The following is a 72,089-nucleotide window of genomic DNA, read 5'->3' as shown; positions in this document are numbered from 1 at the left end:
TCAAAATAATGACTTTAGAATTGTAAATTTGAGACGCATTTTTAATATAAACATCCACTGGGAATTGTTTTTTGATTACCTTTGTAACTTTTATATTCCAAGGACAAATCAGTAGATGCACAAAATAATACCAACCATCAATTTGAATGTTTCGTAACATCAAAAAGGTGATCTCAAATTCTTCGGCGATCATTTTTATTTCTAATTACAATGAAAAATGTTCTGACCGACTTCAATTCGAATCGCAGAGCAAAAAATATTCTCCTCTTAAAATCTTTCTTCATTAGCGTTTGATTAATGTTTTTTTTATCGATCGACTAAGTGATGTTTTGAGCAATACCTGCACTTTGCATAATAACTTTGTTCAATGGCGAATAGACAATATTAAAACATTTAAACTATGGAATCTATACATCATTCTTTTTTCAAAATTGTGCTGATTTAAGGAGTAGGAAGTCAAAATATGTTTGATTGATTTCCTTTTCCTACTTGGTAAGTTTTCCCCAACTGACATCAATATATTATAAGAAATACAAAGTTTGTTTGTTAAAATTACCTCTCCTGTCAGTGTTTTTTTAAATCCTTAATAACAACGATGTATTTCTCTACATTTACGTGATCGATGACGTTTATGTGTAATCCGAAGTGTCGGAGCGCGCACCATCCTGGAAAAAATTCTAGGTCGCCAACCCGGTGTGCTCCGGCTTAACTTCACTACTGATGCAGCTGGTATGACAGTGTTTCATTGGAGATTGACGTTTTTTTTCTTTTTCTACAAGATCCATATGCAAGAACAGTGTTGTATACAGAAGTTCCTAGTTAATATTAGTATGCATGATAAAATCAAGAAATCTTTCTGCAAGACGAAACAGTGTGCCCAGATCCAACGATATGAAATTAATGTAAGAGCCTTTAGACCGTAGTCACCTACATCTTAAAGCTTAGAACGTAGGTAACTACGGTGTAAAGAACGCTGAATGCTATTATGTAGGTTATTCTTCTCAGATTATTATGATGTGCAAAAAGCATGGCCTCACAACGGGGGCTGACAGGGCTCTAGCCTGGAGGCCCGGGCTCAGGGGGGGCCTGGCGAGGCGAGTCGACCAGATAAGTGAGGTAAACACACATCACAAAAAATTGCTTTAATAGTTGAAAAAAAATCGCCTGCAGAGCTATTTTCCATCAATAATATTTTTATTTTAAATTATGTGGTTGTACGATACAATGTTAATTGTGTACCAATACTCGACAACATTATAATTCAAATGGATGTATTATAATATACAAAAAACATTAAATATACACATTAATTTTAGCGCGATTATCATTTTAGAAACGCTACTGTAGAGCGTCACACTGCCTTTATCCATAGCGATAGGTAGGGGAGCCGCTTAGATCTTAGCTTGGTGGCCGCTCCTGGAAGTGGAGGCCATGGCCAAAAGTGTGGTTTTCTATAAAATGACCAACGGTATACCATGATATTATCGGATGCATCATATATCGGATACATTTCATAGTTGTCGTGGTAGACAATAGTCTACCACGACAACTATGAAATGTTTTCGCTATTTATACTTGCGCGCTGTAAAATCCACAATATCTTTGGAACAAAGTATTATTATGGCTCTTCTTACAGAACAGTGCAGAGGTAACTATTAAATTAAAATCTTCTTCTGACATATTTAATGAAGTTCTCATTACTGAGGATAAATTTAATATAAATCCACCAACGAAGCGACCTCAAACGAGACATGGTAAATCAGCTAGTTTTACAGTAAAGTACAAGTGTAATAAAATAACTAGGTACTGCACTACGATGCACATGTTGAAATGTCTGTAAAATACAATTATTTTAAAATATCAATGGAAAATAAACTACTTATATATCAGGTAGTTAGGTACATTATTTTTGATATTACATCTTTTTATGAAAACAATAGACGCTACAGTTATTAATAATCTAAAAAAAACATTCATGTAGCAAATGTAACTCACATGTCATTTCGTCAAACAACATACTGTGTCTAGTGCTAGTCGGTTTGATTTGAAACCAGCATATAGACCCAATGGGTTGATTGATTGTAACAATCACAGAATACAGAAGGATTTCTATTCCGTAGTAACAAGTAACAACCAATATTCGTGAGAAAACTGTTTATAACTCTTCACACTGTGCAAATGGTAACTTACTATTTTTTAATTCGATTTACTGTTATCCGAATAATATGCCAAGTCTAAGGAAGTATTGCGTTTGCATTCCGCAGTGTACAATAATGTTTGCCTTACCTTGGCGCTAGGCCACCAATACCTTTCGATTTCAATAAAATCGATCGGAAATTATTAAATTATTATCCCATCGCGATCGCGAAGGGCATTAAAAACTGACATCACCGCAAATTGTAGATTGGATGAATAAAAACGTGCATTATGGTTGTTACTCGCCCAATATGGGTGTAAAATGAGCCGAGCTATTTGTATTTGCGGCCGCACTAACTACACTTAACCCACTTGCTTGTGAGAGAAAATAATAATGGTTAAAAAACCTCGAGGCGATTTTAAATTATTTATTTACCTACGTACTATTTTACCATCAATCGAAATTCTGAACAAATGATCAAGAAAAATGTTTTGTAACACGATGACATGGCATGGTATAGCGAAAATCTACCGAGTAGGTATACAAAAACAAAATTATTTGAATTTGGTGAAAGAAAACCGATCATGATTGCCAAGAATCCCGTTTTGTTCCCTGTCCAAAATCCCATTTGAACCACAAACGGGATGAAAAATGCCCCGGAAAATTTAAACGCTACCGAACCGATTTTTTGCGCCGTGCGGTACGATGGGTGAGCACAAGACACTGTGGAAATATTTTGATTGATACGTAAGAAAATCTTTTAAACGAAACGCCTGACCGTTGACCTGCCTGAATGATTCTGGAAAAAAATATAAAATGGTAAAAAAGCCACCAGAATGAAAACAATATTATTATTATGTAAGAAACATGAATTTGGGCGGGTTTTTTTAAAGGAATAATGTATAAATAGTAAGTGCCTATGTTTTTAATTGGAATAATGAAATTTTAGAGAAACATGATTCAATGGAATTAATTAGAAGCTCAGTAGGCACAGTGCAAATAGGTATACAAATAAAACATCCACAGAGAGTGAGACACCTGTTGCTTAAAAATACATTTGTACAATTCAAACATGAAATAAAAGACTAAATTTAATTTTTTATGACTCATAATTTTATTATCGTGCACGTGATAAAATCAAAAATAAATCATTCAAATAAAAACTGTACTGCAATGACGTAGCAATCAAAAAACACTTTCGATTTCTGCGCCGCAGTCGTAGTCACACTCCATATCTGATTAAGAGAGTACCTAGGTAGGTAGTCGTACATACCTACTAGAGTACTAGAGTACCTACTCATCAAACTTAAAATCATGCTTCTAAGAAAAATATTCCGGGCCCGCCGTGACAATGTAAAATAACTCAATCCATGTTAGAAGTATTGGATTTATTTTATATCGCTGAAGAGGCGCGGTATAATAGCTAGCTGGCACGACGCAACGCGCAGTTGTGGTGGTTTATGAAACATCAATCAATCGATGGTTTTGTCTGTCAAAACCTGTCAAAAGATTTCAATTATTGCATTATAAATAAATATAAAAAACTGAATGTGTAAACGTCAGATTATAGGAGAATTTATTTAATTCACCCATACACATGCTGGGCACGTAGACATGTCCAAACGAATCAAGTCTATGTCGCGATGGGCGACTGAACATGACTGAAATTATTTAAAATATTTTTTCAATAGTTAATTAATAACTAATAAAACGAATAACACGCGTTGAAAGGAGCGTGTTGTAAATTTAAGTTCATCACAAGCCATATTTCGAAATGCTTTAAAATATTGCTTACAGCTTACAACACAGATACCTACCCTCACTGTCTTTTTTGACTGTGTAGGTGATGTGATAAACCATACATCTGATCGAAGGTAATATCCACAGGTCATCTGTTGCAGTTTGAAAAGACGAGCAGTCCTCCTAATGATAGTTTGATTAAAAATGACTTAACAAGTTTCTACGCTAACGTTGCATTCTTAATCCTAAATTTAGAAAAATACCCTCACCTCAATTTTCAAGGGCCACGTTTCTACAAAAATTTTGAAGAGGCGCATTTTACAGCTGTAGAATAAACCGTTTCTGGTTTAATATAATATCACGGATGCAGTTGCCAATGTTGCCATAGCAAGAACCTAATGTTTTGTGAGTATATAAATACACATAATAAACCGAACCGCAAAAAAATCGTTTTTTTCGGTTGGGTACCAACATGTTCAAACACGCGCGTTAACGTGATCTTACTTCCTACTTAAGTTATCGTTTGTCAACTTACGCTACGGCCGTGTGTTGTAGCTTAACCACTGGGAAATGCCAATAGAAACGGCGTATTTCAAAAAAATACTACTTATTCTTAGGTCAATAATTATTATAAAACAATCATTATTCGTAGGATGTTTTATCACAATTTAATGGTCAAAGACATAGCTTATAATCAGTATCTTTAGAATTATTATCTTCAAATGTACTAATCTTGCCCATTTTTTGAATAATAAAATGCCTAATTCTTGTCAAATTTGGGATCACAGAGATTATAAATATATTTTTTATCGTAAATATTTCACTATAATAATGTCAACATAAATTTTACTAATGGTTTTATAAATGCGTTCAAATATTAACAAATCTAAAAAAATCGTAACACCACTGCACATGGATGTACTGAAATATGACTATATTATAAAACATGAGATCGAGAGGTTTAAAAGAATACTATTTTATGTAATAAAAATACTTTATGCAGTCATCAAATATTTAAAATAAATTATATTAATAGATTATCTACAACGTTTAAGGAATGTTCAGGCTAATGCTTTGAAAATATCATAATCTCCATTTTGACCATCGTTGGGCATGTGGGCCCTTAAGTGATCCCTGTATCCCGCCTTTCACACAGTTAAAAGTAAGATAAGTACCTACCTAGTTATTTAAATGCCATAATAGCTTAGGGCTCTTTTATATAAATAATTGTTGCTATTCATTATCCGAAAAAATTAACTGATTTCGATAGTTGCAATATTGCGTTAAGCTTCGCGAGTAAATTGAAATGTGCTACGATAGTATCGGTTGTGATTCGTTGTATAATAACTACCCAACATAATGATCAATCAATAATAGTAATTTCCAAAACGACCTCCTCTCGGAAGATGCTCAGATCGGGTCCGTGCAGTACGCTCAGAAGAGAAATAAAATAAAATGAAACGAAATTATTATCGCCTGAGGTTTGAATAAATTCATGGCGGCTATCTTATTGTTCGCCATTGTTGCGCTGTGTATGGCCACTCTGTACAATATAAGTACCTACAGACTCAAATCATTGGCGTGCTAAAATTATTAATACCATGACTATCAATATACAAAATAAAACTAATCCTTTTTATAGATCAAGGCGTTGCTTCCTGATGGCGGGTAGGTAGGTACTTACCGTGGATATTGGATGTGTATCATCGTAAATACTTATTTCACGAAAACCCAGAGTTTTCAAAATAAATGTATTAAATTTAATAATATAGGTAAAGCTCCCATTTTCTTTGATTATACAAAATAAGCTTTTTGCTTGCAATAATAAAATGTTTATACGCTGCAAGATACTGGTTTGTCGAAAACTTTATATTTACTAAAGCTCAAAGTTAATCAATCGTCTGGTAAAATAGAATACATGATAGAAACTATACACACTTATAGGTACTTATGTTTTGTAATATATAAAACAACTTAGGTTTAGGTACCGGGTGGTTTATACAATAAACGCCTTATGGTGCAAACGTGATATAATAATATCATCAATATTAATAATTAGGTATTGTCTGTGTGTAACACAAAGGTACTTCTTATTATTTGATACGCCCTAGCATAGAATTTTCCTAATCACGGTTGTATAGATGTGGCGATGGTGCAGAATCTCTAAATGGATGACATATTGATTTTTAATAATATTTAATGTAATGTAGGCATCTACAAAAAACATCCTCTCTGAACAATTTGATCTAATGCAATTTCCAGCCGAAAATTATTCAATGTTTTTCTAATATCATTAGGATCATCATCGAATTCTAAAATATGCATCATAAAAAAACAACAGTAAGGTCATGTAAATTTTAATTAGACTTATGGTTTCAGAATCAATAACTATTCAGTATTCTCCAATAACGTCTACACTGCAATGGAACAAAGCCATACACTTGGAGGTTGAATTACATTATCTAAGCTTGCTTTTCTAAAATATCGGAAAAAATAACCTCCGAACAAAATTAACAGCAATAAGCCAAGTTTGCCGTTTTTTAGATTAACTTGTAGTACTCAGGTAGACTACTTAAATTACAATCCAGCGTATTAATTTCACATTTCAGTTTTCAAGTCCAATTGTATCGATTCGAGAATGTGAACAAATGTAAGCTAATTAAAAAAAAACGGTGTGTGTACTTATGTACGCGTGTTAGAAGTTACACTTCTTTGACGTAACAAAACAAAAACAAAACTTGTGATAAACTAGATTCTTCGACTAGCTCTTAATTATCTTGTTAAATTACATATTCAAGAAAAAGGACCGCTTATTGGAACGCCGTTGATTTATTTCTATACACTTTAACTTATATTACTAAATTATATAATGGTTTCTCGTTGTTTTTATTTTTAAAGTACCAAATGTCACTCTGACGTTTAATGTTTACGTAAGGAATTGCAAATGGCCGACAATAATAAATTCGCTGCCTAGGCAACGGAACATTTCTAAACTATAATAATATACTGTATAATCGTCACAATTGCAGTAACATACTGCGGCGTAAAGGTAGTGCGTTCGGCTGATAACCGAAGAATCGGTGGTTCGAATTCAATCGAGTGCGTTTTTTTTCGTGTGAAAAAATAAATTATGTGTACATGTCACACGCCGAAAATACACTCTGATTTGATTTTCCAAACGCGCCAAAAGAAGTATAACTTCAAAAATAAAACATAGGTATGAAAAATAAACTACATACTCAGATACCACATTGAACGATAATAATTTAATTGTTTATGATTAACCGAATAGACTTGGTATAGCCTCTAGTCTGTATATACAGTTACTTACAAAATTAATTAAACATAATTGAATACCATATAATAAGGCAAGGCACCTACTATTGTATTGCGGCAGTACACCTTTGAACGATTGTGAGATTGAAGAGGGAGAGGCGTTCAGAGTGATCTATCTCCCCGTCTCTCTCGACTTTCTTTGGTGAATCTTCGGATCATGGATTCGACTGTGGCAATATAAGTACTAGGTATATCCCGATATTGTATGCAGTCTATTGTTTCCAATTCAATGTATAATTACTTATTATCACCTCATTTGTAATAAACAATGAAGCCTTTTCCCCAGTGGCGGATCGTATCACAGGCGCAGGAAGCTCTGGATTCAGACTCACTATTTACGTTGATTCAGGTCACTTTTGACTGAGCAACATTATCCATGATTTCTCATGTCAGACACTCTCAAACCGCTGTTGGATCAATGCCACTCGTTGCAGTATCCACTTTTTCGGTTCATTCTAAAAAAAGTACTAAATATAAATTCTTTAAATAATATAATATCTAATGGATTTATAATATTAATACTATCGACTGAAGGTACTTAATGGAATTTGAATTTAAATTCTAATGAATTTATGTTTTGTACTATTCCATTTAAGTCGTTATTTGTGACCCGGGTTTCGCCTTTCGGCATCTTCAGGCGCCGTGTACACTCACCAAAGGTAAACAAACACTGACAACGAACCCTTTTAACTCTAGCTAATATAATAAATCAATACAATAAAGTAGGTAAAAACTCTATTATCTACCTATCAAGTCAAGGTCATAAAAAATACAACAAACAAATTATGAATAGTTGAAGTGTCAGTAAAAAACCTAATTAGTAATAAAAATACTCTCGATAGCATATTATAATAAATCGTCAAAGCCTAATAATAGATCATTATTCTTAATAAACAATAAAGATACTACACTCAAGAGGTGCAAATCGTCAATTCTAAGAAAAATGGTCATATATTGGAAAATAATTAAATAATTTATATTCAAATTCCATCAAATACCTTCAGTCGATAGTATTAATATTAATAATATAGTATATATGACTTTTATTAATCGCTAAGTACCTACATATTATTGGATACTAATAAAAACAAAAAGTCAATGTAATAATATCTACATAATATTATGATGAAATTATTCAATAGGTAGGTTTTTTTGTTTGTTAGTTAATCTTTGAACGTAGAAACACATATTGCTTTAGGCACTAAGTGTATATTTTAAACACTAGCATGTGTAAATTCTCAATAAAATGTATAAAATTGCATTTTTCGTATTCTGTTTTCTATTTTCATACACCCTCCCTTACCGTGTCTGGTGTGGAACTGCCAGTTCATTCGATATTGAAGTTGGTCAGCGATTAGCACGTATGATATGCATATAAGTTTCTGTTTAAAATGTTTTATAAAGATTCGAGTGTAAAAAAATGTGAAAAAATAGCAAAAATGTACACTTGTTAATATCATAATAGTTGCAATCAACATTCAGAAGAATACGATGAGAATAATAAAATTGTTGAGCAAGACGCGGTGCGGTGCGGTGCATGCCTCGATATTAATTTCTCGCATTAGTAAAAGTGTTATAAGGTGAAATAGAATAAGTCTCCCGAATCATTATTACTAAATATATTTTAGCGTTGTCATAAAAAAGTCTCTTTGCTTTTTGAATCGCGCCGGACTCATCAATCCACATCAAACTTGCGCAATGGCTATTTCTGTTTCATTCGAGGCGTAATGAAACATCGCTACCGTTTTCGGCTAGAAAAAAAACCTCATTTCATTTAAGAGAAGTGGGTTATGGCATGTGTCCATCAATGTTCAATTCGGACTCTTGCGAGAACATAATATGATATGTTTTTACGCGCACAGACAAGCTATCAGGTAATTAGATAAATTTACCATCAATCTCGTATTATAAAAAAAAATGTATCTACCTACCTACTTAATTATATTTATCTTCTATATTTGGATTGTTAATTTTTTAAAACAGAAATTTTGTTTGGCAGTTGGGAAGTACATGCAGACTTTAATATTTTAGATCGTTTAGCATCAAATGTATTGAAATGCCTACAACTATGCTATGAGGGTCTCGTTCATTATTCTTATCATCACTCTTTGCTTTTGAAAAATTATCTTCAATAGTTTTTTCAAAAACCTTCACACCAAAGATTTTGTTTTACCTCTCACGCACGTGCAGGATAAATATTTAAATTTAAGAAATAGGGTTAGGTACGTAGGTATTTGTCGGCTTAATCTCGAAAAAGACGTAACAAAGTTATTTCCACTATAGTTTAATAAGTTTAATAATTAGGTGTATATGTTACGCCGAATGTGCGAAATTGACTATTACATGAAATGGGCAAAATTTTGCCTAAATCATGAAAAATGAAAGCCCGTTGCCTTATTCATGAATTAGACAAAATATCTGCCGAGTGCGTGAATTCGGCAGTCATTTTTCTGCATAGTTCATGCATTGGACAAATTAGATAGTAGCGCTACGGTGGTGTTTTTTGCAACTAAACTAAATGTGTCAAATGCTCATGCATTGGTCAGAATTTACGTAATATATTATCTATGGTCAAAATAGATGGTCGCGCTCCGGTGGTGTTTTTTGCAACTAATCAAACTAACCAAATGTGTCAAATATCATTGATTATAATATAAAAATATACAAATCAATAACTACAATGACGTTCATATCCATTTACTATGCGCAAAAAAAATCTAGAACTATAATATGATAACGGAAGAATTTTATTAAAAGGTATTTTCGCGATTTGATTCGTGCTTGGGTATCAATCGTGCAATGGTCGATTGTACTCGTATGTTTGTGATAGTTTGTTGACACTTGATAGCTAACCTCAAAATGGACATTCAGTTGAATTCAGAATTACAAAACCTCACCTAACCTAACCTAAAAATAATAATATTATATTATGTCCAATTATAACTAATAAAACCATCCGTATTAAATTTACTTTTTCTACTGTCATGTTGACAGTTCAAGAATTCCATACCGTGGCGAATTCACGTACTCGGCAGATAATTTACCTAATTCATGAATAAGGCAACGGGCTTGACTATTACATGAATTAGCCAAAATTTTGCCCATTTCATATAATAGTCAATTTCGCACATTCGGCGTAACATATACCTACACGTTTAATAACCATATTTTTTGTCAGTTGTGCATATGCCATCGGAGAGTGTGCATATCGTCTAAAGACGCCTAAAGGCAAAACCAGGGTCGCAAAAATAACTTCAATAAAGTTATAATATAAATTCAAATTGCATAAACTGCAATTTTTTTATGTAATGATTGGTGGTGAACATTTTTTTCCTGTCTGCCTTTTGGCTCAATAGCTTCATTGATAATGCAAATGGTTGTCGATTCAAGACTTATTCAGGGCATATAGTTTTCTTAAAAATCGAATTATGTTTATGAGGCGTTCCAAAGTATGTTTAACAAGGAGGAATGTTTTTCATTATTCTTAAGTACATTAATTGTTTGGCAACAACAACAACCCGGTGAAGGTAGCGAGTACGAGCACAAATCTTTAAATGGATTATCATGTCAAAATCGTCAAAAAGTGTCACAAAGACTTATTCGTTGCATCACGTTAATGGATCTGGTTCATTTCCAATTCGGATCGAGGTGAATCATCCGCGAACATTGGGAATTGGTTTAAGCAACTTGCAACTCACTCTTCGCCTCTCCGCCTCCGTCACTGTCTAAGCCAGTAAACACATCAAATAATCAGATAATGCCAGTAAGCCTATGTATTTAACCTCACATCTTATGTTTTTATCTAAATTTATTTTACTTAGCATGGCATAATGAGTAGGTATAGGTACCTACCTAATAATAATTATATAGCAGTAACACAGTATCGTTGACCCGGTATAGTATCAACTTAAGAGTTTTTGAACATACATAACTCGAAAACACCTCAGATATACCTATACCTACTAGAAAAAAATCATATTTGAAAAAATACGAAACTTGACGGGATTTGAACCCGTATAACCATTGGTGTCGCGCCAATCCGTGCATTAACCAATTATGCTACGAGCCTCCTATCTTCCATTTCATGTATGACCTAGGTATTAGTTTGAATTGTCGCCATTAGATAGGAGATTCGTAGCATAATAATTGGTTAATGCACGGATTAGCGTGATACCAATGGTTATACGGGTTTAAATCCCATCGAGTTTCGTATTTTTTCAAAAATGACTTTTTCTAGTGGGTACCTATTATATCTGAGGTGTTTTCAAGTTATGTATGTTCAATATATGGAATATTACATTCTCAAAATCTTGTGACTTATTCATTGAATATAAGAAATGGTTTATAAAGAGTTTTTTTTTTAATTTATTGATTTTGGCTTGTATAGGACAGTATAGGTAATAGGGTAATACATGTATACACGTACTTACTTAATTAACCCACTTGTAGCAGCGTAGGGAAGTAAATTAGTGCCATACTTGCCTGCGTAGAGGTTGTGATTGATATTTATCGTCTCCACAATAGAAATAATGAGAAAAGATTATTTTCAAATCTCGAGAAAAAAATCCAAAATTTCTGGAGAAATTGTCAATGAGAATCTCAAGAATTCGAGAAATTGTCAAAAGGAATTTGAAACGCAATCTCTTAAATTTGCTATATTTTTTTGGCAAACTTAACTTATATATAGGCGATAAAAAAATTAAGGCAAGAAAAGCTAACTGAAATAAGCTCTCGACTTCGAACTAGAACCGAATAAGTTAAATTCAGCGGAATGATTATTTTTTGAAAGAAAAGCTAATTTGGTAGTCAAAATTGTTGTGCATGAAAAGCTAGAAAAAAAGTTTCGAATTTGGATCAGCATCAACAAAATAATGGTAAATATATATATATAAGTAAGTATATACTATATAAAAATATATATTTATTTAGAATATTCCCGATATCTCGAGAAATCAATAAACCATCTTGAATTCGAGAACTCCTGAATCGAGGAAAACAAAAAGTCGAGTAATCACTAACTGCATCAACGGATGGGTTTTACATGTCTGACATTGGTTTTGAGGTTTACATTGGTTACCTACTTCATATTATTATTATCTGAGTGAAGACAACACTGTAAATTGATTGAAGCGTTTAATTATTAGGTATTCTTAGGTTGACCATTTGGTTGCATAGAAATAATTATGTCCTAATTTTCATTATGTTACTCATGACTCATGAGATTAAATAAAAGGTAATATAGATATTATAGTTACATGCATTCATTATAACTAGTGAATATATTTAGATAAATACTGTCATGAGTAGCCGGTGCTTATAAGCCGCTGAATAAAATTAGATATGTTTGGAAATGACGACAAAAATTTGTTGACCAAGAGAAGTTTAAAAATGTTTAATGAAGCAGTGAATTTATTTTGATTTCTGGAGATATCAACTCAATTTTTACAACTAGGTATGCTTCATGTTGGGTCTTCTTCGAAATCGACTGAAGACGTTACAATGACGTTAGGGCCTACCAAAGATTTTTGCAGATATGACGTATCGATAGGAGCACGTTGAGTACACAATTACATATACATTGTTGGTAAAAAATTCACCGTGGCACAGTTAGCTGTGAGCTTTTTATCGGAAAAAGATGACCGTATACTGTAGGTACGGTCTCCAATAATTTTATTAGATTCAATATGAACATTTATTAAATTTTCATTGCTGATTTTGGCAAAATTCACGAATTCAAGAATGAAAACCTAACCTAACAATAATAATCCAGTATATCGGCTATTTTCAAAATTTGTGTGCTGCTGGCTTCCTGTAAAGTGTAAACCGACAAGAACCGTGTTTTATTTAGACATGAATTTTATTTCAGTACTATACGACCCAAAGAGGTTGGACGGTCTTTAATATACAGCCATATATTTTCGATACAACATTTCACGGAGAAGTGTGATACGGCGAACTGCATACGTACAAGTTTCTGGACACGACGTTGAATAGAGTCACGATCCTCAGCGATGAGAGTTACCTAACATGGACGAGAAGAGTTATTATCTAAAATTACAATAATTATGCCGGGCTTTATTGGTTTACATGTAAGACGTTATTGCATAATCAGACCATGACTTAAGAAATAACGTATTTTAAACGTCTCAGGACAGAAATACTGTATCTACCTATCGACAAGAATAGGTGGTCATACCCGCGGTTTGGTAAGTATCGAAACGGTAAGGTAATGTTTTCGGTGTGACCGCAAGATGACGGATAACCGAATTTAAATCAGAGTGGGCACTAAGTGGGCTCCAGCACGAAAGGTCAACGTCTCAGTGCATCGTGTGAACCTATTTGTCAGTGCAATAAATCCGTGTGAGCCAAATGAATATCAATTCATCTACTTATTAACTGTCGCTTGTCTATCAGCTCGCCTGATCTCCAGTACAAAGCTCCAAACAGCAGCCAACAAAAAAGCTTAATGCAATCGATATTTCACATCGCAGATGATAAAGTAGATGACTGCAGTTTTTTCTGATGCATTAGTTCTTAATAACTTCGTGCGAGTATCTGGTTAATAAGTTAAACGATTGTCAATAGAGACTTAAACGTGTTATGTCTCAGTTGAACTCGATAGCTGCACTATATTTATTGCTAATGCAACGTCATTAATCTTTCCATCGGCGGACAGACAGCGCCAAAAAAATATGAAAACGTTACACAAATTATAGACAAAAGATGTTTATAAGAAGCATAACAAGTTGAAGCTAGTGTTCGGGTGTGTAAAACTATAAATTGAAGTTAATTAAAACTGATTAAATAATCGATTTAAGAAAATGGTGTATTTGACCCTGATGTAAAAAATAAGTAATCAGAAGATTTAGGCACGCTCGATTGCCTACAATATAATATTGTAAGTAGGTAGGTATGTAATAAATATTTGTATACAATTTATAGGTAGGTACCTATACAAAGTGCTACATAGTTTTATTTTACACCGTTTTTATTTTGACAAGACGAAAAATAAAATTTGTCAGATAATTTTACTTATTGGTGTTGTGCTAGTGACCAATTTAAAATAAAACAGTGTCGTGTCGCTGTTTTCTAAATCCTCCATCCTCCAAAGCCGCTCCATTTTTTATACAGTATTTTTTATCATCCGTGCGCGTGTCGCCAAGGACGTCGAAGGGCAACGGAAGTAAACTAAACATCGCGAACCTGTAATACATACAGTGAGATGATTTTTTTAATGGAAAGATATTTTCGTTTAAGAAGTTTAGGTAGCTATTTCTCTATATAGCAAATGATTCTCCTCGATTTGCCGCCCTTCGAGTAACTGCCGCCCCCAAGCGACGCGCAATCTGCCCTCCCCCACGGGACATCACTGCCTGACCTCACCCTACTCTTTCGAAAGCGTATTTTTTCAACATATGTATTTGGATGGTTATGTAGAATGATGTCATATTCATGTGGCAGTGTTGGTTTTTACAATGTATCTTTCTTATTTTGTTTGTTGTCCCAGTGGTTGATGATCCCACAGAAGTAATATGCGCCCATAAATTTGCAGACAAGGGTCAAGCATCTAATAATATCGAGTGACTGCATTGATCTGTGTTTCGGATTGGAATATAAATACTATTTTTAACTATATTGTATTGTAAGAAAAATCTACATACTTATGTTATTTATTAGCCAGCACGGAGATTCAAAAACACTTTGGATATAGACCTTTTAATTAAGCAATGCTATGACCTTATGACCTATTTTTATAATCCGTCATTATAACCTAACTACTGTTGTACACAGTAATATATACGTTGTGTGTGATACACTGAATACAGTGGCATTGCATTTTAATCATGTTCATATTGTATGTCTATGACTTCAGTGTTATGAATATGATGTACAGTGTACACATGTAGGTAGGTATACACAAATGTAAATAATTTGTTTTTGAACAATCAATTCAATATCCAGTCGGCGCGCGATGCGACCTTGTGCCGCAGTCGAATTAGCCTAAAGTAAGCGATCAGTATGTTCGCTTCGATCGACAACATCTTTCCTACATCCTTATTCATAAATCAATCTGCTGAATCCGAAGGTCGCTAAAAGTTGATTTGATTGTCTCGCCAAAAGATGGCGATAAATCTGCACTTTCGCACAAAAACGATTCCAACGCATTAGCAAGATATTCACAATCACGGTCAGAGATTCCCAACTGCTGTATCATCGATAGCACGTCATGGAATATCAAACAGACAGTTTAGTAACGGGCACATTTTGCGATGAAACTTCTACAATTTATTTTAGAGACAGAATGCAATACATAATTCTACAAATTAAAGGTTCCTAGGTACTAAAGTAATAAAAGAAAGGTGTGAATTTTACGAGATTTAGAGGAAATAATCATATTATCTGCATATTACCTATGCGGAAAATAATGTGATCAAAGGTTTGTTTTTCTCACAATTTGGTCATTTAAGGATGAGATATATCTTATGCAGTTATTACTCTCAAAGTTTCCTCGATATAGTAGGTAATTTTCCACAGTCTAGCCTTTAGCATCATTGATTTAAAATCATATTTTAAAGATTTAAGCAAATATCTAAAATATCTTTGAAAATCACGTTTTAGGCAATAATAAATAAACCTACATTAATCAAGCCTAAATACCTACAAATTACAATTGTTTCTATTATTAAAAAAACATTAACATGGTAAAATTATGTCGTTGGGCAATGCAATTTTTGATTAAATATTAATTTTATATTTAAGTTCGGTAATATTTTTTTTATTATCGCCTAATTTTTTATGTTGAAAAATTACAATAATTGTAAAATTTGAGGTCTTTGTGTGATAAATTCTATAAATCTTTGTTGACTTAATATATTAGGTAAATAGCGAGATCTTTTTTGTGTGAAAGCTTGTTCATTGATTTCTTGTGTGGTGTCCAACGTTATTCCTACCCCTAAACTTATTGAATCATCCAACTGTTAAGTTTGTGTTCACCGAAATTACGAGGCTGTTAAACCTTCAGGACTGGGGGGAAAATATGAATAAGTGACGACATTCATCTGGCCATGAATTGACCACTGACTGTCAACGATTAGTAACAATATCTTAACATATGTATTACGAGTATTATACAAAATTTTTACCTTCTCTTACTGTTGATAGGTAATTTAAAACCATACGAGCATGTTTTCCTCCTTATATTCTTATTTTACCTTCGCTTACTCTAAGGACCGCTCCGTAGCCCAAAACAGCCGTCTATGTAAGTATTTCAATAAGTATTTCATAATTAATAAAAACATTTTTCCAAACTATTGATAAACCAAATAAAAAAATTACCAAGAAAGAAAATGTGATAATTGATAGGTAATTCACATCCAACGAGTTCCACAGAGTGGAAGAAATTTTATGATGATTGATATAATAAGTTAATGATAAATTATTATTGACGTGTAGAATTTTATTTTATAATAATTATTTGTAGGTAGTCCTAACTACTAATCTAAGGAAAATGGCTATTGATACAATATTATTGGCTACCACAAAAGGGAGTCGCGATCAATGCTTAATTTTATGGCAGGATGTGTCAAATTAGTAATGCAAAACAAAAAGTCGCTAAAAATAGATGGAATACCCTTAATTTTACCTCGCTGAACCCTGGAGTTCGCTGAAACGCTGCTGTTGACTACCACGCAGCCCTAACTTTAGCGAAATGTAGGGGTTCATCAAAGATCCTGGAGACCCGGTTCAGAATGTGGGCCCGTGGACATTACAATTATATTATTACTAGGAATTTTTTATGGCATCATCATCTCTATATATATAAAAATCTCGTGTCACGATGTTTGTGGTCCAACTCCTCCGAAATGGCTCGACCGATTTTTATGATTTTTTTTTATATATATTTGTTAGGTATGAGAATAGGTCAACAAGTATATTTCATACCGGTAGGTGATTAGGGTATCTCTATCCAGAAAAATTTTCTTTTATTTTTTTTGTATTTTTTTAATTATTTGGTATAAAAAAATACCTATAACCCCAAATTTTCACCCTCCTACCCGCACCCTCCCATTTTTTAATCGCGATTTTATTATTTTTGTATGAACAAATTTAATCGTCGTTCGTATTTCAAAGAGAACAAAATTATTTATGTTGTTGAATGACAGATGGCACTACGTCCGAGAAGAATTCAAGAGAAGCGTCGCGTCATTTTGACATTTCATTCGGCATATCACAACGCAGTGCGTGCAAATTTTTGTACGATTTATTTTAATTTATCTATTTTTATGTGCGTGTATTACAAAAAAACAAACAAAAAGTGTAAAGCAACAAACATGCCAAATAGTAGAGCAGAAAGAACAGACGAACAAATCCAACAAGATAACAAAAACGTGCGTGTAAGCATGTCGCAATTGCGTGCACCCCAATCACATGAGGCACGAGCTGAACGAAATCAACAACGACAATTGGAACGGAGCCAAGCGCGCCGGTTCGTAGTTAACACACGCAGAGCAAATGACCGACAACGCCAACAAGTACATCGAACATTTACATCCGCTTCGTTCCTTCGTTTCGCATTCGAGTACGAGCCAGATATTGAATATTCAGCTCATCCGAAAGTGCTGATTGGTGCTATGGACAAAGAATGTCCCCATTGTCATGCGCTCAATTTCAAAATCAAAGTCAGCCGGGATGTGTTGCGCATCAGGAAAAGTGCAACTACCAGAAATTGAGATACCACCAGAACCATTGAACGGCTTGCTCATCGGCACGGTTCCAGATTCAAACCTGTTCCTGAAGTCCATTCGCACTTTCAATCCATGCTTCCAAATGACTTCGTTCGGAGCAACAGAAATAGTTCACAATATTGCGGCAAATGGTCAACAATTCCATTCTACGTTCAAAATCAAAGGCCAAGTATACCACAAAGTAGGCTCATTGCTGCCAATGCCAAACGAACCACATAAATTTTTACAAATCTACTTCATGGGCGGTGAGGACATCAATCATGTGGATGCACGTTGTGGCTACAATAACCTCAATTCGCCTAATGCCAGGCGCATCGTCGGCAAACTACACGCCCTGTTGAATGAGCACAATGAATTATTGAAATTCTTTAAAGCACACATGCACGAATTGCAAAGTGACAATCACGCTATTGTCATCAATCCTGATAAAACACCAGCTGGAGAGCACGTGCGTCGATTCAATGCGCATGTTGTTGACGACATTGCTGGAATCATGGTTGGCGACCGCACATCGACGCGAGAAATCGTGATTCAAAGAAGAAACAATACTCTGGAGTTCATCGCTGACACACACCGTTCATACGACGCTCTCCAATATCCGCTAATTTTCTGGAAGGGACAAGACGGATATTGCATAAACATTAAACAACGAGATCCTGTCACAGGTAATTCATTCATTATGAACATCATTACTCATTTTGAATTGAGAAAATGAATGGTTGATGTTTTTTTGTTTTTATCGGCGGTCATCGTCTACAGCGCTCTATTTCTCTTTCTGTCATAGATCCCATCCCCACACACTTACGATACATTCGTTATTTTTTTATTTAACAACCAAAATATTCACTAGAAATAATTTATATGGCAGAACAACGTTTGCCGGGTCAGCTAAAGATCTACCATCGTAAGTTGGCAGCCGGTCGAATTTGAAACTAAAATTGTTTGTCGAGGATAAATTTGTTATAAATGCCATTTAATTTTACAACATGTTTCTCGAATTATGGATTGCATAATATTTGTACAGAAATCTACTACCAATAATAAATTATAAATTACTATTTTTTTGTTAGTTATGGTAAAATTCTCAATGTCATACTAGCGCCCTCGCTGAAACGCCAATTTATGATGGTAGATCTATAGTATTAATATATTATTTTAAAAGCAGTAGTAGATAGGACCTAGCATAATATATTAATATTATTGACATTTTTTGTGGATTGTGAAAGTACACACTTGCTATAATAATAATCTATCGTTCCACCATCCATCCATGTGGTCCATGTGGAGATATGTAATTATATTTTCGTAAACCGATAAAAAGCGCTGAAATCAGTGACGTCCCTAGACAAAATGCCGCCCCTAGGCAGCGTCAAAATGCCGCCCCATTTTTTTATTATCCTTTCATTACTCCAATATCTAAGAAATGTGTTGTATGAAGCATGGCCCCCTCATCCTGAAGCGGGCCCCATGTTAGGATCTTTGCCCCCCCCTACCTATCGCTAAGGATAAAAGCAGTGTGACGCTCTACAGTAATGTTTTCCAAATGGTGTACGCGTTAAAATTGATGTGTATATTTAGTGTTTTTTTTGTATATTTTAATACATACACTTGAATTGTGGAGTTTTTGAGTATCGCTACACAATTATAAATTGTATTGTGTAACCACATAATTTTAAATAATATCATGACTGAAGGAAAATAGCGCCGCAGGCGAATTTTTTGCTATTAGAGCAAATTTGTGATAAGTGTTTATCTCACTTATCGAGCCCGAGCCCCAGGTTAGAGCCCTGTCAGCTCCCCCCCCCTTGTGGGGGCCATGGTTTGGATACATTACTAATAAAATATACACCTACCACTAAGCTGAAACATACAAAATTAAATTTAGATATCAATAAATAAATAAGCGAATAAATATAATATTAGATAGACACTTACCCAAGTCTCCAGACACTTACCCAAGTCTCACTCACCAGAGTCTGAGATGCCATTTGGTTGATATGTCTGACACATTTGGTTTGTATCATTTAGTAATACCTACGCAGATGTATTATTTTCACACCATTTTTTCTATGCTATTATTGTACCCTAAAACATGTAAACAAAATAATTTTCCTCATTATTTTTTAATATAAACCTAAATTTAATCATAAATACACTATTAATTAATAGTCTCAACATTCAACCGTTGATGATTTAAATAAACTACAAATCCACACTATTATCAGCAAAAAATATGTTTACAAAAAAAACGACTTAAAAGAAGGTATTGCACAGTATTGTATTCACAGAACGATAAATATGATATAATCTAGGTAGATACCTACAAGTGTACATTTTTATAACAATTAGCTGGTACTTAACGTAAATACCTATTATATGCACGAATACTAATTGATTATGTCAAATGTCAATAAGGATTAATAATCATTATGAATAGGTATCTATTTGCAATAGGTACATCCGGCAACTTTTAAATCTCGCGAATGACTGGCAAAAATATTTGGATAAATTAAAAAATACGGTATGTACCTACCTATAAATCTCTACCATAAATTCTCCTTGTTTCGTTACCAACGTTGATATAATATATAATATTATTTTCTTTTAATAACTATGGCGCGACATAATTATTGGCTTTTGCGCAGTATACCTACCACTATTATGAAAGGAACTCTTTAATCTGAGTAAATGACATTATATTATTATGACTGATTTATTATTCGTTTGTGATGTTTTACATTTATTATAATATTCATAATGTGTATAGGTGCCAAGTTTATTAGCATTTGTATACGAAACCGAGCAGTCAAAAATAAAATAAAAAAATCTCTAGCGGAGCGTGGTGACATCATACTAAAATCGCTGCGAGTACCGACTGGATAATAATAAAAAAAAGCATCCGGAAAAAAACATCTCCAAAGCTCTGGTTATAATATAACTAAGTTTAGGTAGCTATTTCTATATAATACCAAATGATTCTCCTCGATTTGCCGCCCTTCGAGTATCTGCCGCCCCCAAGCGACGCTCAATCTGCCTACCCCCACGGGACGTCACTGGCTGAAATAAATTATAAGGTGTGGAATTGTGTGATATTTTGTTAATGCCTTAATAACTACTATTATGAAGATAATACGACGGCCGTAAATTAACGAAAGCATTATTCAGCAAAATGTGGATTTGTAAATGTAAATCGATCCACTTCCTCAAACATTAAAAAAAATGAAAATCGTCAAGGTCCACTAGTCTGCAGTTTATACTTATATAATATTAGGTAGACATAACAACGTAGGTATGTAATAGATAAACTAACAATCTACTTAAGTATTTGTAAAATAATCTACACCAGATACCGGAGATTAAGTCTTTTAGATGGAGAAGTTATATTGTGAGGTGTTCATGAGCTCTGCGTTTTAACTTAACATTATTATTAGTGAAGAAATGCCTACATACCTACACAAGGCTCGGCGCGCCAAGAATGCGAACATCCCGGAACTATGGCAATAGATTGTCTTTTCATAAGTTAACCCCTACTCTCACTCTCATAGAGTTTCCGTCCCCTTCGCACTTTCATAATACTAAATCGCAACATCTCAAACTCTGAATTTTGCCTTATAATCAGTAATATTGAGTCCGCTAGAGTCAGGGGTGTGCTTAAGGTTAAAAGTTTTTTTCTGTGTGATTTAAACGATTTATTATATTTACTTTGAATTTGCCGTGTAGTGTACAGTGTACACAGGGCTTTTTTGAAAAACAAAGGTGCCGGAACTCATTTCTTGCCAAACTTCTTATCTACTAAAGAAAATTATATTCAAATATAATTTTAAACAACATTTCCTATGCCACGAAGCGCATAAAAAAATAAACAAATAGATACAAATAAACAACTAAAGTTGTAAAAAATAAAATTGTAAAAAAAATCATAATATATTTAAATAAAAGTATATAGTGATTTCCATGGCCCCCACATCCTGAAGCGGGCCCTCAGTCCAAGATCTTTGGCGGGCCCCCGACCTATCACTAAGATTAAAGGCAGTGTGACGCTCTATAGTAGCGTTTTTCAAATGGTGTTCGAGGTAAAATTAAGGATATTCAGTGTATCAACACACATTAAACAAAAAATACAATACACAACCACATATATTAAGCTTGAAGAAAATTAGCGCCGCAAGCGATTTTTTTTACGATTAGACAAAATTTGTGATGTGCGTTTATCTCACTTATCTGGTCGATCCCCCAGGCTAAAGCACTGTCAGCTCCCCCTTTGTGGGGGCAATGGTGATTTCCAAAGTTCAGTCCAATTCTCGTCTGGCAAATCGTCTCGATTCCTTTTCTTAGTCTTAGAGTTTATGGCCGAATGTCTTCCACTGAGTAATCACCGATCAACGTATTTTAAAGGATCGAAAAGTGTCAAAGGTGGTCCGATGAGTTTGATGAACAAAAGTGCCGAAACTGTTTTGGTCTTAAGCGAAGCTCTTATTGGGGATATAATTAGATTCATTTGCGAAAATTCGCGTTCACATTCACTTGAAGAAATGGTACATAATAGAATTAAATGCATATATCAAACGAGATAGTTTTTCAGGATATGTCTATTCATATGAGATGATTCAGGAAAATTAGCTTGTAATATGTAACGCGAACATTGTTTTGTCTAATTGATTTTGAAACATTAAAAATACCGTGAAAAAAGGTGCCGGAACACCGTTCCACCGCGTTACATGACAAAAAAGCCCTGGGTGCACACATGATATAGGTACATAATCTAAATCACATGTATTGAATAAAACGTAAGTAAGGATATTGTTTATTGAATATATAAAAAATTATACACATAAAATAAAAGAAAATAAGGAAATATAAAAACATTTAATAAATAACTCACTAATTTTTGTGGATAATGGGGAAAATGGGGCGCTATTTTAGTTGTAGAGTCTTAACATTTTAAAATATCTAGTTGTGTGATGCAATTTTTGATTACTGTATGTCAATATTCGACAACTCCATAATTCAAATGGATTTCTTCAACAATACAAAAAAAACGCTAAAAATACACCGAATACCTACCCTTAATATTACCTTCAACAACATTTAGAAAACGATTCTATAAAAAGTCCCACTGCCTTTAACCCAGCGATGGGTAGAGGGGGCCCCTAAAGATCCTGGTCTGGGGATCGCTTCAAGATGTGGTTGCCAATGTCTACACTTTACAGCAGCGGTTTCCAACCTTTATGCGACTACGCCTCCCCGAAGAATTTTTTTTTTCGCGCCTCCCTTACCTTTTATTGTTTTAATAGATTAAATAATATAGAAACGTTTTAAATAATAAAAACTTTATTATAAAAAAAAAAACTGAAAACTACAATTAACAGAATAATAAAAAGGTTTAACTATAACATACACATACGTGTAGATTTATTTTTTATAAACAAATATTTTTAAACATTTAAACCAACTACATCTATCGCATAAAAATTTAATGCGAGGGTTGTTGTTGTTTATTGGCGCAAAGTTTATCAAATCTTGGGGGCAATGTGGAGAGTGCCACTCGTAGCTCTTTTTCGACTACTAACCTAGCTCGATATTTGGTTTTCATTGCAGCCAGTGCCGAAAAGCCCGTTTCACATAAATACGACGTTACAAACGGTAGAAGCACTTGCATTGCTTTGTAATACAAATATTCATACTCTCCGCTAAGATTCATCCAAAATTGAATTAAGGTTTCATTTTGAAACTTTTGTTTTAGTAGGCTATCGCATGATAATTCTATCAGCTTTTCCTTTTCAATGGTTGTCAGCTCAAATTCGTCATCTTCATTGTCGATAAATGGATTCTGTACCCACAAAAACTTTGAGAAATCAAGGTCTTTAAAATAATTTGAAAAATGCAGCACTAAACCATCCAAGTGTTCAATAAACAGATTCTTGCTTGTTTCAATATTGGCTGTAGCCCAGAAATCTTTTAGCAGTGAAAACATGTCCAACTCATTCTTTTGTAAATTTGACTTCCATAAATTAAACTTTTTAATGAAAGCTTTTACTTTGTTTGAACAAGTGGATGCATTTGTGATCCCTGCATTGATTTATTCAAAAAAACTAATTAATTATTATATTATTATTAATTTAAAAAAACAATATCACACCTTGCCTACACGCTTCATTTAAATTTGAGGTTATTGTTTTCATGCAACCAGCGGTCGTTTTGTGCATTACCGAAACAGAGCGTTTGCAAAAGCGCCATTTTTAAATTTCTCCGCTCCAAATATTTTTTAATAGGATTTAAATATATGTATTAAGTATATATTAAAATAAACATTCATGCACTGAATTTTCACTGTTACGTTAAGATATGAAGTTTTATTTATTTGTAGATATTATGGTATAAAAATTAATTTATTAAAAAATTTTGTGCACCCAGGTTGGAAACCGCTGCTTTACAGTCCACATAATACAAAAATATTTTAATATTTCGTATTCCTATTTTAAATAATAAATAGGTTCTGAATAATGAATCACGGAACCGAATAAAAAGATAAAAAGCGAAAGCCGTCAGCATAAACCAGTGTTTTGCTTTGCCAGTTTTGGTTTATTACTTAATGAAAGTGAGGCCATAACATGCAAGAAATACAAAACCCGCTTACCAATATTGAATGTGCGTTTCGTTTACGTGTCTAACATTAATGCATACCAATCTATTATGATACAGGCGTAACCAGTGACGTCCCTGGACAAAGTGCCGCCATTAGGCAGACTTAGAATACAGCCCCTCTCATTTTTGGTCTCAAATTGTATACGAAATTGTTAGGTGCATACCGCATACCTACATATTTATAATACGAATCTTGGACACCAAAAATGATTTACTGAGAAAGCATCTTCACGGAACCAATTCTCAAACAGCGGTGGTTTTAGGTACGTAGAGGTCTGAGGCGCTAAGAAGTTTGGGCACCCCTGTGAAATATTTAAACGAAGATGTCAGTACCTACTTCATAGAAAAACGCCACTACTTCAATAAATGTAGGTACCTACATACAGCGCTCGAAATAGAAAAGTTTATGAACCGGAGCGCTCGACATTTTTCTGAAGATATTAGGTAATTACCATAGTTATCAAATTTTATGTGTATTAGGTATGTTAGGTAGATTTTTTGTTATAGTGGCCTATCTAGCTCAGACGGTTAAATTATTCTACGAGACGGAGCGATAATTTTACCGATTTCACGAACCGGAATGGCGCTCCGGTGCGATTCGGTCCATTTCGAGCCCTGCCTACATAATAGTATGATGTAGGCATGTATCGCCTTGATTGAACATTCGGTTATCACAGCATCGAAAGCCCTGCAGGAATAATTTATTTTACTTCAGTTCATTTCGGGAGGGAGCTATAAAACGGTAGGTACCTATTCGTGAATTCAAAGCGGTGTGCTTTTGTGACGTCTGACCTCGCGTCCTTTTGCTCTGCGCGTGCATTTTACTACCTATTCTTCGTTTATCTGCGTTATTGTCTGGCAATTTCATTCGCCGAACACTACTTTGCTTGCCTTTATTACGCCACGATCAAATCCGTAATTGTATGAATTTTGAACCTCTAACTGCGCATCGACACAACACTTATTCTACTACTAGTAAAGTTATGTGCACAATCTACCCATTCTACAAAATGTTTTAGAGATCATTTTGGTGCCAATGGATAGGTGTATTATTATGTACTAACTGTACTTACTAAAAAGACATTGGTAGAATTTGCGTGTCTTGCTTTTTTTCTGTGTTACGAATGGCGAGCATGTGACGACGTTGTTAAAACTTTTAAACATATTACTTACCTACTTATTATTTTACAACAAGCTGCTAATTTGTATGAATGTAGGTACCTAAGTACTTATGTAGATTGTAATCAGTTTTTTCAGACCATCACAGGTTGACTGTGGGTACGTATTTAGGCCCAGGCCAGGCCGGGCATAGGTATGGATAAAAGTTCTACCGGTTTTCAAACGAGGAGGAGTGTACGGACCCCCCCCCCAGAAACGAAATAGGTAAACCAAATTATATAGGTGAATGAAATATAGCTTTTTCATCTTCATCATGGATGATTTATGATTTGGTTATCGAACAACCTTTTCCACGGGTTTGGCCCACTCCTCTCGACATGCGAGGCCTATGGCTACTGAAAGATCTGTAGGACTCATAATTAGTGCAACGATCGGAGCCATCCAATGTTTACTTTAATTTTCCGATGCGGCATGACGTCTAAAAGACAATACAGCGCGGACGACACAGCGGACATTAACGATCCTAATAATTATGATAGTTAACGACAGCTCGCAATAACTCGTATGTAAAGACCCTTAGTTACCTATACCTGCAGGCCAGGTGTTTATTGTTCGAATCAAAGTGCAGAGTATCTGGGTATGTACCTAGCTGGGAAAATACGATATTCTGCGATTGAAGCGACTGTAATTTAACGTACCTACCTACCTTAAATATCGAAGTCAGTGGTACCTATGGCCCCCACAAAGGAGGGGCTGACAGGATTCTAGCCTGGGGGCCCGGGATAGCGGGTTGACCAGTTAAGTGAGATAAATATACACTACAAATTTGCTCTGATAGTGAAAAAAGTCGACTGCGGCGCGATTTAACAGTCAATATTTTATAATTAATTTTAGTGTGTTTCCTGATTAATAAAAATGACTATTTACCCGATACGGCGAAGGATTGCATGTTACTTGGCTATCATAAAAGGGGGTCGCGATCAGTGCTTCATAATATGATGCCGAGTACCAACAGCTCAATAATTCAAGTGAATTTATTTAGAAATATAAAAAAATCACTAAACTGTACACGGAATACCCTTAAGTTTACCTCGGGATTCCATCGAGATTCACGGAATACCATTTGGAGAACACCAATATACTAAATCGTGGCCTGGGGCCCCGCTTTATGATGTGGGGCCCATGGTTGTATCTGCTAGATTTTGTTATCCCCGCCCTCTTAAAAATCAATATAAAAATTATGAATGTTTCAGAAAACGGCTCACTAAGAGTGCTATTAGATGGTAATCAGATCAAAAAAGAAAAAAACGTGTCCAAGCACGCAAGGATCTAGACTCGAACCGTCCTTGTGTGCACGCCTCAGCGTGTCTATGCAAAAAAACAACCCTCGCTGTTAGTGTTATTTTATACCAGGAGATATAGGAGGAGGAGATACCAGAAGCATTGTATACCTACCTTCAAATAATGTCAGTAATAACCCGGTCGTCGTAATGTGACTACGACTACCTACCTACCCTTATCCAGTGACGTCCCGTGAGGGTAGGCAGATTGAGCGTCGCTTGGGGGCGGCAAATCGAGGAAAATCATTTGGAATATATAGAAATAGCTAAGAGCGGAATGCACAATCTAAGATTTCGTTCCTAAGGATAAGTTGCCGAAAAGCATGACTTAACTATAGACAATCCTGAGTATAGAGTTAAGGAATCCTTAACCATAGACTACTTTTGTTATGAACACGCTCCCTTCTGTATTACCATTTACCACTGACAGCTGCTGTCAAAATAAATTCGCATGTATCTAACACAGTCCATACACTCAAATTCATTTAACAATGTATCTCAATATGGATATTGATAGTGTTAATTCGTTTGGCATGTACTTGCAGAATATTATTTTATTTTTATACGCCAGCCCGCAGAAATACAAAATACCAGATGAAGAATGACAATTGATGCTAGTGTTACCATGTTAAAAAAAATCTTGTGGTACCTGTGGAATCACGTATAATGACTTATAACGGAAACATAAGAGTATTATAATTAAATATTAATATGTATTTATAGTTATTGCATTTATAAAATGCAGTTGTCATATTTTTGTCATCGTTTAACAATTATAAAATAATTTACCTAATTTACCTAACGAGAATTTTTAAATATGGTATTATTTTCAATAAAAATGATCTTAACTAAGGACAGTGTTTCTGCATAGTGTTTTCTGCTAAGGAAATTTTAGTTATGACAAATGTTTCTGCATTCCGCTCTATAAGTACCTTAATTTAGTAACAACGAAAATACTTTTCCATTTAAAAAATCAGCTCACTGGTTTCGCGATATCTAGTTTACTTCCGTTGCCATTCGACGTCCTTGGTGACCAGAAATGACACGTGCAGATTTGCGAATAATAAAATTACTTTGATATTTGGTTAGTAATGTATCCATACAACACATTTCTTAGATATTGGACTCATGAAAGGATGATAAAAATAATGTATGAACAAATGAGGCGGCATTTTAGCGCTGCCTAGGGGAGGCATTTTATCTAGGGACGTCACTGCCCTTATCCTTCTTTCGGCGGGCATGCTTCTCGCTTGTGCTGCTTTCGCCTTTCGCTGCACTATCGTAATCGCTCATACTCCACATCTGCTGAGGTGAGCGATGTAGGAACATACTTCTTTAGGTAGGTACTATGTGTGGCAGCGTGCGGTGCCGGTCTTTTCTCGTGACGGGAATCGCCCATCAAAATTCAGTACAATGCTTTACAGTCCTAACTAACACCTGCATCTCACAAACTCAAACGCATTGCTTGCATGTCAAGTATGTCGATAGGGATTGCAATACTGGTATTTCAAAACCGGTATCCCAGTATTTTTTGATACCGAAATAAGTACCAGTTTTAGAAATCAAACAATACCGATATAGGTATTCGCTATTGAAAGTGGAAACGAAATGTATTAATAATTAACATAAAAGGTATAAAACGACTGTATTTTTTGTGGGATTACGCGATGGCTGGTTTACTTCTGTTGCCCTTCGATGTCCTTGATGACCAGCAATGACACGTGCAGATTTGCGAAATATATTTGCATTATCCTATGTAGGTACTGTCACACCCCCAAATTGTTCCCATTTGGGGATGTCTCCTCTGGGGGTCTAGAGAGGCCGGAAAAAATTTCGAGCTGACTCATAGTAATGGTCGATTACGAGAAAAAAAACGGCAACGCTGTTTGTTCGCAAGCCATTTAAAAGGCAACGCTACATTTTTGTACACCGCTTTTGTGGGTGGGATTGCTCGCAGCGGAAGAGGTAACGTAAGAGGTAACGAGGTAAGAAAGGTAGAAAAATTATATTCAAGCTACAAGAAATGAAAATATAAATAATATTAAATTCTACAGGTTTTGTCGATAGCTATTTCGGTTGCAACACCATTATCAAGACTATTCAGATAAGCCGTTTGCCTTTGCTTAAATACTATGTCTATAGGGTCGTATGCATGAGATTCCCAAAAACCTTATAGGCTATATACTGCACGTTTGTATGCATGAGTACAAACGTAATTAGCTGTTAAGTGACGACACGAATGTGACTTCTCATGTGTCATGGTGTTCGTATTATAAAATTTCATTCCCCGATAAATAATTAAAAATTTTGAAATTGTAAATGTGTCTGAAAGTGTGCGAACGGTACCATATAAATTTAATAATTATACATGAATAATTATTATGAACTTTAAATAATTTATCAGCTATTTTATCACATGTATTTTATAATTATTCTACTGTACGAAAGGTTGTATTGCCAGTAAACTTTTCCATTTGGTGGCAACACTGAATACATTTGGTGGCAATACTGAATATTATTATGACCAGTGACGTCCCGTGGGGGTAAGCAGATTGAGCGTCGCTTGGGGGCGGCAGTTACCCAAAGGGCGGCAAATCGAGGAGAATCACTAGGTATATATGTAGAAATAGCTACATAGACTTAGTAATAACGGAAATATCTTTCTATTAAAAAAATCAGCTCACTGGTTGGAAACAAAATGTATTAATTAGGTACTATAAAAGTTTTAAAAGGATTTTCTTATCGGATTCGCGATGTCTAGTTTACTTCAGTTGTCCTTGAACGTCACGTTCTTGGTGAACAGCAATGACACGTGCATACCTAATTTAAAATGTATCCAAATATGTTTGCAAGTCACTCACGAGTTTTGAAAATTGGAAGTGTATTTTTAAATGTAGGTACCTATCTGAAACCATAGACTCGCAATATTGTCTATTGAAGCAGAGATGGAATTTAAATTAGATTTAGTGGTAGGTATATAATATATTGTTAGTAATGTATCCACACAACACATTTCTTAGATATTGGAGCCATGAAAGGATGATATAAAGTACTGCATAAAAAATGTGGCGGCATTTTGGCACTGCCTAGGGGCGGCATTCTGTCTAGGGACGTCACTGATTATGACTAACTTCACTTCAATTATTTTGAGTTTTTCTATAATCTACGATTATGAGATGTCAAAACAGAATAAGAATAAATGACAGAAAATGCAAATGATTTAGACAATAATATGTAATGATCTCTGTATAATATTATCATTTATACCAATCACCGTATGACACTATTGGTGTTTCCAGTGTATTTGAGAGTTGTGCCTTGTTTATTACAGTTATCTTACAATAATTAACTAGGTAGGTAGGTACCATAATATTTTGAAGAACGCAGAATGCTTCCAATTGTATATTTTAATGCCAGATATATTATGACTGTCTAACATCAATACTTTGAAAACCCTAAGTGGGTTTTTAATGGATATCAAAATATACAAATTTTATCGAAAGTACAATGTTCGAGTGCTTTGGTTATTTCTTGACATTATTAATCAATTAAACTATTATGTGGGGGTCATGGGTTATATACATATTGCCTCTATTGGGTATGAGTTTTCCCAGCCAACGCTATCTCAGTACAAATTCGAATGTCGCTCGGCGCTCCCTTCGACCCTTCCGGTGGTGCGCACCACAGTTTGGCAGTCATAGTTCTGTTGAGTCGGTCTAGAAGTGTTGCGATGGGCGTGCCTTTCATGAGGTGTGGTGCCCCGGCGCAGGCGGAGTGTGGGGGCCGCCGCCTCCCGATTGGCCACTCACCTACTTCTCCAAGAGACACATTTCGCCAGCTACCAGTGGCGTAACTACAATCCGCATCTGATTTTACGAAGGTCTGTCATTATTATATCTATTCAATTTAATTCATTTTGTTTTAAATAAAAATAAGTTTTTCCTATTGGGACCACACCTATATCAGAAAATATTATGAAGATGTTGCACTAATAATTTATCATTAAATCAAGAGGTAGGTACGTATGACGTATGTATAATGGTTACATGTAAATTGTACGTATTACATTTCACCATAGCACAGTTCGCCGTGAGCTTTCTTATCGGAAAGAGATGACCGTATACTATACGGTCAACTCCATAGCACTGAGATAAAAAAAAATACTCGTTGTTCGTGGAGCATTGTAGACAATAATGCTCCAATTTTATTAGATCCTAGCCAAACAAATAATCCAGTATATCGGCTATTTTCAAAATTTGTTTGCCGCTGGCTTCCTGTAAACCAACTGTGTTTTATTTAGACATGAATTTTATCTCAGTAGGTACCTACAATACGACCCAACGAGGTTGGACGGTCTTTAATATAGATACGACCATATAATATTTCCGATACAACATTTCACGGTGAAGTATGATACGAAGGGGAAAAGGGGAATCAGAGAAAATGTGACGTCACAAAGTAAACAAAAAAAATAAAGGGGATTTAAGGATAAATATTCATAAAAAAACATTTCTTGTTTTTTAATGTTTAGGGGGGAGGGTGTCAAAAATATGACGATGAGGGGGGTTTCAAAAATAGCCAAGATCATGTAACGTCATAATATGTGGACGGCCCCTTATGAAGGATTTTCTTGGCGCATTGCATCTTGCACGTCAGTGTAGGACTGTAGGTGTAGACTCGGTAGACCCTGACCGAATTGTACCGGCAGTGACGTCCCTAGAAAAAATGCCGTCGCTGGGCAGCAACATAATGCCGCCCCAATTTTTATACAAAATTATTTATCATCCGTGCTGGTGTCGTTGCTCGTCACCAAAGGTGTCGAAGGACAACGGAAGTAAACTAGACATCGCGAACCCGACAAAAATTATAGTCCTGTTAAACCTTTTATGTAAATTAATACATTTTGTTTCCAACCAGTACCTAAGCTGATTTTTTTAAAGGAAAGATATTTTCATTATTAAGTAAGTACTCTTCATTATTAAGTAGCTATTTATATATATACCAAAAGATTCTCCCCGATGATTCTGCCGCCCTTCGGGTAACTGCCGCCCCCAAGTGACGCTCAATCTGTCTACCCCCACGGGACGTCACTGCGTACCGGTACCAGGTTCGATGTCAGTCTGACTTGAACACTAGTACGAGAAGATATTAACATCTATGTAGGGTTGGTAGATATAATGTAGATACGTAATGTCGTTGTTGCTCATTTTATGGCCGTATTTTTCATTTTCATATGATTACCTGGAGCCAGCGCTCGAAATGGAAAAGTTTACGAACCGGAGCGCTCGAAAATTTTCTGAGGATATTAACATGGTTATCAAATTTTATGGGTATTTTATAAACATAAATGTGTTAGATTTTTTGTTATATGGCATATCTAGCTCAGACGGTCAAAATATTTTAACCATGAGACGGAGCGATAACTTTACAGATTCCACGAACCGGAACGACGCTCCGGTGCGCTCCGGTCCATTTCGAGCCCTGCCTGGAGCTAGAGTGTAGACTAAAGTTAACATCACTAATGAGATTGTGGTAGGTACCTATATTTATTTAAGTAATTCAGATTACAGATTAATTGGATATCAAAAAATACCAATTAATAAACAGCAGCAGTTTTCTCTTTTCCTCGTTATCATCACTTCATTTTCTTTTAATTTATAAAATGTAGATATCTATAATATACCTACCTACCCATAGAGTATAGACTATAGAAGGTAGTTTATTATTTTTCCGCTATTGTCAAAAAGATACGTACTTAGAAGGTAGGTATGTGTCTAATTAAATTAATTATGCTTTTTTTCAAATGATCTACCTGCTCAAATTAAATATATGTAGGTACCTACGTAATTTAATTTTTACCATCTGCATTTAGTGAGAAAAGAGTTCGCCGTAATATTATATTGTGTATGTACCTATGCAGTAATCGTTGATTTCAATTCCGGCCCATATTAATTTCAATGACAATAATATCCAGTGGCGTAACAAGGGGCGGCTCAGATAGCGATAGCGGAGTTTCGATGAACGTGCAAAAATAAAAAGGGAACGGACAATCTGATCCAAAAATTACGAAATTAAATTTCTTAGGATTATGATGAAAAGCAATGTTTTATCGCAAAAATACATAAAAAATGTGTTTACGTAGATTGTAGATAGGTACCTACCTACTAGGTACTAAATAATACGTTGTCGATTATTTAGTCTTTTGACTGGTTAATTACATGTAGGTACCTACCTAATATTAAAAACTGACTCTTTCCTTCATAAATAAGTAGCTGTACCTATAAAGAGTTCTATGATTTTTATACTGACTAATAAAAAAATCGAGGATCTTAATTTTTTTCAGTTTTAGTTATTACATCCGTAATATTTTATTCTGACAATGGTAATCGGACGCAGATATCATCGAAATTAGTGTATATTATTATATGTATACCTAGCAGTGGCGAAGACTCCATTTTATATTGACATATTAAATAATATATTCAATATGCCCAACGACATCTATGGTATAATTGTCATAATAATTTTACGATTTTTCCCCCCTATTTCAATAACCACCATTCATTTATGCCGTATGCCCTTATGGCATGTATCGAAAGTTTAAAAAAATAAGCGACATCTCGTTTCGCTTCACATATTGTTTGGATTATGTTCGCGTGCATCGATTTTTTTTTATATGAAGTTTGTTTCTCATAATTTCAAGACGTCTGGCGCAGCCCATACAAATCGTTAAGCTATTTAAGGAGCACTTACATATTACGTAAATGGACATTTATATTAATAAGATAATTTAAAAAAAAATCTATAGGTCAAATCACATACCTATAGGTAAATATTGATTGTTGTTAAAAATATAAAATAATTTATCTCCTGAATGATCAGTTAGTTCATTCATAGACTAAGACAATTTATTCAGTCACTTATAATCTGAAATTGTACATAAGTCTGTGTTTTAAATATAGAAGAATTTTAAAATGTCTAGTTTTACGGGTTAAATTATAAATTGTTATGGAACAGATACACAACAACGGATTTTTTGAAAGGTGACAATATATTTGAGCATATCTTGCGTTTATAAATATACATTGCTTAATTTTATACCATCAGTGAGCTTTTGAAATGTCATCGATTTTTGTGTACCTATTCATCAGTAGTAATGTCGAATTATCTTCTTATTTCCCGTAAATATATATAACAAGTGTATTTTCTCCACAGCCTACCTCTTTCCTAAAGTACCTACAAGTTTTGTCAGTGACGTCCCTACACAAAGTGCGCTCCCTTTCATTTTTAGTTTAAAATTGTCTGTTGGCTACCTACTTATCTATGTTAATATTTATTTTCGGCAATCTTAAACAGACAAATACCTATACCAAATATCTTTAAATTGACTCTTCATCATTTACTGATAATTAGACTATTTCCACGAAACCTACTGTAATAGTTTGAGGTAGGTACGTACTGTGACCCTGACAGGTTTAGACGCACCCTTGTGAAAAATTTGCCTGTGCGATAAACCGCCATTAAAATATATATTACAATGAGTAGGCATTATAACACTTTTATTTTTTTTACGATTTTTTATTGGATATTATTTTCGTTTATTTTTTAAAACAATGATGTCGATACTTTCTAATGAAGCAATCGTATCGTCTGGTTCATGGAATTTTAAATTTATATTCCTACCTTCATTCACCGCCCCTATGTAACGCTAGACCTGCCTACCCTCACAGGACGTCACTGAATTTTGTATTACGTTAAAATGGTTTGGTTGGGGGATGTATTTTGAAAAAAAATCATCATATTTTTTTATTGATTTTTAAAGCGGTGGACGGGGGTGGGTGAAAATCTAACAGGTGCTTCTGACTTCCCCATCTACCCCGCTTACTTCTTACAGGTTCTCATTGCTTCAACAGCATAATAACACATTTTTCCGGTACATTCCCCATATCCAGACATTTTTCAATTTGAGTCTTTTGGGGTAGGTATGAATAATGTAACTGGAAAAGTGTGGTATTACACGGTTTAAGCTACAATAATCTATAAGTAGTCGGCAGGGTAAATGTGGAAATCAGTGACACCAGTGGGTCTATTCTATACTTATCGACCGCTAAAGTGATAAAGTGATAGATATCATCAAACTCAGGGTAGGTTTGTATCAAAGTATTGGTTGTAATACTTGTAATTGTTGCAATAAGTGCTAATACTTTGATACAAACCTACCCTAAGTTTGAAAATATTTATCACTTTATCGCTTTTGCGGTCGATAAGTACAGAATAGAGCCACAGGTAGATTTTGTTAACCCTGCCTTAAAAATCAATAGGAAAATATTATGGATAATTTTTCAAAATGGACCCCCCCAACTATTTTTCTGTGTGTGCACATGTCGAAATATAATATAAGTAGAGTTAACATATTATATGTGTTTAATTTAAAATGAAAGAATGTGAAAATAAATGAAAATTTACTAATCACACAGAGGATGGATAACGATTTTTTTTTTTTATATTTTTGCTATTTACGAGGGTGGGTCAATAAGTCCTTAGAAAAGCCGACAGGTGGCGCGACTAGTACTGTAAGCGGTTTGTTTTCATGCAGCGGCACTACCGATTCAGTATGCTGCGAAGTTTCAATCAGATTGGTCGGGTTGTTGTGTGTTTCTCGTACATTTAAAAAAAAAATTTGCTTGTGGAAAATGGAAAAATGGAAAATGGAGAAAATTGAGTTTAGAGCTGTTATTAAACATTTTAATATAAAATGGTTAACAGCAAAGGAAATAAAAAATGAGTTGGATTTAGTTCACGGCATATCTGCTCCTTCACTTGCAACTATTTATAACTGGTTAAATGAATTTAAACGTGGTCGTACATCAACAAAGGATGAACCACGCTCAGGACGTCCTGTAGAGGTGACTACACCAGAAATGATCAATAAAATCCACGATATGGTGTTAAGTGACCGAAGATTAAAGTTGAGTGAGATAATTGAGGTTACAGGGATCTCAAAAGGTAGCGTCATTTCTATTTTACATGACAAATTGGGCATGAAAAATATTTCTGCAAGATGGGTGCCGCGTTTGCTCACAGTCGACAATAAACGCAATAGGGTGGTGGCCTCTAAAGCCCTGTTGTCACTCATGCAACGCAATCCGGATGAATTTTTTCGTCGCTTTCTGATTGTAGATGAAACATGGATACACCACTATACTCCCGAGACGAAAGAACAGTCAAAGCAGTGGATTGCGAAGGCAAACCATGTCCAAAGAAGGCGAAAACCGTAAAATCAGCTGGTAAGGTTATGGCTACTGTATTTTGGGATGCACGTGAAATTATTTTCGTTGACTATTTGGAAAAAGGAAAAACAATAACAGGGGATTATTATGCATCTTTATTGGACCAGCTAAAAAACAAAATTGAAGAAAAACGGCCTCATTTAAACAGGAAAAAAATCCTCTTTCATCAGGACAATGCCCGTGTTCACACATGTTTACGATCAATGGCTAAAATTGAAGAATTGAAGTTCGAATTGGTCGACCACCCACCGTATTCGCCAGATTTAGCCCCCAGTGACTTTTTCCTTTTCCCAAACTTAAAAAAATGGCTAAGTGGACAACGTTTTTTTTCAAATGAAGAAGTCATCGATCGGTCAAATGCTTATTTTGAGGACCTTCCGAAAACTTATTTTTCTGACGGTTTAAAAAAAATTGAGAAACGTCTAACCAAGTGTATTGAGCTCCAAGGAGATTATGTTGAGAAATAAAAAAAAAATACAAAAATAAAAACTGTTTTAATGCTTTTTTCTAAGGAATTATTGACCCACCCTCGTACCATGTCATATTGTGTGCAATTATATACAGTACACTCTCAGTAATCCGCCGCTCGATTATCCGACAACTACTATAATCCGCTGTTATTTTTACTAGTTGAAAGCACAAAATCAAGCTCTTTAATTCGATTGTCAAATTCAGTAGTTCGCCGCGTACAAGTATACAATGCAGATGAGACAGGTTTATTTTGGAAACTTCTCCTTTGTAAAACATACGTTCATCGCGAAGAAAGTAATGTACCAGGGAGGAAAGTGCCCAAGGACCGCATCATAATTATGCCGTGCTCCAATGCAACCGGGACAAACAAACTGAAGCTTTTGGTCATAGGGAAAGCCAGGAATCCTAAGCCATTGAATACCTGCCTCACTGGACAACTGGTTGTGTCAAGTGATTTACTGTTTAATATTTAGTTAATCAACTTTATAAATATGTATAATTTAGTAAATACTTTTGATTATAAATAAAACCGTAATTTGCTAGTACAAATTTCTCAAAAAAACTATTTTTATTTATGAAACACCTGTTTTAATTTTGACCATAATTTTGTATGTATGCACTATAATCCGCCGCTTTCACTAATTGGACACTTGTCTGGTTTTTGGGGTAGCGGATTACTGAGAGGGTACTGTAATATGTTTTGAAGTGGTGATAGATATTTGTATAAGAACCAGCGATGTTTCTAGGCAAAGTGCCGTCGTCATGCAGACTTAGAATGCCGTTCCTATTCATTTTTAGTCACAAATTGTATGCAACATTATTAAACAGACAAATACAACAAAATTCACTGCACTCAAGCACTGTACAACCTTACACTCCCTGTCAACTGTTCTATCAATAAAATTATGTTCTCTGCAGACGCCAACTCTGATTTACTGGACTCATCTATGCTAGGCAAACTATAGCCCGCGGGCCGCATGAGGTCCACCAAGTACTTCAGTTGTGGGCCCGCGAGCTTTTATCGTATTTCTGAAAAAAAATTACTTTTTTCTACATTTTAATCTGCAAAATTTACATCACTCTTAATTCGGATAAGTTGGAACAACTTAAAGATTCTGCTCCAAAAAATGTTTTTATTTTTGGGTCAACATGTGACAAACATTTTTAATTATGAATATCAATAAAAACTCTTTACGATCAAGCATCACCAATTAACATTTAGCCGGCTCTCACATCTTAACCGTCTCGCCCGCAGAAGAAAATATTTGGGTAAATGTGCAGCAGAGGTGTCCATGAGATTTAACAACTTACTTTTTAGACCAAACCAAACCTAACCTACCCCAACCTAATATTAACTCATATAATCTTACTTTGTGATAATAGTGCATCAAAATGTATGAAAATTAAAAATTTTCAATTAACGATTATTGGATCGAAAAGCCGATGTGCTGACAGAAAAAGGTATTTATTATAATTGTCTACATGGAATAAACTGTTTCCGTAAAAAAAATAATTGAGAAAGCTCATGGCGACCTCTGCGGCACAATTAGCAGTATGTTTGAAAAAAGCATCTGGAGGCACATGCAACTATTTTCACTCGACATGCAGCGTAGGTATAATCCCGAAATGTCGCACTTCGTCAATCATTTTGGCTTGCCGAGTGACATCATTGTCCTTGCTATATGCACATATGAAAGTTGCATGTTGCGCTCAGTTTTGATTTATGACTATTATCCCAGTCCAGACGATTTTCAATGTGCGACTGGGCTTACAAGCAGTTTTAAGAATCTCAACAACAAAATTAACACCTGAAATTTAAAAAATGTTGAAAAAAGTTGAAGTTTCAGTAATCAATTAAGTGGCTATTAGGGATAAGCGACACATAAAGAAGTGGGGTAGGGCGCGCGCGCAATTTTCGCAAGTGGCACGGTGAATCATTGAAAACACAACATGATCAAAAACTGAAGAGAGCACTGGATGTGGCGGGCACAACGCCGTGTCCGCCTCGTAATTTAATGCACACAGGTGAGGGACGCACGTGTCCTTTTGCTTCTCAGCGCGACGATTTAATGAAAATACTACGTATTCAAATGCTTCAAAGCACATAGAATGTTACGAGGCGAAAGGGGTGCAAGGGTCTCTAATTTAGTTGCCTGTGGGAGTGTCGTCAACAAGTACACGCTTAAAATATCTTCAAAGTCTTTGCAAATTATTAATAATATTAAAATGATTATTATGAGATTATGTAATTATGTGCCGCCAAAGAAATAATAATTCAGATAGGTAATAAAATATTGCATTACTCCTCTATGAATAGCGAACGGTGAATACAAGCCGACAAAGGAAATTAAATAATACCGCTCCTTCCGCCATCTGCGCCTATGCTAACAAAAATATTATAGACAAAGAAGTGTTACGCGGGATGTGTGGTGTATGGCGAGAGTGCGCTGCTTAACGCACGAGTGCCCCATTCCACTTCCTTTGGTGGGATTTGTCGCTTAGAGAATCATTTATTTTTTTATGTTAAAATTCCTTTTTCATGATAATAATTAACAATGTATGTCTAAAAATAGTATTTTACTTGCTGCCTGCCATTCATTTAATATTCCTAATGCTCTAAATGCTCTTCATCCAAAAAGTTTGCCCAGGACTGATCTAGATGCAACTGGTCAACAGCTATAAAAAGAATCATATTTTGCTTGATTCATCAGACATTTGCGTTTCAGAAATGGGTCTTGAAAGTCTGCGGTTTTTGCATCTGTAGGTTTTATTAGTGGTCATCATTATATTATGCCTATTTATTTAAATTTGTCACTACACCAGTCAATCGTAACTTACTCCATTTATTTTAAATTATAATATAATAAACATACACAAATCCAATTTTTGAGTGTTACAATAAAATGTTTAATAAAAATTGAAACAATTATTTGGTGAAAAAAATTTAATTTTCTAAAAATGAGACAAATTCGGTTAGCTTATAGAGTTGATCTTCACTAGAGGTGAGGGGAGACGGCGGGGGCGGGGGCTTGGCGGGGGCGACCATGGAGGCGGCGTCCACAGGCCAGTTTTTGGTGCGGCATAGCTGGCGTGCCCGCTCCGCCGACAGACCTGTCATGGCCGCCATCGTCTCCACCGACAGCGAACTGTATGCCTGGGCGATCAGAGCAATCGCTCTCTCGCGCACCTTTTCTGTGAAAACAATGTAAAAATATGGAATGTACAATACATCTGAATATTTTTGCAGGCGGGTACACAGCACAATCATTTTCATGAATTCTTTTTTTTCATCGTAATACTAAGAATAATTTAACAAAGGTACAAGTTGTAGATGGGGCGGTATGTCTTTACTAAGCACCATCTTTATCAACATAATATAATAGATATGGAGCAGTTACGGCACTTGAAAGATTGTTTTTAAATTTTTTATAATATTTTGATAGTCATGATCGATGACTATTAATTTGTGAAAGTCGATGAGTTCATAATATAACATCTGGACACATTTATTACCCCACAAAACGACATCATCCAAAAGTTTGTAGAAGAATTACATTAGCAAACAAATCCTACTACGGTTTACAGAGACACTTCAGATCAAGACTCCTCTAAATGAAAACCAAAATAAAATTATACAAAACCCTCATCAGGCTCATATTGATCCATGGGTCAGAATGCTGGGTCCTAACAAAAAAAGATGAAAGGAAATTAGACATCTTGAAAAGGCAGAAACTAAGAAGGGTCTTCATAGCCGTATTCGAGGAAGGTTGCACATGACAAGGAAGGTGCAATCACAAACTGTACGCATTGTACAATGATCCCCACGTTGTCAGGTTATGCCCTAACGATGGAAAACATCCAACCGCCAAAGATGTTCCACTTCAACAGATCAGAAGGGAATAGTAGGGACGGAAGACCTGGACAGCGGTGGTTGGACTGTAGAAATAAACATAGTATCCCTGAGGCTAATGCAGTGGACGGAGCTTGCGGCGGACAGAGAGGAGTGGAGACGTTACCTGGAGGTGGCCAAGGCCCACATTAGGTTGTATGCCAATGATGATGACAATACTTTGATGTTTCCTACTGCTACAGTGTCGTTTGTTCCTCAAGTGTTCCTCGAAAGTGCCAGGTATATAAATAATCAACCAGTATATAATTATGTACACATTATTTCTATGAAAATAAAACATATTCCACCACTTGGAAAATAACTTGTAAATTGATACTAAAAATCTGTCATGCTGGACACTCCCACAGGCTTGGTGAACACAAGGTGGAGACTCGATCAATCGATTTCCGGCCATGGACCACAAGATAACAAACTGAGACAGCAAGACTCTATTACAGTAGTGAAACATTAACGCTTGAGAAAATCACATTCTCAGATGTAATGCAACCTCACTGGGAATCGAATCCAGAACTCCAGCTATGAGAAGCCGGTGCTTTACACATTGGACTATGAGAGTCCGCAGTGTACACACTCTTAAGTACACTATATAAATAAAAATAATCTGAATACTGGAAAAATATACAAAAGCAATACTGGTGAAGAAAAATACCTATTGGAGGTTTTTTGGTGCACATCTCCTTTTGAAAGGGAAAATAGAATGCGGCACTCGCTCAGAAGAGGGTCACACTTTGAAACAATAAGAAGGATAACACAGGGGGAATGGAAAGTAATTTTCGAAAGGTTGATTACCAAAGTGCTATTCGAAATGTGTGTCGTGGCGCTCTGGGGTGCTGCGATCAATACGTAAGGGCTACAAAGGGGTTGAAAAATTTAATAATTCCTGACAATGTGAATATTACACGCTGACACACGATCACAAAGATAGATCTCATTTTTTTGGTGCTTCCTCTGATTATATAAAATTGTTTTTGAAAAGCATCTCACCTTTGCGACTAGTATCTAAAATACATTTAGGAAGGTAATATTGATAAATACATATGGATTCAATATCTGAGATAGATGAGGGTAGCTGGAGTGACGTCTCATGCAGCAAGGAAGTAATCTGTCGCTTGGGGGTGGCAAATTATGGAAGGAATGCGAAAAATACAACTTTTCAGAGTTTATTATGCGGAGTCGACAGATTACAGTGCTAACAATCCGTGTATGTGTACATTATTAGAATTTAAAAAAATATTTGAGAGTATCCTTTTAAAATGGTGAAATACTGTAGAACGAGGTATCTAATGACTTTTCATAAAAATAATATGGGAAGAAAGTTGATATTGGCTGCTGCAAAATGAAAATTTTTGAAAACCACTGCGGTAACTAACTGTTGATATATTTGATAGCAGGTATTGAAAAATCAATGGAAATACATAGTATCAAACGTGAAGACGGTCGACTTCAAAGTTTTAGGGGCAATATAAAAGGAGGAAAACCTTCGATGGAGCGCATGATGTCCGCGACGGCTTCACTCCAAGCTGGCGCCGCCAGCGTTTGGTAAGTGGCCGCTAGATCTCTCTTCCACATTTTCTGAGCAACGGCCCAGATGGCTGCCAGTTCCGGATTCGAGGTCTCTACACTTTTCGGTATGCGCTTCCACAAATGTTTTGCGCTGCATCTGTAATTAATCATGCTCATCGGTTTCAGGAATAGTTGCTTTTAGGACAATAATTGAATTTTGTAAGTTAAGTCCATTTTAGTCAGTAGACGAAGATAATGATATCACTTCAATTTTAATGTGAGAGAACATTTCGATTGAATCAGGAACCACACTCAGAGCGAAAGGAATACTATTGTTAGCTTAACTATGTAGGTACATGTTAAATATACCAAATTACTAATAGAACAATCATATTTCACTAATAATACAACAACTATTTCTGATCCAATTTTACAAATAATAATACAAAGATAATTACATCATCTGCTAATTATCTTGAATCAATCTAATCAGTATTTCCCAAGCTGTAATCCGCAGAATACTGATGATATGAAAAAGCACTCCACAAGAAAACATACATATTTACATAATTTTTCATCTTTTATCCCTAAATATAATAATTTGATCTTAGGTAAATGTGCCGCAGATGCCGTCATGAAATTGTATTACTTTATTTTTAGACCAAACCAAACCTAACCTAACCTACCCCAACCTAATATTACCTAATATAATCTTAGTTTGTGATAATGATGCATCAAAATGTATGAAAATTTCGAATTTTAAATTGGATCGAAAAGCCTATGCGCCGACAGAAAAAGGTATCTACTATAAATGTTTACACAGAATAAACTGTTTTCGTAAAAAAAAAAATTATATAAGCTCGTGACAGCATCTGCGGCACAATTACCTGATCTTATATCACTGTTTGGGAAATACTTATTTAAACCAAACTATTTTTGACAAGTACCTACTTATAAAGGCTGCAACAATAAGAATATCACCTAAAATTAAGGTAATATACAAGGTATTAGACTATTAAGCCGCGTTGACACGGTCCAAGTACGATCCAAGTAGACTTGGATAGGAATAATTAGTATGAAGATGTCTCATCCAAGTGACAGCTTCATACTATTTATTCCTATCCAAGTGACAGCTCCATACTATTTATTCCTATCCAAGTTAACTTGGATGAGTAGGACGCAGTCCAAGTAGCTTGGATAGGAATAATTAGTATGAAGATGTCACATACGAGTGCCATCCAAGTTAACTTGGATAGGAATACATAGTATGAAGCTGTCACTTGGATGAGACATCCTCATACTAATTATTCCTATCCAAGTCTACTTGGATCGTACTTGGACAGTGTCAACGCGGCTTTAGGTCAATAAATCAAACGTAGTTTAAATCTGCGAAAATATATAGGTAGGTAACCTATGAACATGATTTGACGTTGTTTTGTACCTACACCATACACATGGCACATGACACAACTATGAAAAAACAGTGATAATGGTACCTATCCGAAGAATGTTTACTGACTCTAGTTTTAGTAGGTGTTGTCTAGGTTTTATATAAATGCATTCACATAATCATGTTTCATAGAATATTATTTAAAAAAACCGTTAACCAACAAAGAAGAAATACTCACAGGTCATTCTGATAAAGGTATATAGCCAATAATTGCGAATAAAGCTGAGCTGAAGCAACACCTTTCACTGCCTAGAAGAAAAAAAAATGTATAGGTATTTTAAGTAGGAATCATTAGTTGCGATGCAAATGTTTTTGGTGTTTACTAACATCCTTTGTATTACATTTAAGAGCGTAATGAAAAGTATGCACACCTCCAGTTCCTGTTTTTCCAAGTCAGCGGCAAGCTTGATGATATTTTCGGTAATCATATTGTAGGTCTAATTTTATAAAATATTATAATTAGTATTCAAAATTAAGGACGAGAAGAACAAATCTTTCCCCTCACGTCTTTCGTTTGCATATATATGTCATGTCTATGGTCGTTGCAAATGTCAAAATTGTCATAGACAATGCTCTTTGGAGAAATTGGGAAAAATGACAGTGCCTAGGTACATTTAGAATAATGCTACAAACATTTTGAAAAAATGTTGGGCAAACGGAGTGGTTCATTGTCATGATTCAAATAAATAACATGAGGTTGCCTATTGACCATTTTTTCTAAGGTTTCTAAAATATATTAGTATTGACAATGATGTGCACGTGTTAACGTATTTTATTGTATTTTAATGTCTTGTTTTGGATTTAATCTTTTTAAGACTGGCAGCATTAACTCACCGGCTCGACCGGCTTGTTTTTGTTTATGGTCTATGGTGGCATCAGTTTTAAATGTCAGTCAATGTTGTTTTCGATATAATCATCGTTAGTGTATAAAGTACTAATTAACTGGCAATAGTAGTAACAGTAAATATTATGATATTGTATGGGATACTGTGTTTGTTAACCATATTTGAATTATCTTGAAGCGATAATCTCTTAAGTACTAATATTTCTCGAATTGTCACATAAACGTAAATAGTGTTTGCGATGCGTCCAATTTTTTAAACTCATGAACAGCATCGAAATTGACCCGCGTCGAGAGCCGGTCGCGATATCGACCGGTTCCATGGAGGACATCGCGATGAATCCGGCGGCCGGGCCGCCGCGGGAAAGGCCTTCGCCCGAATCTACGGTGCCCCACAACGAAGAAGAAGAGGCGGCCAGTCACGACGAGTTCAGTGACGAGGTACGTTCCCGTTCCCGTAAAACCGGTCATCTATCCCTCGCGTTCGACCGGACGGGTGACGTTTGATAATTTTTTTAAAATCATAGACCGCTTTCAGGAATCGGACATCCACGCGGGAAACAAGGCTAGCACACCCGGGCGGAGTGTGACTTTGCAAATGCTGCTGGATGCCAAAATACTTCAACCCGGAGAGGCCGCCATGACGATCGAGTATCTGGTGAGTGGCGAATCTGTAGTCCCGTCGAGAGTGACATATTATACTGTCATTGGGCCTTGCATTGTAAATGTAGGCATCACTCCGATTGGTCGGGGGCCTTTCTAGTATTTTCACGACACGTTGCTCGACTGTTCATTTGGAAAGATTAAATTGAAAATGACGGTACACCCCTTTTTGTGTGGATTTTTTTACACTGATCTTTTTGTTTTCACCTGCATAAAAAAAATGGTGCTTTTTACTGGTTCTCCGTCATCGTAATCTGTCAGTCGCCATTTTGAATTTTAGCTATCTTTTTGTCATCGAATTATAGCACGCGGTCCAAGCCATTATAGTATTTCGGCAAAAATTATAGGACGTGTAGAAAATGAAAGTTTTTTGTTTGTCACATAAACATAACGGAGAATTCGAGAAATTCCGATGCCCTGCTTAATTATAACACCTCTTACGACCGAAAAATGCTAACACCGGCCGCCGTCATTAAGAGGGCTCGCACATTAGAACTCGCCGCATGCGTCTTACGACGAATTCGTCGATGTGACGTCATCGTAAACCAAGAAACAAACGTTATCAAATGGAGCTTCGCAGATTGGCCGATGCAACTGCGACGCTCCTGCATGCGACGAATTGCGTTTGTTAGAGCCTGCATGTCGATATCGAAAAATGTCGACTCCGCACATGCGCACATCCGCACAATCGGCCATTTCTGTCTCTGTCTACACTGTCATTGCTCGCTCATCGCTGGTCACCGCGTTTGACGTTTATTCATACAATCAACACAATAAAAATGGTAGACGAAAGAAAATGTCTCCGGTACCAATACATAATAATCGCTGTTTCCGCGTCTGATGACATATTTGCGCAATGGCGTCGTCTAACTAGAGTATATTTTGACGTTTCGGGAGATTACGCGGGAATGTCGATGTCGCTAGGCAGATGTGCGAGGTTGTAACATGCAACATTCGCCGGCGGTCTCGGAAGTTTTGATTTATGGCCGTCAGGCACACAAGGCGAGTTGTGATGTGCGAGCCGGCTAACTGTCACGTTAGTTTTTTAGAGTAGGTATACAACGCAAAACCACGTCCATAGACTAATATCGCACACTGAGATCTTATATTATTTATATTATACACCGTCTCTCGCTTCACGTTATTACGATTTGCTCTGATTGAAGTACGAACATTTTACGGAACTTTAAACATCGCAATATACCTAGATAACTTTTAAAAGCAATGAAATAAGCAATGGGAAATATTCGCACAATTAAATAGACTGTTTTCATAAAGTACCGACAGCATTTTTTTAATTGTGGTATTTTTGACGTACTATACTTTTTTAATAGTACGCGGACGAAAATGTAACTTTTCGAATAGTACGAACCAAAATGTACTATAATTATAGTTCGGTTGGCAACACTGCGCTCACTGACAGATGACAGCGGCCGGTGGCGGAGAACCAGTAAAAAGACCCAAAAATATGTGAACACCAAAAATAATTTTCAAAAAAGATATATCGGTACTGGCCTCAACCCAGATATAGAGGGCACCAACGGAGTCAAGATTGGGCAACCTAAATTTTTCTCCACCGTATCTTTTTTATGTTTTATTTTTACAAGGTGGTAGGTACCTGGAACGTATTCACTGTGCGAAAAGAGAATTAGGCATATTCGCTGCTCTCGTTACACAGATTATTACTAATTGAAGTATGTATGATGGCAGGTGAGAAATAAGATTTAAACGATCGCGTTTGTGTCGGTGTTCAGGGACAGAGATTTGTGGGCGACCTGCAGGCTGATGGCAAAATAAAGTCACATGAGACAGAGACGGTGTTCTGCTCTCCATCGGCGTGGGCCATCCACTGCAAGCGTATCATCAACCCTGACAAAAAGTCCGGCTGCGGCTGGGCCTCTGTCAAATACCGCGGCAAGAAGCTCGACGCCTACAAGGCCGCGTGGCTCCGCCGCCTGCAGCTCCAGCGGGACTCCACGCCCACTGACGGTATGCTTCTCTCAATCTCCTGAATTGCTCTCATTGCCGTGACATTCAATCATTTAAAAAAAGAAAATTACCATTTGGGCATCTGCTGGTTGGAGGTAATCATCGAAGGTTTTTTTTTTAGAATGAATTATTGTAACCATGCCCCCCACATCCTGAAATGTGCCCCAAGGCCAAGATCTTTGGCAGGACTCTACAATCCCAAAAGGTATTCTGCGGAACCTCAGGGTTCCGCAAGGTATTGTATAGTTGAGGGTAGGTACGAGGGTGGGTCAATAATTCCTTAGAAAAAAGCATTAAAACAGGTCTTATTTTTGTATTTTTTTTTTATTTCTCAACATAATTTTCTTGGAGCTCAATACACTTGGTTAGACGTTTCTCAATTTTTTTTAAACCGTCAGAAAAATAAGTTTTCGGAAGGTCCTCAAAATAAGCATTTGTCCGATCGATGACTTCTTCATTTGAAAAAAAACGTTGTCCACTTAGCCATTTTTTTAAGTTTGGGAAAAGGAAAAAGTCACTGGGGGCTAAATCTGGCGAATACGGTGGGTGGTCGACCAATTCGAACTTCAATTCTTCAATTTTAGCCATTGATCGTAAACATGTGTGAACACGGGCATTGTCCTGATGAAAGAGGATTTTTTTCCTGTTTAAATGAGGCCGTTTTTCTTCAATTTTGTTTTTTAGCTGGTCCAATAAAGATGCATAATAATCCCCTGTTATTGTTTTTCCTTTTTCCAAATAGTCAACGAAAATAATTTCACGTGCATCCCAAAATACAGTAGCCATAACCTTACCAGCTGATTTTACGATTTTCGCCTTCTTTGGACATGGTTTGCCTTCGCAATCCACTGCTTTGACTGTTCTTTCGTCTCGGGAGTATAGTGGTGTATCCATGTTTCATCTACAGTCACAAAGCGACGAAAAAATTCATCCGGATTGCGTTGCATGAGCGACAACAGGGCTTTAGAGGCCACCACCCTACTGCGTTTATTGTCGACTGTGAGCAAACGCGGCACCCATCTTGCAGAAATATTTTTCATGCCCAATTTGTCATGCAAAATAGAAATGACGCTACCTTTTGAGATCCCTGTAACCTCAATTATCTCACTCAACTTTAATCTTCGGTCACTTAACACCATATCGTGGATTTTATTGATCATTTCTGGTGTAGTCACCTCTACAGGACGTCCTGAGCGTGGTTCATCCTTTGTTGATGTACGACCACGTTTAAATTCATTTAACCAGTTATAAATAGTTGCAAGTGAAGGAGCAGATATGCCGTGAACTAAATCCAACTCATTTTTTATTTCCTTTGCTGTTAACCCTTTTATATTAAAATGTTTAATAACAACTCTAAACTCAATTTTCTCCATTTTCCATTTTTCCATTTTCCACAAGCAAATTTTTTTTTAAATGTACGAGAAACACACAACAACCCGACCAATCTCATTGAAACTTCGCAGCATACTGAATCGGTAGTGCCGCTGCATGAAAACAAACCGCTTGCAGTACTAGTCGCGCCACCTGTCGGCTTTTCTAAGGACTTATTGACCCACCCTCGTATTCTGTTTCTTTTTAGCATTTTTTATATTCTTAAATAAATCCACTTAAATTATTGAGTTGTCGGCACTCGATCATATGAAGCACTGATCGCGACCCCCTTTTGTGGTAGCCAAGTAACATGCTACCCTTCGCCATATTGAATAAATAGTTATTTACAGTTTTTTTTTCAGTGTTTCAGTTTTTACTATGAATTTTTAGTTGGTGGGGCCATTAATTATTAAATATACCTACGTACTTTATCATATTATACATTATATACCGAGCTGCTTACATTAATATGATTTTTATTACTGAGTATTGAGGGTAATTTTATATGTTAAAAAGCCTTTTCAGTATAAATATCAGTATTTTGAAATGTAAGATTAATTGAACAATGTAATAAACTTACCTCGGGTTTTAATCCATCCCCAGTATGCGTATACTGACGCTAATGCATTTGAATACTTTGTTGAACAAGATTTGTACTGGGGCAATGGAATGGGACAGAATGATCACGGTAATTGACAAATTGACGCCTACTAGCTTTCTTAATGTGTCGCTGCACAATGGTGCCTATTTCATAATATATTTTATTTGATTTCGTCGCCGTAGATGTCAAGGGAGCCAAGCCACTTAGTTATTTGTACAAAATAATATAAAGATAACACCACAAAGTATATTCTATGATCAAAGTTTCACCGTTATATCTTTAAAAACAAAAAAGTTCAATAAAAAAATGTTACTTTTCTTTGTCACACAAAATCTTTGAGTGCCTGTTTCTTAGCAATATGATTTACAGGAGGACCTCGACTTTCGCACATAATTGGTTCCTGAAAATGTGTGCGAATGTTGAATGTTCGAAAGTAGAGAGAAGTAAAATTTTTTTAAATTGTGTGTATTTTAAAATATGTATTTATCTTTCACTTTCAGCCTCATTCTCTTTCTCTTCTGGTTGAATGAGATTGGAAATAACACCCGCGTCACTCATTATTTGAAAACCTGGATCACATGAATCATATTCTAACCACTCCTCAATATTTTTTCTATCAACATTTTCAAAGCTATGTAAATTTGCCATTAGCTCATATAATATTTCAAATACTATTTCACTTGTCTCAGGCTCGATAGAATGCAAAAAATCACTTTCTACATTTGGTAGGATTTTTCTCCACGATTGAATAAGTCTTATTTACTTTAATCTGTATCAAGATTGAGTTACTCCATGTATCGCATCCACTATCCAGTATTGTAATTTTTTTCCAGAATTTAATCAAATCATCATCTTTGTTTCAAAGGCTTTTAAGAAAGCCATTACAGTAATGTCGTTTCATTAATGAGAAAACTCATTAGATCCATGGGTTGAATTAAAGATGTAACTTTAGCTGGTAAAAAATTTGCAACCATATGGCCGTCGTCCATTTTCAATATGCTTCCATTTGGATGAGAAGGAGCATTATCTAATAACAGCACTGCTCTCTGTAGCGACCCCTTCTTTTCAAAAAAAATCTCAATTCCGGAACCCATCTAGTTTTGAACTAATCTTCAAAGATCCTTCTATCCATCCATGCTCCTTTCTGGTTTACAAATGCGAGCGATTTAAAAAAAATTAAATTCATGCATGGATAGTCCGCAAACCGGTTAATCTGCACACAGATAATCAGGAGTTTACTGAATATTCATATTATAATTATGTATACTTTAATTTAGATTACTTCTCTTTATGAAAGCATTATTACTTGTTTGAGTATAAATACAAAATTACAACATAAATATTTTTCTTGATTTATCTATCTGTCTTTCACCCTACCTGTAACGTATAAGCGATTGCATAAATAGAACAGCCATGTTACATCTCTCTTATGCGCGCTGCATTTGATCGTGTTGTCCAATAAAAAATTATTTTGCAGACGAAACTGAAAATGAAACAGAACAGTCGGCCGCTCCTCCGCCCCAGCGAGTGGTCGTCAAACACAACACCGTACCCAACCGACTCTGTCAGCAGTGAGTTATATTTCTTTCTAATCTCTTCTCTCTTTAATATCAGTGTCACTGTAATTATATATCACTCAATATTTATCACATTGTAAACCGTATGCAAAACATATAAGAGTTAGAATAAAACCAATGAGCACAGCTTTTATATTTTAACTTGAAAGAAGGAACATTAGGCCATTGCAAAACCAAAAACTGAATTTATGGAATAAATATAAAAAACCATGGGAGATGTCCTCAAAATTTATGTCAGAATTTATGTTTTAGCGTTTCAATCGTAATGTTTGAAGCCAAAATATTTTAGAGTTTCAACTCAAGTCAGTATAGCATTGATACACTTGACTTAAGAGGGGGCTCAAGAGGAGGAGATTGAAATATAATCTAGTATCAAAAGGACATCGGCGTCGTTAGGACGTTAATTTAAATCGATATTTTCGCAAAAACCACTAATCATCGGAGATTTTATTTAAAAAATATATATATTATTGGCATTGTCGGCAGTCTTACACATTATTATTTGATAAACAACTGCACGTGTCCGCCGATCAGAAAACAGGGCTGTCAAAATATTATATCCATTAATATTTTTAAAATGTTAATTTCGTCATAGTATTATTATTACCTAATTCAAATTGAGCGTAGGTTGATACTCAAATACTATTATAGTATGTTTATGATTTCGAGAAAATAATACGATGATATATAATCCATATCAATTATTTGAAAACAATACATTTGCATGTAGGTACATGTATAATATAGTGAAAAGGTCAGATACCTGTTTAATTTTCAAGATAACATCAAAATTTGTATATACTTACCTAAATGAAGAATATTCGACATTCATGAGTGAGCACGGCTCAAAGCTATGAAAATGTGTTTTTTTCAATTTGAAAATATTTTAATTGTGTATTATTTTATTACAGATTCATAATACGTTATATAACTAATACAACATACTGTTTTTTTCTATGAATAAAAAAGACTGGAAGGAACATATTGTGTCACGGCAATCAAGAAAGACCGGAAAATATGGCCAACAATGCATGATACACAAACATAAAATACACAAAATTACCTATTTAAGTTTACCGCACACGTGCAGACCACACGATATTTGTTTTCGCAAAGTCATCGCTTTCCAAAATGGCGAATTTGGTTGCCAGTTTTTATGGCGATGAATCAGTATGTTCCTTCCTGTCTTTTTTTATTCGTAGGTTTGTTTACTATGTACACCAAGAAATTTCCATTTATAAAATCCAAAATGAGTTTTGGAATATAATGCAACTAAAACTAGAAAAATTCTATCATGGGTGTTTACTTCTTGAATTAGTTGACCCCAGAAACAACAGGTCCATTCCACTACGTGAACCACAGTGGATATTATGCAGGGTCCACATTGGCAACATGTCGCCGGCAACCTCGTTAAATTTTACGATAAGTATGATAATTATCATAAAATTTATCGAGGTTGTCGCGCGACATGTTGCCAGTGTGGACCCGGCATTAGATGCACAAAACTTGAATAAAATATATTATAAATAAAATTTAAAAAGTACAGTATAATTAATTGCGTCGACAGCCCTGGCGTCGCCCGCCAGTCGGATGGTCTAATAAAAAAATAATGTATCTAGTGACTGTATGTTAATAATTATTTTTAGGCACTCATGATATAAATTATTTCGCCCATTGTCTTTACATGCAATAATGGTTCTACCTACCACTTGTTTCACTAGTATAAAAGTGAAGTTGCGCAGTCAATAAAAAGTCACTTTCTTTTTATAATAGGCAGACACTAAATTCTACGTTTTAAAAAATATGCATTAGAATTAAACAATACCTATTATTTTTAATACGTAGGTCCTAAACATTACAAATAAACACTATTCATTATTAATGTTTTTTGGATAGCACATGAAATAAAAATGTAGGTAGATATGCATTTCAACATCCTTCGTATGTTTAATTCTCGGACAATTTCAGGTTAAAAAGTTATTAATATATTATTAAGTTTATATTGTGGCAACCACATAATTGAAAATGTCACCATCATATTGGTTGCAATACTTTATCCCAAACAGTTGATTAACAAATTGAATTTAGTAACATTTACGTACCTACCTATATTAGAAGATATTATTTTTTGGTCACCCCATTCTGTCTTCACGTCGACCGTGTTTATGATTTAAATTTAATTTAGAGACCATTTACATTTGACACAAGCATTGTCGGCGACCTTTGTATATTGCTAGTAGACCAACAATTCCGGACCACATATAAAAAAATCATATTTTCAATTCTCAAGGGCAATTCTGTAGAGCTTACCCTTAAGGTGACGCATCAGTGAAACGCCAAATAATTTTCAACTGTACGGGCGACGAAATTTTGGACTCGCTGCCATTCACTGAGAGAAAGTTGACCCAGGAACACGTCACTTTGCTGCGTGATGGCGACGGGTCAATTAATTCTAAAATCGTGTAAAGATGACTAAAAACGTTACTCATTTACTTTAAAAAGAAAACATGTCAATGAATATATTATTATTGTTACTAATAGAACAATAAACAGAACATAAAATGGACGTATGTTGGATTTATATGACAATTAATATTTCGTTTGACAGGCGTCATTTTCACCCGCCACCCGCAATCCGCGCATCGCCTAGCGACGATCTTTTTAGACCGTGCCTCAACTAATGCATGGCCTTAAGGCTTTAAGCAGCAGTAGTTTTATAAATTAATTCATAGTTATTTTATGTTGCAGTGCTTACTTTTAGATATACCTTGACACTTTTAGCCTTGAAAAATTACTGGAAAGTACATTCACTAAATTGGTTCTTCCCAAGACTACACTGAGCAGGCAAAGGGTTTGACGATTTTCTGAACTCGCATAAGTTTAATGGACTCCAAACCTATATTAATGTAAATCTCTGATAGGTACTATAACTAGAGTGAATTTGCTCGGCAATTTGAATTAAGTCAAACTCATGATGACATTGTTTGTTTACTTTAATTCGATTTATGTAGCCGAACTTGCGGAGACAGATGGCTACACCTTGTAGCCTGAAAAGTTGTCTAGTTTCTTTTTCGACATATTTCCTTCGCAGTTCAGTGGGCATGGATGTCAAATCAATTCGTGGGTCGGGATGTGAAGTCAGATAAGTCACAAATTGTCATTTTGAGATATAGCAAAAACAAAGTTCAAAAAATTCTCCACATTGCCCTAATTATAGTTATGTTATTTTATGAGTAACTAATCAAAGTACATGTAATTGGCTTTCAATTATCTGTCCTAGAAGTATTCTAACTATTTTGTTTCATTAAAACTTAATTTGTATAAAAAAAAACGGAATTGACTTATCTTGATTTGCACAAAAAATGATTGACTTGCCTTACTACGTACAAAGTAATATTATTATTTTTCCATAGTAAATCCGACTAATATTAGCAATAAAACACACATTTTATACATAAATCTTATTGGTTATTGAACAAAATATATAAATTTAAAATTAGCATTTTTATAACTTTTTTTTTACTTTAATGTTATTTAAGTAGTGAAAAGGCACACAAACGTGAATATTATAAAGTTTCATCGTTATCATTAAACTTCAGTATGGATTTCTTCAATGATATCAGGTTAAATATCCCTGACTGTCTCAGATGTCTCAAGTAACTCATTAAATTCTCTATAATACGGTGAAATGTATGGAAGTAAGTCTATCAAATCTTGTCTCGACTTATATATGAAATTTGTTAAAATGCAGTTGTCTCGTCGAGAGTTCTTTTAAATTTCACTATTCCCGGTTCATGTTTGTTGAATTGAAGCCACTTAAAATCTCTCTAAGCAAACTTATTCCCATCTGTATCTATTTTTCTGTTGAGTTGCAATGGTCCTTTTAATCGATCCTAGTAAAAAATCTGCACGAGTCATTTCAGTGACTTTAATAGGATGTTTATTTGCAGCCTCGCACATTAATTTGGCCCAATCATGAGGATGTTCGATCGTTTCACCAAATGTCTTTTTTTTCTTCTCAATTATGCGATGGTCACTATCGCACTCTGTATTATGTGTGGCCAGGGACTAAAAAGTTGTGATAAATTTTGTTTAAAGTCTCAGAATGTTTCACTGCTATCATGCACATTTACAGCTACATAACTATTTTTGTTTTGACCCGCTCATGTATCAGCTGCTTGTGTATGCTTAATATTATCATGTATCCACTCGGGTATTTGAACAGGCATGAAGCGATATCGTTAGCTCATTAGCTTCTCTATTAGCAAGAGCCTCATGCCATACATAGCAATATCCCTGGTTATTATCACAATCATGCACTGTCAAATTTAACGTACATAGCTGTCGTTTGTAAAAGGCCAGGGAACTTTCAACAAGTGGTGTGGGCAGCCATTGCTGCATGTCAAATGTTACAATTTGGCAAGAGGAATCTTGCAAGTACTCTTTATCACAATTCTAGCTGAATATGCAAAGTCAGATTCTTCATGTGCTCTTTCAATTCCTCACAATTTTTATTTCTTTCCTCATCGTTGGTGGAATTCTTAATTTGTATATCGAGTTTATCGCATTTTTGGCAAGTATCCATATGTTGTCGTTTGAATGTTAAGTTCATGCCATGGAATATTACTGCGTATAAATGAATATTGATGGGATTAGAGCTATTGAGAATACATCTCAGTTATTGTCAAATGTGGCGGTAAGTATTTTCCGACAGAGTGCCTTCTAGAGCAACGACTCTCATATGATGGGATTGAGAGTATATTATGTGTCTTTGGTATTTGCCTATCTTCTTCGCTATGTTTATTTTTAGGGATATTTTTTCCTCTAGCATCTTCTTGAATAAGTATACCGGAAGTAGTCACACGTTTTTTTTTCAAAACATGTTCAAAAAAATTGTGTCTTTCACCTAATGATTTCAGTGTACAACCTTTACAAATTGGTTTCCGTAACAGTTCAACAGTCAAGTAATATTGAACTGTTACTTGGTGAAAATGTTGTTTTCCTGGTTCGCTTTGTCTGATATGACTTTATTTCGTATTCATAACTTTCATTATACTGGTTGTGTAACTTTTGCCAGTATTTGGTGCAACTTTTTTATCATTTTTGAAGGCTTTTGTATCATCCTTTAAGTTACGTTTTTGGTGATTATTTCTTCTGAACCGAGGACGAGGGTTACAGGTTAAAACATCATTGTGATATGTAATCGTGGAAGCATTATTTGAGCACGAAGGGTGTGATTCTTCAATGTCACTATCATCTGGTGGTAAATTAGACCAATAATTCTTGAATATTAAAATCAGGATTTTTACGCTATCATCTGAATCCTCAACATACTTAGTTACAAGTTATTGGAATGTGTGGTTGAACCTAGCAGCAAGGTTATTTGTTTAGATATTGTGTACGTGTTGTTAGATTTAAATAAATCAAATTCCTCAAAATATCTTAAAAAATAATATGTACGATTCATGAAAATCAACACTGAGTAGGTATGACGTCTGAAGGCAACACTAATGTCAACTATGAGTAGTAAGGTAAATGATACAACATGTTGACTTATCTGACTACTCATGTGACTTAACTGTGTACACACCCCGTAAAATAAAAAAAACATGTTTTGACTGAAAATGCATCGCCAATGGTGAGTCGGATGACTTACCTGACTACACACAACCAAAGATTTTTTTTTTAGTATATTGGCATTCATACCTCATTTTTGCTGTTTTGTGACTTACCTGACTACACATCCTGACCCACGAATTGCAAAAATATGAAGCATACGCTATTTAAATTTGCACATTTACCGGAGACTTAACTATATCATGAAGTAATTCACTCACCAGTGGGTAGCGATTGGAGAATGGAACGTTCGACGATGGAATGACGATATAACAGTATTCTAGTGATAAAAGAAAGAAAAATGCTTATTCTAAAATTAGCTGTCTACAACTTTTCTGTTTTTATCCAGAGATTATGCATTTGTACAGATCACCATCAGGAAGATGACTCGTCTGTGTGAAGGGCACGCATATCTGATTAAATGTTAAATGAAATTGTAATTATGAATGGGTGAGCATGTAGAGTTTGGTTTTTCCAGTGATGCCAACACTCTAGTGGAAGCGGTGTCATTTTCGTCGCTTGGAAAAGTGCAGCCGTTCCTGGTCTCCATAGGAACGAACGCCTGCCTGGTGTTGGACCTGCATTGCCACCTGACCACATCAGAGGTGTGCGGCTATTTGGCCGGCTCTTGGGATGTCAACACACACAGTGAGTTCTCTCTCTCTCTCTGCTATCCTTATAATATTATCCTATTGTAGCTTTTCAATATTTTTCAACATTAGTTTTATTCATCTTTTCCATGGTTGTAAGTTGACTGCGTCCCACTAAAGTGACTTAAGTGAAGATATGTTTGTAAAGAAAGTGAAGAGCTTATGCTACATATTTTGCCAACACTTATCATCTATTACCTTTTGATTCCCACCTCTGCTTCAAGATCTCTTTTTTTTTGCAACCAAAATTTAAACCCTAACTTAATTAAAAAAATGTATGTACTTATCACTAATGTATGAATGGAAACATGGACTCTTAATGTAAGAGAAACTGGCAGCAAGGAACTAGGGAGCGAGAAGAGTGGATGGAGCTTGGAGAGGTCATCGTCCAGCAATGGAGATCAAGTAGAATCAAGTGCGTGTCTGCACGTCCTTGGCACTGGCGGTCAGATGACCTTCGGGTGCCATCACGTCGGTGTTCATTAACTGGTTAAACAGATTTATTATTTTTCTGATATTGTTATGATTGCGTATGGCAGCAAAAAATGGTTATTTATTATCCATCAGCATTAGGCGAATTCCCCCTGTGACATGTACACACACGTCACTAACATAATGATTTTGCATATCGTCAGTGTTTTGTAAAAAGGGCGAATTAACCAAAATGCTATTTTACAGGAGGAGGATTTTGAACTTTTGACATTTATTTATTAATTACCTGTAAGAAAGTCTAATACTGTCTTTATAATGGGCTTTATATTATAATATTTTAAAAGGCCTAATATGTAACATTCGCTTTTTATCCGTAACACTAAGTGGATATTCGCCATTACGATTATCCTTAAATACTTTCCTGTGGATATACAAATTCGCCGTTTTTACCCGACAAAGCTAGTGAGTTACATATTGTTTTTTCATTAAAATCTCAATCTGGCCAAAATGGTTGATTCGCCCTTTTTACAAAACACCAACGATATATATTGATTGATTGTGAATCATAAAAAAATCAATCCTGAAAGTTTCAGGATTATGTTTACTAATCCCGGGATTCATATTCATTGGCTTCTCCAATTGAGAAATGTTTCTTTCAAATATTTGTCATCAGGTTTCACATTCTGATGACACTATAATATTATATCAGTTAAATAAGTTAATACATACAGATCATCTGACTCTGAATGGCCGATTTCATTTAAATTATTAGTGTTTCGTGATTTACAAACAATTACAAATCAAATCTGGAATTTTACATTAAAAATCACCTTTTTGTGTTAAAAAAATACGAAAAACTGTGCATGTCAAATTATCTACATAAATAATTAATGTATTATCTTTACTGTGCATCTTACCTTTTATTATTATTTTGTTAGAGAACTAATTTGTCCTATTTTATTTCATCTTACCTTTTATTTTTATTTTGTTAGAGAACTAATTTGTCCTATTTTATTTAGCAATATTCCTCTGCGGTCTTTGTTATAATAGTAACGTAATGTGGACCGCTTCAGACTAAAAATGGTTTTTCAGATCTGGCCGTGACGCACGCCTTCCCCTGTCTGACTTGCAAGGGCGACAGTAGACCGGCCGTCCTGGCAGAGGCGCGAATCTCTGCGGCCATGGAGCGCATGGGGCTGGCGCCTGTCGGGTGGTACCATTCGCACCCTGTCAACGCAGCCATGCCCAGCCTCCGGGACTGCGACAGCCAGCTCGAGTACCAGATCAGAAAGCGCGGTCCTAGCGACCTCACCTATGCGCCCTGCATTGGGATCATTTGCTGTGAGTGATGCGCAAATCACTAACGGAATTCACTATTCTCACAGATAATTTCAGTCCCATAAATTGCGGATTCGTAACCCTCGGGTCGAGACCCATGGGGGGTCCCCAAGTATTCTTGAAATCTGATGAAAAGTAACATTTTCACACACTAAGTTAAAAAAGTTTAAAACTTGTGACATAGATAATTTCGGGATGCTTAATCCTGTTTTACTATGTACTACCTAACCTGCGCATGGATGTTTATAATTATTATAGTATAGTCTGTTGTAAGGTTTTAAGCGATTCGAAACTAAGATAGTTGACGGATTTAATCCAATTATCTCTACATTAGGCGTTTAAAAAATTACTTAATTAATGCATTGCCTTTTGTTTAATAAAGTCGTGTGATCTTTGTTTTACAATAGATGTTTTATTTTATATACCACCGATGTCCAAGATTGTTTTATAACAATATAATCATTATCAAAAATATATTTTTTCATGCTGAAGAATTTTCCAGAGAAAGAATTGTGGCAGAAAAATGTTTTTAAATCCACTTCATTATCCATTCATTTTAATTTTTTGTAGTTATGTACATTTTTATGAAACCGCACACTGTGCTGGAGCATGCAAAATCAGGTACCTACTTTTTTGGAGTTTTTGTTTTGTATTATTCAATGAGATCTGTCGAAAAAGTATTGATTTAAATGATGTTAAATAATAAGTTTTTTCACTCAATATACAAATAAAACAGGTTTCTTACGAAAATAATTTAAATATTTCAAAATATGATGACCTGTTACGTAACTTGAATCAAAATAATTGGCATATTTAAAAATATTTTCTTTATGATCCGTGGACAACTATATTTATGGCACTTGATCAACAATGGAAAAATATCAAAATAAAATAACATGTACCCTACCATGGTGTGCATACTTGTGAGGCTTTTTTTCGGCCAGCATCCAAAGACAAATTTCATAAACCAAATGTGTTAATTTAGTTTAGTAACTTTAGACGAGAATTAAAACCAAAGTTAAAATGGGAAATAGTTTAATTCAAATCAATCAATAAAATTTGCACCTATATTAATGAATACAGAAAGTCATATTTCTGTTCCAAAACAGCAATTTAATTTGTTTTTAACCCGGCACCTGCCTCAAAAATCGTATGACGCACCATAACTACGCATGAATTTCATTATCGTCTTTGTTCTATACTAAAAAAAGCAATAAAAAATATGTCACAGCTCCAGTCGAGAACCCAAAGCCATTAAGATAATTTCGACACACTAAAAAACCGTAATAAATCAGTTATAATATCAGAAACACTCGAACAAACGAATGCTATCCAAATTTGAAAGAACTTACCGCAAGTCGCCATTTTGTAGCAACTAGTTAGAGCTCTGCGCGGTGTGTAATATTTCGACACTTGTGCATACGTTCCCACGAATCGAGCGTTACTAATTTTCAAGTGCATATCGATAAATCACATATTAATGTCTTCGGGTTGAGTCGTAAACAAATATAAAGGGGACCCTTTTAATATATTTAAACTACACAAACACTTCACTTATTGAATATTATTGATAAATTAACACGAACTCACATATTTAAAAAAAAAAACAAATACAATAATAAACCTATTTTAAAATTCTTTAGATGTGTGATATATTTTAAAGCAAGGTGACAGACATAACGCAACATCACACGTTGGGCACATATAGCGAGAGAGTTTTGTTTTTTTCGGATTTTTTTTAGAATTCCCGCATACGAAACATCTTCTTCTAGGCTTATCGGTATTTTGTGTCGGTAAAATGTATTCTGGCAAATGTCCCGTTGCACTTTTGGGCAATAATCGTACGGGATTATCGCTAGTTGACGCTGTCGGCTTAGGCAGGGGTGCATTTGAAATTCTCACACAATATTTGTCCACTAGTTGTTTTATTACACAGAGTTGAAAATCGCCCAATGTTTTTTTGTCAGATTTAATAAATTTATATAAATAAAAAGCATTTAATAAATATAAGTCGATCATGTGGAATGCGACCTTTTTATACCACTTGATCGATTTTCTCATACACGACAAGTTGCTAAGCATCATGTCGGACTTATCTACCGTACCCATATTTTTGTTATAATCTATAACACATTTTGGTTTTTCAATGTTTTCGCCAGTTCTATAGTTCACTTTTCCCGTTGGTCCAAATGATGCATCGTGGAGGGTGGATAGCATGTGAACATCCCTCCTATCGTGCCATTTCAGAGCCAAAAGTGGACTATTGTACTTAGCCTCGGTATCTCCCTTTTTCAGTTTGCTGAACTCTGGCATATCTTTACGATTTTTTCTCACTGTACCGCAAGCATTCGTTTTGTGAGAGTGAAGGTATTTAAAGAGCGCCGGACTCGAATACCAGTTATCACACCATAAGGTGTGACCTTTCCCGATATAGTCTTTCATTAGCGTTGTCACTACCGCACCGGAAATACCGAGATTTTCATTGTCTTGTATGTCAGTCCCTTCCCCACAATAAATTATAAAGTCAATAATATATCCTGTCATTACGTCACACATCACAAACATTTTTATTCCAAATCGATGTCTTTTGGAAGGAATGAATTGTTTAAAAATTAATCTACCCTTAAACACGATTATGCTCTCATCTATGCAAAGATTCTGATACGGTATCATCGTTTCCCTAAAAATTGTTCTTGTGTGTTCTAACAGTAATCTTATTTTAGCTAGTCTATCATTTGAGGCGGTCACACTAGGATCAGAAAAATGAAGCATTTGTAAAATAAGCTGGTATCGATTTCTAGCCATTATTTTCCCAAAAATGTCTGCATGCAGGTAAGGATCGGTACTCCAATGTTCCTCTATCGACGTGTGCTTATTTCGAGTCATCAGCATTGATACGGCAAAAAATGTATACAACTCCGGCACTGACGTGTCTGTCCAATTGTGTGACCGCGATTTCGGTCCGAGGTCTCCCGCACTGTACGAATGGTTAAAAAATGTATTCGTTTGGTTCACTATTTCCGACATTATATTTTTATTCAAAAAATGTTCAAAGAAAAGACATTCGGGAGAGGATTCGTCCAAGTCGTTCGATGTCACGCCAGATCGACAATCATTGAATTCGTGAACTATTGGAATATACGGACCAGTTCTCCATGACCGCAAAAATTCAATTGGCTCGTCAGAGTCCGTATCGTCAACATCATGATCAGTCTCATGTTGTTCCAATTCCTCTTCCGACATGTCATAATCTGAGTCCAATTCCTCATTAGTACGCACATTTTCTTCCTCCATATTTACGCACTATAAAACTATGAAATGTTTTTAAAATGTTTAACTACAGTATTAAGAAACGCCAAATCACAGAAACCATTAAACTCACACACCATAGTTATTGATATCAGTATTAATTTTCACATTCACTAAAATGGGACACGGTAGACAGTACAAAAAGTATTTTAAAAATCGCGATAAAATAAAATCATACGTTCAATAGTTAATCATGCCAGTTTTAATGTGATAAGTACACCAGACAGCAAAAAAAGTATTTATCAACGATTGCGGTAAATATTCAACTTGTATGCGATAAATACAATCCCGCGCAATGGCCCGCTCGGTTGAAAGTCTGTCGTATACTGCGCAGACGCGGCGCGCAGTTCAAACTGATTTCTGTCGACCGGCAAAACTTGGCCGTACGAATTGGTTCGAAACTTTGGTGATTATTTTATATTTAGAACCAATGCTTTTAAAATATGTCATAGGTGGCAGGAGAAGGACAAATCAGGCCAAATTTACGTGAAAAAATCAGTCCCGTATGATAAATATGGACGCGGTGGCATCGATTTATACACATGCGCATTGCGAATTTGGCCGATTTGTACAAGGTGTGTGACATCGGCGCCGGCCGGGTTAATGGCGCTAAATGCGATAAATGCAGGTCAACATTTTTCAGATTATCTTACAGAAATAGATTTCAGTTAATAAGTCAAAGATATTTTTAATGCTTGTAATGTAGTGTTAAAGGTTAAAACTATGAAAAAAATTAACAAAAATTTATTAAACAATGTTAAACTTCCCTATTTCTCTTTGTATATACTTTTTTCTTTACTTTGAAATCATAATCATAATCAGGCATCTTTTTTATGCGTTTATGTTTATGTTAAAAAAATCATACCTTTTTAATAATATTTATTAATTCTAATGTAGCCACAGTTAATTAATGAATTATGTGTAACTTTCAGCACCCTACAACCCCGAGAGTCCAGTGTTGGAATCATCGCTGACATGCTTCTGGGCGAGCCCCCCGCCTGAGCAACGCCCCACTGAGTACCCTCGCCCCCTGCTGATGCAGTATGCCGTGGTGCATGACACCCGCCTCTCCCCGCACGCTATGGACCGGATTACTGAGAGTGTCGAGTACTACTCCTCCGGGGTGGACACCGGGGCCGTTGACTTCCTCCACCGATACCGGCCGGATGTGACGTACTTGGACAAGCTTAAGTGCACGCTGGCCGCCAAATTCCCCCGGGAGCAGAGCGACGGACTGCTGTGGAGTTTCATAAGGGACGCACTGGGGTGCTCGGCCGACGGTGATGACAAGATGGACCTGGACGCTCTGCTTGCCGTCTCCCAACCGCTGCCCCTGCCCAAGTCGCAGCCCGACCGCCTCCCGGTGGTCGCTCCCCGCCCTGCCCCTTACTCCACTAAGTTCGAACCGCAGACACACCTCAACATTCCCATTCCACCCGGTTCTGGCAAGGCGGGCGGGAGGGGTGATCCCAGGGTGCCGGACATGCCTGCGGGGCTCGGCTACGACCTACCGTCCGGCCTACCCCCGGGGATGTCAGCGGGGCTAGCCGCCGCACTCGCCGGTGTCCCCGACCCTGCTGCGTTAGCTGATGTCTTCCCCGACTTGCTTGCCGCCGCGGCCGGATCATCCGAGAGGACTTCTGGTAGCGCATCCGCCCTAGCGGCGAGCCTTGCGTCTCCCGGTCTTATGCTCAGTTCGGCAGAGATAGCTAATGCCCTCTTTCAGAGCGGTAAGTTTCCCAGCGCCGGGTCCCTACTCGGGATCCCCGATCCCATGTCGCAGAGCATTCTAGACGCCAACAATATGTACCTGTCGCCGTCGCTCCTCAAGATGCAGGATGCCCTGGGACTGCTGAAGCCGGCGCCGGGGATCCCTTCCGTGAGCTCCGGAGATCTCATGAGGTCCGCTGAGGATTTCCCACCGTCCGACATCTCGGTATCTAAGGCCCCGGACTTCTCTTTTCCCCCGGAGCTGAGTGTGACCAAGCGGCCGGACGTGTCTGTCTCTGCCGTTCCCAAGACCCCGAAGCTCTCGGACTACGCCTCCGACTTTGGTATGTCTGCCCCGAAATCGGGCGAATCATTCTTGAACCAGATGCTGGAGCTGACAAAAAAGGCCGGCAGGGCCGACTTTGCAGCTGACGGTTCAGGATCCCCCACGAGGATGGGTGGTCCAGATGAATACGTCTCCTTGAATCTGTCAAAATCAGCCGACATTTCGATGCGCCCGAGTGGAATGGACTTTTCCCTGCCGAAATCGGGAGATTCCGGTGACACCGCTGTCGATTCTGTGGTTCAGAATCTGTCAATCCGGCCCTCACCTTCCCCACAGGTTGAGCGCGATCGTGACGACCCTCAGAGCGAGCGCACCGCTCCTTAATTTTCATGCGAGCCTCATCCCGTATGGCTTTCTTTTTTATATTATATGCGGCGCGGCGCCTTCTAAAATTATTTGTATCCTCGGCTCAGAGGCTGCCGAAGGACAGTTTCAAGAAAATGCAAGTGAGGACGTAAATTGTATCCTCTGTTTATATGAACTTACGACGAGTGTCCTGGCTGCCATGCAAATATAGTGCGTGTCTGAATCGAATCTGATATTGGCATTTCAAAAGTGCTTATACGATGCTTACACGAAGCTTGAAGAGTTCCCATTTTGCGAGTGTACCGAGATTCATAACTCGAAGCACATCGTTTAGTCCCGCAACCTTCCCTGGATGAGTTTCAGTCACACACCAGCCCGAACCGTTGACTGTTGAGTGGATTGATGCTTTACTGGTTCCACCTTTTCAGTGATTAGTTCTGTGATTTTATTTTTATAATTCTGTTGTCTTCCTTTTCAACCAATTTTTTTGTCTTGCCATCACCATATGATTATATTACATAACATTATGACTTTATTAGTGATCGAATAAATTAATACGACCATTTTTGACTAATCTGATATTACATAGTCCTAAATTTCTTTAAAGCTCTTTTCTTCAATTTAGTGATTAATGATATTCATGGAAGCTTAACAGATTAACGTCTGCCACTCTTCAGAGAGCCTGTATTTCTGTCCATGCACTCATTGAACTTACTAATTTGCGATATGTAATGTTTTCTAGTATCTCAGTCGGTCGCTTCAAAGGCCTGCCATTGTTTTATATAAGGTGGAATAGGGTTTCCCAACCCTGTGCCCGCAGAGTGCACTTAATATTAAAAGCAATGTGTTGCTCACAAAATTAAGGGTATTTATAATTTAGAATGTTTTTAGCATTTTTTTGTATTTATTAATTTATCCATTTGAATTATGGAGTTATTGAGTATTGACATAGAATAGTTAAAAACTGCATCGCACAACCACATATTTTAAAATGTTAACATTTGTGATTTGTGTTTATCTTACTTATCTGGACGACTCGCCACGCCGAGCCCCCCTGAGCTCTAGCCCCCAGGCTAGAGCTCTGTCAGCCCCCCCCCCCTTGTGGGCGCCATTTTTATAATATTTTAAATCGATTAATCTCTTATATTATAGTCCTAAAATCCATTAGAAAACAGAAAAATGCATAAATGCCAATATTCTTGTTTATTTTAGAATATCTACATTCTACAGATTGAATTGAGCACATTATCAAGTTTGGTACTTAAAAAAATATCTATTGTTAAAAATTGACTTTTCTATGAAATTTGGTAAATTCTGCAACAATTTACGCAGCCCGTCAAAATAATATTCCGGTGAGTAAGACCCTTAGATACGCCACAAACAAAAATCTTTCTTTAAAATTATTTAAAAATAAAATATATATAAATTATCACACCATAGTAGCCTTTAATTTTTAACATTTAATAACTAAGTACACATATTCACACTAATTACAACGAAATTGCAATCTGACACTAGTACTGCAATGTAACCATCTGTCAAACTATACGAGTATGGTTATCATTTTATTTTTTCAAATTTAGAAATTGCAACTACGAATTTCAGTACATTTCAGTAATTACAGTAAGTCCTCGACGTACGTTGAATTTCGTACATACGCAATTTAAAATAAAATATTTTTTTAAATTTGGCTGCGCTTTGTTTCTCTGCGATTCATACATTTAAAAAGTATTACACCTCGATTATCCGGACTAATTGGGGATGGGGATGAAGGTAGTCCGGATAATGAGAAATCTGAATAATCGAAAAAATCATAATTTTAAGAAAAAGAAAAGTACATTTACTTAGTATGAACAATAGCTTCAATTTAAAATTATTTAGTAAGAAATTTAGTTATTGATTTTTCCTTATCAGTGCCATGTTTGTGCAGTGAACTGTTTGTGTATATTTTATAAACAATATTATTTATCATTTTAGTGTGAAAATATTCACGATAAACTCGAGAAACATGTTGATCTGGTAAATTTTCATAAATATTTTATATTTTGAGATTTATTTTATTCCAAAAATAGCTGGCCTACAATAGTGTGGACCTAGTAAAAATTGGCTGGCAGTCATAAGGTTTTAAAAGAAGACTTCTAATATTTAAAAATCTGGGATTCTTCGATTTCCCAATGAGAAACAGCAGGAGTCTGTGTCTGTCTGTTGCATCGGCACACACACATTAAGATATAATTTTCATCAAGATAGCGAATGGAAAAAATGAATTCTTTTAAGGCTGTTTATTTCAGGGTCTCGATTGAAGCGTCTACTTTCCGACCATGATTAAAACAAAGTGATTCATATCAGTTACTTTTTTCAAAACCACCGTATAGACTATAAATAGGTGAAACTATTTTTCACATCTTTTTACCTACTATTTATAACTCGTGTAACTTTTCTAAATACACACAAGTTCAGTCGACATCTTTTAATGTGTAAAGATAAAAATGGTCAACTCGTAACAGAAGAGGCAAAATGTTTGAAAGCTGGGCAGAACACTTCAAAGAACTGCTGAACAGCAACTGCAACTAATAGTCAAAACAGTTCGAAATGATGTCTTTATAACGGCTGATGCAAACATCTAACGAAAAACTGTCAGAGGAGTATTTGTGGACATCGAGAAAAACCCCAGCACACTAGGACTCACTGTTAATGTGTAGAAAATCAAATACGTGGCTGTATCAAGACCTTGTGATGATTTCAGGTTATATAATGTGGCGTTCTGGAAACAAAGACGGCAATTTATCTAATGATATAAATCAATTAAAGTAATTAAACCCTGCCTAAACTAAACCATATTAGTTTAGGTATGCTATGGGCGATCCGACAAAAATAGTGCACATTTTTTCAGTCATTATTTTTGTTTTTTGAGTTAAGAATACATATTACAGAGTAATATGTATACTGCAGAAAAGCATAAAGTCAAAAATACTAGTTTTGAGATAATCGAGTTTGAAAGTTTGCATGGTCTTAACTTTTTTTATATGTATGAAAGGTCATGCATGAAAGGTCATGCAGTTATGGATTTCAAATTACAGATCATTTTATGGGCTACAAATTTCTTAGTGTCACTAAAAAATAACTGCAGGTGTGTTACTTTTTTGAAAAAAAATTAAGGTACCTAGTACTTGACTTAGTGCATTTTCAGTGACAAATTAAAGTACAAAAAGAGAAAACACAGTATACGGTGACTATGTCATAGATTTTTTTCATACAATTTTTCAATATTTATAATGTTTTCACAAAAGTATAAAAATCAGAAAAAACATATTAGTAATATTTTGTATACATATTTGTTTAAAAGAAATACTATCTACTTAACTAACCTTCCTTTAATTATCGTTCTCATCATCAGATCCTACATTATCTCTGTTAATTTCACTATTGTTATCAGAAGGAATACTAGCGTACCAATTCCAATAATTTTTTTTCAAATATGAGATATTTCTTTTTCGCATGTGAAATTGGAATCATATTGTATAATTTGGATATTTTACAACATTCCGTGATATCTTGCCGTCTATCCCTACGCACATGGCAGACGTCAATAACTGAAAAAGAATCGTCACTATAATTGTATTTATATTGTAGTTTAAGGCCATTGGACCCGTTTTTTCCTGTCTTCTCAGAATCGTGGAAATGGCAAGGACGTTTAACACGAATTGACACATAATAAACACTTTATTTATTTAAAATCTAATAAATAATATTCAAATAACACTTTTTGTGTCATTAAAATTTTCTGATTCGCTTTACTTTTTAAAATAAATGACAAATAGTCGGTCCTGTTTTCGAAATTGGCCAAAACGACTGTCACGCCACAGTGAATTTTTGAACTTAATAATAGTTTTGCAGGTATATATTGTATGAAAGAAATGGGTAAAACAATACATTTCATTGATTAACTCACGTACTTTTTTTAATTTCAGAAAAATAAAGATTTTAAAGCCATTTTAGTTTGAGTATACATCAGCCAATTTTGAATGATTTTTTCTCACAAAATAATATATACTGCACAATAAAAATATTTTTTTATTATAATATAACATTTCCGTAATACTATAAATAATAATTAACAATGAAAAAATAAATAAAACCCTATAAATTCGGTACAATTAGTGACGCTATATTACCAAAACACGTCGTACGTTTTCATGTATTTATCCTATTTTCAGACAATTTAGATATATAATTATTTTGCAAAATTAACAAAAAGAGACCATTTGATCGATTAATCCATATAGTTTTTCTAATTTCTCATTTCTAACCTTAGTAGGCTTCTAAATTTCAACGGGTGAGGACGTCTTTTTTTTCCAAATTTTTATCCGTCGCGAACAACAGTATTTTAACTCATAGAAAAATGACCTTTACTCGCATTGCAGTAACAATCAAATTGGCAAGACCACATGACGTAGACCAGGTGTTATAATTTGTGTTGACAAATCAAACATCATAAAATACCAGTGAATGTCAAACTGAGAAAAATGTAGTTATATTATATTATTTATTATCTTGTAATACAAATGGTTGCAGCATGTGAGATATTGTAAGATAATTGAATCTTATAACCACGATGGCTACAAAGAAGTCCTAAAGGTATTCGTTCGGTGCAACATTTATAAAAAAAAATATTTTGGACTTGAGCAGTTTAGATAAAATATAGGTGGACTTTAATTATTTTGATAAATACCTACTTGGTTGGGCTTTAAACGATTTGAAAAACTTTGCATGTACTTAATACAGTTTTTATGTACCTGGGTCGCCATGTTTTGTTATTTTCAAAGGGACGTATCCAGGAGTATGTTTATTGGCATTATCAATAGAAACAAAATAATATTATTTTTCAAGGTCTATTTATTATCGATCTTAAGTGGTTTATGTCACAAATAGTAAATTTGTAGAAAATTTAAAGTAAAATACGTTTTCGAATGCTGTCATAGTAATGGCCACTGAAACATGTGTCATAATTTTCCTAATCGTCAAAATAATAATAAAATAAGTGTTTTGGGGCAGAAAATCACGTATATGTTTTATGATGTATGTATTTTTCAGATGGTTTGTGGTAAAATCTTTTTTTTTCATACTGCCACAATTCAACTATTCATAATTAATTGTTTGTTAAATTTTTCATTGTGCACTTTGACTTAATAGGTAGGTGATAAAGTTTTTACCTTACTTTATTGTATTAATTTATTGTTAAGTGAGAATTAGCTGCTTTCGTTGTCAGTGTGTATTTGATGAGTGCGCATAGTGCCTGACGATGTCGAAAGGCGAAACCAGGATCGCATAAAACGACTCAAATGAAATAGTACAAAACTTAAATCCATTAGAATTTAATATATTTAATGCCGAGTTGAATTGAATGGAATCATCTCAGGCATTTATTAGTAATTATTTAACACAAGTAATAAATATATTGAGGTAAGAACCTAGTTCATTGAATAATAAAAACAATATTACTCTTTACATCACAACTGACAAGATTTATATGAATTGTATATTGCCTGAACTCATTGATCCTAGACTAACACGGTCGATGGATATAAGAAACCCTCAATATCATAATTATATTAGATGCTATCAATAGAAAAGAAAAAAAAAAAAAAATATTTATAATAGTTATTCTAATACATTACATACCGTTAAGCCTGTACACTAATTAAAGAACCAATTATTAATTTTCTATACACACTAATGTTCCGAAATCCTCCGCGGCGACCAAAACGTACTGCCGTCAAATACACGTTATTATAATAATGGTTTCTTAAATCTTGATTGTTGCGTAATAAATTTAAAAAAAATTGTACCTCGACAAATATTCATTGAATTGCTTTCTTTTATGAGTCATGTTTTTATAATTCAATAAAAACGCAATAATAACAGAAATCTTTTATGCATCTTGTGAATGTTTTAAACTTATAATTTGTAATGTGAGCTCATGAAAAAATGAATAACTTTTGTATTCATACACACCGATATATATAAATAATATACCAATTTGAAACACCTCAGAAACATACATAAGTATTAGATTTTTTTTTGAAAAATATTTGAATTTGAACCCACAATATGATAGGTTCAAGAAAAGGTGTCACTTCACAAATTCAGCATATCAATAATATGAGGTTCTTATTTGGAGGTCTACTATTTTTATTCTTATAATTTATTCTACCTACCACAAAAATGTTTATAAAATTTGTTAGGAAAAAAAATATTATTAATTCAACACTTTTAAAACCTCTGATTTCGTATCTACTCCCAGAGACGCCGAGAGAGAAGCGTTTTTGTTTTTTTGCGCTCCGCGTATTGCTATTCGCCAATTGTTTTATTTTTTATTGTATCAAGAGATAACTTCTTTACATCCAAGAAGTCATCATACAGCAATTCCTTTACCACATAAGGATCTTAATTTTTGTTATGTCCTATTTGTGAGCGAGCCAATTTGAAAATATTTAACATATTGATCGCCAACTTGTTTTACGTAAAATAGTTAAAAAATGATTATTTGTTTCTAAGGTATTTGATAGGCAATGAAAGAATATAATGTTTTTTTTCATTTTGATGATTTTTTTAAGTAAATATTGGTTTTTATGATGTGCCGGCCACATATGTCCGCCGCGGCCCCAACAGGTTAATTTATTATATTGCGCCGTTGACGAGAGCATGGTGCCATTTCGAGGTCGAATTATATTCAGATATTATAATAAACAGAAAAGGCACAAATACGGAATAAAAGTTTTCAAATTGTGTAGTAGGTATACCTGGATACACATAAACTGGAAATATACGTATTTTTTTTTTTTTTTTTTCCGACCATGTCCGATCCTAATAGGATCATATGGGCCTCCACAGAGTAGAGGTTTGTATTAACAGATTTTGTTTTTTTACGAGAAATGGATGTCAGCCACTTGCTCAACCTATTAGGTCCATACCCTGACTCACACACAAATTGAAAAACAATATGTGTACTTGCCAGACCCAGGATTCGAACCTGAGACCCACGGCATGATAGTCCAACGCTTAAGCCACGCGGCCACCATGGGTGAATATACGTATACGTCATTATAATCATTTTTGACATTCTATTTTTTTATAATTTACATAATTTTTATAACTTAAGTTTTTATAATCTCTTCAATTTTCATTTTTATATCAATAAAAACACATTTACGATTTAAAAGGAAAACTTTTTTTTTCATTACTTTACATATTACATATAGGATAATATACAGCGTGCGTGCCCGTCAGCGCTGAAAATCAACTCAAACGTAGGTCTTCCTTGCCGGCCACCGGTTACCCCATGGTGATCAACGTGTTAACCACTCATGGACTAAAAATATCTGAATGTTTTTTTTTTGTGCTCAATGGCACTATGCATTGTATCCACTTCCATAATCGTCGCCTAAATGCGCGGAACTTGTAACTCCACTTTTGGCCAAAAATGAGTTAAGTATGCAGTGTTATAGTAAATTTAATTCTCCGTCGACCTGTTTTTATATTGTAACTCCAAAAAAATATTTACAGCAGCAAAATCACATTTATCATTTCTTGTATCTCTGACGCTGTAATTTATCAGTTTTCATACCTTGCAACTCCAGTAAAGTCATACAAA

At 35.4% G+C, this 72,089-nt stretch overlaps 2 protein-coding genes across 2 annotated transcripts; one reads left to right on the top strand and one right to left on the bottom strand.

Moving 5' to 3' along the window:
• Positions 1-39,361: 39,361 nt before the first annotated feature.
• On the bottom strand, positions 39,362-44,223 carry CSN8 (COP9 signalosome subunit 8). The gene is made up of 4 exons (XM_085955284.1): positions 44,058-44,223; positions 43,865-43,935; positions 42,212-42,393; positions 39,362-40,015 (listed from the first exon to the last, which is right to left on the bottom strand). The coding sequence occupies exons 1-4, from the start codon at positions 44,112-44,114 to the stop codon at positions 39,768-39,770; spliced, it is 558 nt and encodes a 185-aa protein (XP_085811410.1). The 5' UTR covers positions 44,115-44,223; the 3' UTR covers positions 39,362-39,767.
• A 322-nt stretch (positions 44,224-44,545) lies between these two features.
• LOC147065858 (uncharacterized) lies at positions 44,546-65,284 on the top strand. Its single transcript, XM_085955283.1, has 7 exons — positions 44,546-44,968; positions 45,066-45,185; positions 46,945-47,179; positions 50,629-50,722; positions 56,823-56,992; positions 58,519-58,767; positions 63,006-65,284. The coding sequence occupies exons 1-7, from the start codon at positions 44,792-44,794 to the stop codon at positions 64,451-64,453; spliced, it is 2,493 nt and encodes an 830-aa protein (XP_085811409.1). The 5' UTR covers positions 44,546-44,791; the 3' UTR covers positions 64,454-65,284.
• Positions 65,285-72,089: the final 6,805 nt, after the last annotated feature.

Source organism: Rhyacophila brunnea, unplaced genomic scaffold (assembly GCF_057557595.1).
Source record: "Rhyacophila brunnea isolate RB1 unplaced genomic scaffold, BYU_Rbru_1.0 scaffold_5, whole genome shotgun sequence".
NCBI classification, from domain to species: Eukaryota; Metazoa; Arthropoda; class Insecta; order Trichoptera; family Rhyacophilidae; genus Rhyacophila; species Rhyacophila brunnea.
This window is presented reverse-complemented; position numbering and strand designations above follow the sequence as displayed.

What these genes read in the sequence shown, in the direction of transcription:
- CSN8 (XM_085955284.1), bottom strand. Translation starts at nt 44,114, where the DNA reads ATGATTACCGAAAATATCATCAAGCTTGCCGCTGACTTGGAAAAACAG. An exon ending in TACCTTTATCAGAATGACCT is followed by an intron (nt 42,394 to 43,864) that starts GTGAGTATTTCT and finishes GATTAATTACAG; the next exon opens with ATGCAGCGCAAAACATTTGT. An exon ending in CATCATGCGCTCCATCGAAG is followed by an intron (nt 40,016 to 42,211) that starts GTTTTCCTCCTT and finishes TTGTTTTCACAG; the next exon opens with AAAAGGTGCGCGAGAGAGCG.
- LOC147065858 (XM_085955283.1), top strand. Translation starts at nt 44,792, where the DNA reads ATGAACAGCATCGAAATTGACCCGCGTCGAGAGCCGGTCGCGATATCG. An exon ending in CCCAACCGACTCTGTCAGCA is followed by an intron (nt 50,723 to 56,822) that starts GTGAGTTATATT and finishes TGGTTTTTCCAG; the next exon opens with TGATGCCAACACTCTAGTGG. An exon ending in TTGGGATGTCAACACACACA is followed by an intron (nt 56,993 to 58,518) that starts GTGAGTTCTCTC and finishes ATGGTTTTTCAG; the next exon opens with ATCTGGCCGTGACGCACGCC.